The following is a 72,089-nucleotide window of genomic DNA, read 5'->3' on the forward strand; positions in this document are numbered from 1 at the left end:
ATGGAATGGTTCAGATTTAAGGCTCATTTGTTTTGTGGCCTTTGAGCTGACATTATCAATTACCATTTCAGTCAGTGCTAATTGAATTGCTGAGGTTTCTAGATGGTGGGCAGATAGCAGTAACTCATTTCATGTAGACCAAAAGATTGCCAGGATCTTTCAGTCAGAAGCTTTCACTTCTGATTATCATGTACTGATTTTAAAAGACAGACCTACCAGACAAAAATGCAGCTGTCAAATACCCCCCAATACCCACTGTGATCTAAACCACCTACTGGTTTGATCTAGACCATCTACTGTGGTCTAAAAGACCTTGTACATATACATGACTTTTTAAAACCTCAACCTAATAGAAAGAGTCTAATTTATTATACAAATCTGAATTTAATTGTCATGACAGTTCAGGAGTTTTCCTGGATTTCATCATGAAGCATGACTTTACTTGAATATTACAAGGAGATGCTCTTCTGATTTCTGAATTTCGAGGAGACGATCTCTTTTTTTCTCTGTCTGTCTCTCTTTCCCAGCAGTGGTTCTGATGTTTCTATGAGTGTCAGAATTCATGTTTGAAAGAACAACAGGAAAACGAAAAGATTTTGGGGGGATTGAATTTGGTATCTCCTTTCTTTCTCTTTGGTAAATTCTACATTTTTTCCGTATGTTTGACAACTACCATGTAAGGTTTTAATTATGCAATGCCACTTATTGTGGTCTCCAGAGCCTTACTGAAGTCATAGCACAATGCCTAGGTGCCAGGGTCCACCCAAGGGCTCGACGGTAAATCAGGAGCCCACCAAGCTCTGTGTCTAGTACACGTACCACAGAATTATTTAGGTCTGATGCTCAATTATTTATTATATCGGTGCATACTTTGTTTGTATTGCTTTTTTTGTTTCCAGAAACTCAATAAGAATAATCTCAAAAAAAAAGGGGGGGGTAAACTTGAAAAAACTTATTCAAACCACAGCGTTCACATACTATTTTCACTGTTCCATTCCAGTCAGTACCAGGAAGTGCCATTTAAGCAGATGAAAAACATAAAAGGAGTCTGCTAAACATTTTCATACCTTAGAAGGACTTTAAGGTTTGAACAAAGTTTTCAGCTAATTCTTACTCTATCTGAATCTTGTCTTCGCTACTCCTAATGGTAATTAGATTCCTCTCTCTCCTCCCCCCACCCCCAGATGCCTAAAAACTAGTGGCTGAAAACAGCCTGAAAGAAAGGCTTGTCCAGTAATTAGTGAACTAGCCTAAGATTCAGAGGATTCGGCATCAATTTCCTTTTCAGATATAGATATCCTATGTAACTTGGGGTATTTTCATCTTTCTCTGTGCCTCAACTTTCCTTATTAAGAAAAAAAAAGGGGGGGGCGGTTACTTTTGTCCTTAGAGTGCTGAGAGGCTAAAGCCATTAAAATGATAGAGTGCAAAAAATACTATGCTAAGGCGCAACCATAAGTTCCTTAGGAGATGTTCACAAGTTTCCAAGTGATTAATTTATCACAGCTTAATGCATTGCTGCTTTCCGGCTGAACTGTGATTGCTGACCATGACATTCCAACTAACTGCAAACGTGAATTAAATTTTGTAGCATAAACCATTATGAAGGAGCATTAAACTACAGCACATTACTTTGCAAGTCGTAAAGGCTAAGGGATCACACACAGAAAGCCACTACCTATCAACTGAGTCAAGTGTGAAAGTACAGTAGGTTGGTCCATTCTAGTTATGTGAAACCTACCTTTCGGTGAAAACATACTTTATTCAGGGTTAATGAAAATTCTCCCAGATATGTGCAATCATTCAGTGATTGTGGATGCACACCTATCATTTCACATTTTATTCAGTGTTCAGGGCTGCTTGGCATCCCAGCTTTGGTTTAAGCTCATTCCTAATTGATTATATTGTAATGAAGGGTACAGGAAGGGGGGTAGGAAGAAGAAGAAAGCCCCAAACTGCCTTCCAGGCATAAAATGTGTTTTGATTTATGCTTAATGAAACTTTTTTATTACTCAAATTACTCCTTAATATTGTGGCTGGATTTACTCTGGAATGGGGTTATCACACACATATGTCCCATTGGTCTACATTTCAGCAGCCAGGGTGGGTTTATTTTGGCGGGCTGGAAGCAATGTCAGTGGTTCTCTTTTTATTTAGAGCAGCAATTGGCACACTTGCAGAGTGCTTAATGGTTTGTTTTCAGAGAAAAGAAAGTTGTTACAGTTTGAGAAAAAATGTTTTTATAATCTTAGAGATGTAGATGTGTGTATATGTATATATATATACATATATATATATTTTAGAAGCCATTGAACTATGAAAATTGCCTCCTTCCATTCTTCAGACTAAAATTGTCTTGCCAAATTTTCACCCGGACTGACAATTTTCCTTTTTTCATGTCTCAGTGAATATCATTAAGAACTGATCTGTATGAAATACAATTGCTGAGGGTTTCAAAAAGTAGCTCTAGTGTATTAGTTACATGCTGAAGAAATTTTAGCAATGCTTCATTTTAGCTGTTGAATGGCTTTAATAGCAACTTGTGCCAGAACGAATGATAACTGAATCTCAAGAGCTTTGATTTAATCCTGATAAGCTTCCAAAAGTTCAAATATATGTCTGGGGGCCACCAAAACCACTGGAAGGCTTGCTGTTGACTTCAGTTGTCTTTGGGAGTTGGCCTCAAACTTTCATCAGCCCCCAGTGTTTCCTGGTTCCTCCTTTCCCTCTTGGCCCCACACGACCCTGCTCTTCTAAAACACACCATCACAAAGCCAGGCCCCATTACACTGTTGAACTCTATTTCTTGTTTTTTTAGTGGATGAATTTCTAAAGCCCTACACCATTTCCAGCTGCTGAGGCTGAAAATGAACTTGTTGAGTGCATTTCAATTCCTCCTTGCTTCAGCACTTCATGTGCAAAAACTGTTGTTTAGACAGTCCTAGCTCAGACAAATCTTATTCCAGCCAGAATACAATTGGTCTGGAACAGGAGCACAGCGTAATTTGCTCACGCAGTATGTTCCAGATGGTAATGTAATTGTTTTTTTCAGTTTCCTTTAAATGCCATTAATGTAAAATATTATTCCAAATTCAATTTAACAGCATTAGGCTGAAGTGAGTTAAATGTAGAATAACCTTGTAAGATGAAATTGAAGATGTATGTGTCATCTTCAGGAAGAGTCTTCATAATCACCGAATAGCTCTATTACCTTCCTCTCAATCCCATAGTTTTTCTTTTTTAACTTTATTATTAGAAAACAGACCTTTACACTCTCTAGTGTCTGTAGTAACAAATTCTTGCTTTTAATTTGATCTTGTCATATTATATTTAAATCCTACAGAACAGACAATAGACATCCGCTAATTAATTATTTCAGAGATTGTCTCTTCTAGTATTTATATTTTCTCTTTCCAAACAAGACACCACAAAGTTGACTGAGCACTTTCTAACAACCATTCAGTTCCTGAGAGGAAAGCAGGAGTATAAAACCACAGATATTTAATTATCTCTAATAGTTTGATTGTTCAAATTTAAATAAACTAAGCTGATCTGGAGCAAGCTTTCTTATTGTCATATGGTTTTCTTTGCTTGTCACTGCTTTCTGAATCTCAGCCTCTGTTCTCTCTCCTCGGGAATGATTTACTAAGTCTGTACTACTTAAAGAGACTGAGATATCCTTCATGTTGCAGAACTAAGCAACATTTTAAACAAATATCATACATAATATCATCTTTTTCAGTGATTAGTGATTTATGTTTCTTGGACTAGTACATTTTTAAAAATGGCATTTTTGCTCTTACTCTTTTAAACTCTATCTTAAACTTCAGGGTGAATAATAATATCTTTATTTCCATTCATCAAGTTATTTCTGCTATCTACCACTTATAGACTGTTTTATTTTCACTTGGGATATAAATTTCAAGGAGAAATTATTCTTGCAGACTAAGAAATTATACAATTGATCATAAAGTATAGACCCAAAACTAATTCAGATTGTTAGAGCTTTTCCCTATGTTTAATTACCTGTAAGAGCACTACTAAAAATGATTTATAAAGGTGTTTAGTGCCCTATTTCAACGACCCTCTTCTGGAATTTGTACTCTCTTGCCATGTTGTAAATTTATAGAAGATGATCTATCTTTAACCTTCCTCAGGGGCTACTTGCTTAGTCCCCGGTGTGATGTTCAATTTATTCTTTGTTGCTTTCTAAACACAGTAAACACGATCAATATAAAGAGCCTTTGAGTTTTTGAAAAGACTCTTCTGGAACTGTTTCAGAAATTATTTATTAATTTTCACAAATGTACTGACTGCATCATTTCATATTTGTATAAGTTAAGTTTTTTTGCATTTTTTTAGTGAAACAGAAATTTATGAAGGAAAATAAAATTTTGGCTATTGTTCTATTGAGTCACAAAACTGTTTTCTGTTAAAAAAAGAAAGACAGAGAGAGGGAGAAGGGTTCAATGGAAAGCAGTAAACTAATAGGTTCATACTAAAAAAGAACTCAGGAAAAAAACTTGTATTTGTGCAAGATGGATGGCCAGGAGACCAAGAGTGAGCTAGGGAGTGAACTGGTAACTATTTGACAGCATTCTCAGTGGCCAGCAATTTAATGAACAGTGTGAGTGTAGGGGTGAGCTTTCACTTGAAATAGCCCAGCTTTCAGTATGATGGGTCCAATCCCATATCTGTGGTTTGCAGATACAACGTCTTCCTGTACATTAACTGTGTTTTAGGAAGTGAGTTTACTGAAAAGGAAAACCATTATATTCAGAAAATCCTGTTAATTTCTCACAATGAATAAATAGATCTCCTATTTATCCTGTTAGTCTTAACATGGGTCTTGTACTTACTATTATTTTACTGAATGCTGCCTACTGAACCGAAAGGGTCAGCAGAAATCTTCACTCTGAGCTAGAGCATAGAGGAAAAAGGTTCTTATACATCAATATCTTTACCATGTACTGTATAATAAACAAATGAAATAGTACAACTTAGGATATATATACTTTTAATAAAAATCACCTATGGTGTTTATTCCAACAATCTTATTCTTTTCTAATCACTACCGGTAAAATTACAATACCTAGCAGCCACTGAATTCCTTTTTTTTAATCCACAAGTAGTTCTAGTAGTTTGCACGGGAGAGAGTAAATTATTATGAGGTGTAAATATGAATGTCATGATCTGGTTTTATTTAATTTGTAAATTAATATAGTAAAGTAATTTATCTTACAGAAAAAAGGAGAAAATGATGCAAAAACTGTTGCCTTTTTTTTTTTTTAATGTCTGAGGACTGAAGTGTCCATTTATTTGTTTTTTAATAACTGACTCATGGTTTGGTGGAGGTTTGGGTCTCAGATAACTCTTCTAATATTTTTTCTAATGTCATGGCATTTCTGGCATGCCCATGATAAAATAAATCTTCCTTATTTAGAGGAACTCTTTGAAAAACAATATTTGAATAGATTTTCTCTTACTGAAGACAGCTGTCACTTTTGCTTCCCCTATCTCCTGGGTATCCAGGGTTGGAAGGTCTTCTTTTGAATTTATTTTATCATTTGACATTTGTTGCTCATATGGTAGACATTTGCTGACTCTATGGCATATGTGTTATGCAAACCCCAGTGACTAGGGTGTTTTGAACAGTCATGAGCTGTAATTCCAAACATATTAAGAGATTAAAATAATTGCACTGTTTAATTTTACAAGCTTTCCACAACAAACATAGCCACCCACTCCTATACTAAAAGAAAATGAAGTGATGACAAGGTCTACACTGTCTGTTTTCCAAGGTTAGTTGTGAAATGGCTTTCTTAAACCATGCAGATTAAGAAAATGGCCTTGCTGCCCTTGTATGCCTCGTATACCTTCCAGTAAGACTGGGCTATAATGCACCTAAATGCATTATTCCTGATCTTCACCTACAGCTATTTAATGACATTATCAGAAATCATCCTGTCCTCTGCATTGCAGCTGCTTGTTGGGATGGACTGTGCCAACAGCGGTAAATGATCAGGGCTCAGGCACTGGTACCCGCTCATCACTGCTGCATGAGTGAGAGCCCCGTCTCCAGCAAGGTTTCGGTCTGTGCCAGTTAGCCCTCTGCCAGGCAACCCCGACCGCTGTTTGGAGGACAGCACAGGCCTGGGGTTGTCCTCACGCAGCCATATGGAGGACATTACCTTGTTTCTCAGGGTAGATAGCAGAGGTGTGTGGATGTGCGCTGTGCTGTGCCACCTTCTCTCAGGGTTGGAGAGCAGGCTTCAGTCCGTTTCATTTACAAAGATGGATGTAGCCAATTAAGAATGTATATATGAACATTGTGGCCCTTCTTATATGCATATTTTATAGCTTAGTTATATATAAAATGTAAAATTATACCCAGATAGGAAAAAAACCAAAAAACCAAAAAACTCTTCTAGTAGTGGATGTTTAAATAAGAGGCCCATTGCTAGTTACACACTGCACCTGGGCAGAGCTCTGAGGACTTTCAGGATTTGGTCCCCAGATGATTCCGATTGGGGATTGGCTAGAATTTTGACTCCGGTCTGCTTGCCCAGTGGGGACAAGACTCAAAAGAAAGGCGAAGAGGAAGAACAGAAACTGATGCTAGCCTAGGTGCTGTGCTCGCTTGCATGATGCTGTGAGGAAAAAACCTAAACTCTCTCTGATATATACATCAATATTACAAATTATTACTTTTTGCAAATGATTCTTAAATAGTTCCTTAATATAAACTTTGATCCTTTTTTTTTCTTTTTGTCTTAATTTAATCTAATCTGAAAAATATATTAGAGTTATAGTATATTTTGCCTTTTAAGTATAAAATATCTAAGAAAAGTACAAAGTACCTGAATCTTATTACAAATAGAGGAAAAATCTCACAAGAACAAGTTTTCCCATGAGATATCTGATAATTCCTGCTTTCAGCCAGGCATGAATTGTTCCAAAAAAAACATTTATTTTTTATATATATTTGAAGTCCTTCAGCTTCTGCTAGAAACCTGAAAATACAGAGACTTGCAAAGAAGTGCATTCTTGTGAAATGTGATAAGGCACAAGAGAGAAATATCTATGCTTTCCATGATTAAGTATAAAGAAATTGTGTGCATATTTACAATCGGTTGGGGAACCATGAAATGTATTTACAAAAAAAAAACAAAACTGAATTCAATCATTAGAAATTTTGGACCCTTTTCTATAATGTTCCCAAAACCACAAGGATACCATTTCTGTCTCAGAAAGTCCTGGAGGCTGGGAGATATCACTGGAAGCTGGAAGAGCATAACAGCAAAGTGTCACTAGATCCTTCCCCTGGTCACTCTGTCCTGTACACGTTCACTGGATGACACATCAGAAAGAGGAGACTGGGCTAGATGGACTTTCAATCCGACCTTATATGTTTGTTCTTAGACAAAAATCACAACCCAAAACCGCAAAAGGTTTGTAGCAGCTCAACACTGTCCAAGGTCATTTTCCCTGAATCAGTGGTAAAAATTCCACTAACTTCAGTGGGGCAGACATTCAGAAAAGCAAACAGTCCCCCAAACTCCTTGGGAACATTTGCCTCTGAGTCCAAGCACTAACCAGCCTACCTTTTTGGTGCATCTCTGAGCAGAATATACAGATTATTTCTTCTTTCATCACAATTTTGCTTCAACACTTTGGGCTGCAATAAACTTATCTCATTGAAGTTATAACTGGGTTGATCCTATCCAGTAAAAGTATGCTGTTTAGTTTCAGTCATGCTTGTAAAATGTTGATGAAAGTTTATGGCCTTAATATTAGGGAAGCATTCAAGAGGGAAATGGTTTCCCAAGTATGAATAAATGCTGATTAAAAAGATATGGAGAAATCCAGATAAATTCAGTTGTTTTCTCTCCCTCTCTGTTTCTTGCATTACCCATTTCTCTACTTAAAAAGAGCAATTCAAGTTTCAGTTTATGTAGGAGTTTATTTCATTTTTTTAGAGAATCTCTGGTAAAAAGAGAAGGAAGTTGGGTATAAGAAGGAGGTAGTTACTTGAATCTCTTTTAGTTACTTTTTTGCCGCATTTTGGGGAATTTTTAAGAGGATTTTCATATAAACTAAATCACAGGCTGTTAATAGAGATTAATTTAATCCCAAAGGCAAATTAATTTAGAAAATGGATAGTTTCCATAAAGGCTGAAAGAGGTTTTGAAATCAGAAAACAAAAACATCGCTGTGTACTTAGGTCAATGAATAGCATGATACAAATATCACTTCACTTGAAATATGTTAACAAAAGTACATTAACAACCAGTCGCCCTGATCCAGCAAAGTATCTAAATGTGACAATGAACATGTGAAATATCCCATTAAAACTAATGGGATATGCAAAATTAGGCACATTTGTGAATCCTGGCCTGGCCTGCGGCCAATGCCTGCAATTTGTTTGCACCATCATCAAAAAATTGCAGCTGGCAGTGGATATGGGGAAACTTGATGACTGAGAAAAAATCATGAATGGGAGAAAAAGATGAACTTCAGAGAACTCTCTGTGGTGAATTGTCCACTCAGATTCAACAGAAGTGCCTGAATTTCTGGCTTTGTCAAGATAAACACAGAATTTCCAGTTTTGGTTTCCAAAGGGTGCTAACAGTGACCTCAGAAGCATGTTGCAGATTTTAGCTCTATAATCAGTTACAGTGCCAGCCCCAAAAGCTCATTAGAAGACTCAGCTTTGTAGTCATATCTCCAAATATTCCTCTCCATTTCCCACATATCTAGTCACACTTTTCTCATTTCATGGTGCTGCAGTGACACAAAGAGTTTTATGTGAAGGCTTTTCTATGTTATGAAGTGACAATCATCCTTTCAAATTAACTCTATTTCTGATCTTCCCACTGCTGGAAAAAGACCTTATCTCAGAAGTGGACTCCAAGTGAAGCAGCTGGCCTGAACGTGTTCAGAGGAAATAATATTTCAGCAGAATAGAAATCATGTGTGGAAGCTTTAGGAGCTGCCTCTGAAGCTGACATGTGTGCCCCTTATTTCCTCCTTCTCCCTAATAATGTTAATGGGGCTTGGACTGACTGGTGACATTAAAAATTTAAGGTCATAATCAGCAGTTAAATCACACATGCCTTCATCAAGCTGCTCTCCGCTATGGTAGAAACGCTCTGTTATGGATTCAGAAGGTGTCAAGTCTATTCCTTGGATAGTTCTAATGTTTTTCTCTTCATTTCTGCAGCTGCTCCTTTTATGTCACTTTTGCTCTATACCATTTCTCCTGTTCTTTCCTCGCTGATATAAACTGTGCTTAACATCTGGGAAAGTTCCCCAGACCACTTCCTGAACCTACAGACACTGATAATAACATAGTAATAATAATGAAACATTTATGTATATATTACTCCTGTCTCTAAAATACTTGGGGCTCTGTGCAACTGATTAAAAACAAAAGCCATCCAGTTAAAATAAATAGAATCAAAACATAATAAATACATGAAATAAAATGCAAGTAAGTTTGCAGGTGCTTGGACCCAGGGTCATCCAGACATATGTGTATTAGCTCAGTATAGATTGTAGCAAGGTCTACATCACTGTTGATTGAGTTAATCTCACTGCAGCAGTTTCTACAGCAAAGTTCAGGCTCTTACATAAGCATGTGGTTGTTTTGTACATAAGCACGGACTTAGCTTTAAGTTCGTTTGAGCAGCACGTGTACCATAGGCCTGCTATACCGAGCTGACAACCTTTCATTTCCACCTCTGTGTTTATAAAGAGCAGTAACAGACCAAAGATAATTAAGCTGGTTACCTTCAGTTGCTGAACTAAGGTGAGATTCTCCATGCTATCATGGACGTAAATATCTCCTGGTATTTATACCGGTCCTGGTACACCGGTATACCAGTAATACTGCTATGCAGGTATAATACTGGTATACTGGTATAAATTTCCCCTGGTATTCATTACCTTTGCAGTTCTAAATTTCCTCAGCAATCTCGGTGTCTTCTATTTAGCTTTTATCAATCCTTTATAGTCACTGCCTGCTGGTTTCTCTCCTAAGCTGTGTGACTTTTTTCCATCAGTGACAGCCTGGTCCTGACCGGTTAGCTGCAGATGTTCTTTTGCCACATTACTTGGTAGACTTGTATTTTTTCTTGATGGCATGATTAAATAACGAGTCCACCCTCAAATCTCAGCAAAATCTACTGAGGCTGTATGACCAAGCCAGATCACTCACTGGGATATTTTTCCAAATATCCACACCACATAATCGTTCTTCCTTCAGCATTTGAAAGGCAGCCATGCAACTCACTTCTGAAAGAAATGATGATGAATAATCTAACAAATGCTTTAAAGTCTCCTTTCTGCTTGCTGTACTTTTGCATGAATATTATCCACCTCAGGAAATGTGCTGTTCCTCAGCTCCATGATGGCCCGTTTTCATTTCAGACTGCATAGAGCTGTTTTCCTTGGCATTGGGAATGAATGAATGAATCATCCCCACCAAGCGCAGCAGGGCTGTCTGGGACAGGGTGGTTGAGTAAATCACCGAAGTGTTCCTTCTTGTTTTCCCCTTCTTTCATCAAGATCTTACCATCTTTAGTCTGAGTGTGGTTTTAACAATTCATAAGCTCGTCTCACATTTCCTTCATATGCACGTAGGTGGCATTTAACTCACCCTAATTTTAGCCATTCAAGTGTTAGTCATCTTGCCTTAACTTGTCGTTTGGTCTTCCAAAGTCAGTGGAGAAAAACTGGCAGCTTCAGTAGTTTTGTTGTACCTAAAGAAGGTGTCTAAAACAGTTAGGCTGCAAGTCCATCTTTAATTCTAATATCTGCTTCTCAGTTCAGTTCTTTTGGTCATTTATCATGCTGCTTCTTCTTCTTCTTCTTCTTCTTTTTTTTTTTGCATTTCATTGCACACAGGATTCTAGATTAATTCTCTCTGTGTTAAGATGAACCATTCAATTCTGGGAGACTTAGAGCGGTGTTCAGGGCATAATGAGACATATTGGTAAAACATTACTGATAGGACTATCTTAATTACCTTTTGTCTGAATCAATTTTATGTTATTTATAATGACATAAACTATAACCTTGTTGAATCAGTTGAATCATCCAAAGTGCAGAAGTGTTTAAATCTGCTGAATTCAAAGCTAATAAAAACAGGATTTAGCATACACAATGGTTTTTCTTCTTCTCTTTCACATTTTTGAAATGTGCCTTGTAAAACTGCAGAGGAGTTTTATGATTCTTAATTTGATAAAATCCCCTAGACAAAGCCAGAAATACTGCGTATTTCAGCAGGATTAAGTATGGAGGCAGCTGGTTGAAAAAACAGATATGTTTTATGACGATTTTTGAAATTTCACAGTGGTCCTAGTTTTGAAATCAAAAGTAATTCACATTCTCTATTTTCAAATATTTTTGAGTATGTTTTGCAGTAACAAAATATTTACAACACAGGTGTCATGAAAATAATATTCTAAAGATCAATATTTTTGTTTATTTTCAAAGCTGTTTTTGATAGGAATAATCGGAAAATATTTTAAAAGAAAAAGTATCCTTTACAGCAATGGGAATAATGCATAAAAAAAATCAGTATTCATGAAGACTTTTCAAGCCAATGCTTCTGGAATGGGATCTTTTTCACCTAAAATATGCTGTGTAAACATGAGCGCATAGTTTAAACTGTTCACCCAGACTTCGTCTCTTGTCAGCAGTAACCTCCAGAGGGTGACAGGGACAACCTGAGACAGATGTCCAAGACTCTAGAAGCACCTATGTCTCTGCACTGAGCTCCGAGGACATAGATGAGCTCCTTGCCCTTGATGTCAACTCTGAGATCATCAAAGTTCGGTGAGGTGACGAATCCTATCTACTGTGTATAAGAATGGTAGAATAGAACATGTGATGTGCTGTGAAGGTGTGCTCCTTCTCCCTGCCTTGATGTGCTCTCTTCCTCTCAACCTGACCTCCCTGTAAACAGCACATAGGCAGGGGCTAATTGAGCATGCGCCAGCTAAGACCCGTCTAGCATGCAAATATGAGTCAATCATCCCCCTCCCCCCCCATAAACAGGGTCAGTCCAGAGCCCCTTGAGCTCTCCTGTGCAGCAGCAGGCTGCACTGCAGAATCTCCTCTTGAGCAGGGATGCCTCTCAAGGTTACTCCTTGAGGCTGAGAGATTCCTTACCTGCCACAGATCCTCGGTAAGTGATTAATAGCACGCTGAAACTTTGCGAACTTTGCAAAACTTTGTTAAGTTAGATCTCTGATTGATTGTGCACATAATCCCTTAGACATAAACCATTGACCAAGTCTGACACTAAGATCGGATCCAGCCGCACCCAGGCTCCTCTCAGAAGGAGTTTGGAAAGGAAGGGGGTCCTTTCTGAACTTCATGACTCAATGGGAGGGTCTCCTTCTCACACACTCCTTTAGACATGAACTGTTGACCAAGTCTGAGACTAAGATTGGATTCAGCTTCACCCAGACTCCTTGCAGAAGGAGTTTGGAAAGCAAAGGGGTCCAGTCCGAACCTCGTGACTCAATGGGAGGGTCTCCATTGTGCATGCATCTGACCCTGTCCTTCATGCAGTAAATAATTGAGTGAACCTTGCCAATCGAACCTCATTAAATCATTCTTATTTACGATTGGACTTCGTTAAGTCTCTATCTTACCGCAATAAATGTAGTGGTGCTTCTCTCTTATGAGTGAAGTGCATCAATCATCTGCGACACATGCTCTTACAAGGAGCTACTGGTCTTCTAAGAAGCACTGGCTATGTCCAAGTGCCTTTAGGATAGATTCTGTTCTGAGAGCATTTTGATGTGTTTTTGCGCCCTTGACTTCACAGACGTTGACCCCTTCTTTTCCAGTGTAAGTCTATGGCAGGAGACGTTAGCATTGTTAGAATGGGAAACCATTTATGACTACACAGAAGTCTCCTGGTGAAGTATAAATTCCACATGAGAGAAAATACACAGATGCTGTCATGAGAAATTACCATCTTCACGGGCAAAGACAAGACTTAATACAAAATTCGGACAGTGAGGTTTGAATATGATGCTGACCAGTTGCCTTTCATAAACCTGGTGAAAGATACATGGAAGTCTCTGGACTCTCTTGTTGAAAACAGTAGGCTTTACATAGTGCTTATATGCAGCCAGTGCAAGGAGTCAAAGGCAGATACATAAAACCACTGCAGCTCAGTCCAGGGGCTTACTGCATTCTGAAGTACAGTTTGCCCTTGGGAAATGGGGAATACAATAGCCAGAACTGATGGAAGCATATTTCAAATATTTTTCTTAGTTCAAATTTGAGGATTCAGTTTTGAAATATGAAAAAAAATGCCTGGAAATTGGGATTGGGAAAGAGCTGGGTAAAAGAGCAAAGGCTATATACTATTTTAATTCCAAATGGCATTGGAATGATGAAATTCCTGGGTGGTTCCACGACTAGCTGAATGGCATTATCCCACAGGACACATGTAGCTGGTTTGAGGTCGTGATGAAATAGCTGACAAAGAAGCTGACAAATAAATAGAAAATGTCATGCCACTGGAAAAAAAAAAAATCCTTTCTCCGTATTTAAGCTTGTGTCCTTCTGTTTGTGATTTAAGAACGGAAACTGTGTTGACAGAAGAATCCACACAACCCTCCTCAGTTCAGAGTTATGAGTTGGAAGGAAAGTAACTGAGACTCGGACACTGGATGAAATGTTGGGAATGGTAAGACAGTAATAGGCATTCTGTCTCTGCATAATAAAGTTGGGCATTTAAGCCTCTGACAAATAAGGATCAAGGCTCCAAATCATAGAGTCCACAGCTCTGTGATTTGTTTGTTAATATTACATGATGAAAGGGTGCATTAGGGTTCGGCCCATTGAAAATGCCAAAGGAACGTCTGCCCTGAAGCACCGATGTAATGTGATTCCCTCTCTGGAGAAGAGAGCAAGTGGCAGAAGTCTCTGTCCACATCATTCACATCTCCATTTGGAATGATTAGCATTAAATGAGACATTTCACAGTAGAGATGACTGGGACAAAAACACTTAAATTTCGAGCAAGGTTTCTGACCCATGGGATCACAGACAATTAGATATATAGGCTGTGACTTGCATTCTGGTTTGGAGGGTGATGATTTGCTGCTGAACCTTCTGATGCTTTGCACTTGCTACACCTGTAAGTGAAGATCCTAAAAACACAGCTAGAGCTGTTTTGGCTAGACCAGTAGTCCTACATCCCTCATCGCAGTCCTGCATTGTGGCAGGTGCCTAGGGAAGTATTTAAAGACAGGGAGAAAATGCAGTGCTACTTCACAAAAACATTCTTCTAACCTCGTCTTTGTTGCTTACAAACTTCTTGTGCGGGAGACAGTGTCTTCAAATTTAATAGTCCTTAATGGACTTTTTCTTTATGAATTTTTCAGTTGCCTTTTCAACATGTTTACCTTCAGGGGCAAGAAATTCCTGGGCTTTCTAACTCATCATGTTTATAACTTCCCTGTGTTGTTTGTTTGTTTGTTTGTTTGTTTGCTGGACCTGGAGTCTGCTAGTTTTCATTAGATACTTCCCTAGTTCTTCTCCTACAACAGACAGTGAACAATAAGGCTGTTCTCATCCTTTCCATACCATCTGCAATTTTATATAGCTCACTTATTTCCTTTCCATAATTTTTTTTTCAAGGGGGAAAAGTTCCTGTCCTCATATAAAAATTGTTCCATAGCTTTGCTTGTCTTACATACCCTTTGCTGTACCTTTTGTAGTTCTACTATATCCTTTCAGATACAGAATATCAGAACTGTACACTGCACTCAGGCGAGTGGTACCATGGATAAAGTAAAGTTACTTTTTTATTATTATTTGTGTTCCTTTTCAATAACTCCTGGTATCCTTTTTTGTATGTTTGTTTTGTTTTAACTTGAACAAGCATTAATGTTTTATATAACTATCTGCAATATCTCCAGGACCTTTTTCCTAAATATCAAAGTCAGTACAGTTTCCAGAGCTGTATATACAATATTTAGATGTTTTTAGCAGAAGCCTTTAACAACATAAAAAGCTTGATACTATTAGAAAACTTTGTCATTTCATTAATTTCTGTTTTCCAGACCATTTGTGAATATGTGGAACAGTACAAGAATCAGCACACTTAATTATGTATTTGTTTTGATTCTAAGCTTTTTTTTTTTTTTTTTTTTTAAGCCCTAAGGCATTACAGTGTCTTAATGTTTGTTTTACACAAGTTACACCAATGGCAGTTTCTAATAGGCCTATCTATCAATCTCCTTATTAAAAATAAATAAATAAATAAAAATCTAGATTTCCCATTTTGTAACTCGGACTGTCAGTATTTCTGTAGAAACATGCATAGCTTTTCTTTTGGTTTTCTACTTTTCTGCACCTTGTGTGAATAGGACATAAGTGTTCAGACCATTCTTCACCATTTACAGTGTGAATTCTTACAGCTCTTTTTTGGCTGAGAATAAAGCTTTTAGACTTTGTCATTAGAGGTTGAGCAGTCCTGAACCATGTGCTCCTCTGCACCTTTGGTTTCCCTGCAATGTTCTGTTTAAGAACTTCCCTTAGTCTTTTTTATTTCAAGTGCCACCAGCTTAGCTCTGTTTTGGTTTAGACAAAACCTTTCTCCCACGCTTTCTTTTCCAACAGATTACTTAGTTCCTGAAAAGTCTGAACCACTCTTCCCTGTGCTATTTTCTCAGTAACATCGCAACACTCTGCCTTTCCTCCTTTCCGCCCGGTCATGTGAAGCATACTGAGAGTACTTCACAGTCCTCCAACACCATGGATGTGCTGGTGCTTTGCTTTCTAAAAACCTCACTTTTCCCTCATCTGCTGGCAACCAGTGATATCCTCTGCTGATGACACGTGGCACACAGGAACCAGCTGTCAGGCTCTTGTGGTCTACACCAGACGAGAACCTGCCCTGCGCAAGCTTTTAACAACCTCTTCTTCGATGTCTTTTCATACACAGATACAACCACAGCTTCCTCATAGAAAAGTAGAGGCTAGATTCTTATTCAATTCTCATTTAATTGTGCATTATTGATCAGATGCTTCTGAAAATGTAGGAGTAAGCCTACGCTGGTCAGTTCAGCATTGGGATGATCCAAAAGGCCTTTGATACATCTATTTTTTTTCTGATATGATTGACTGTAACATTTTCCTCAGTGAAAGCTATCACTACAACAATCTACAGATCTGTGTAAACCATATGGACTAAGGATAGTTTTAGTTTGCTAAAGATTTATTCCTACAGTGAAGGTAAATGCTTCCTGATTTTAATTATACAACCTTTTACACTGTGTGGGGCTGCATACGGCATAAACCAGGACACTAATTGGTCCTTTAACATAGGAACAAAAGGCCACAATGTTAAAGCTAAGTTCTACCTCTGATATTCATATTCAATTGAACCTAATTCTTCTACCATGGCAATCAGCTGTAAAGAACTGATTCACCATGGCAGGAAAATGACCTGATCAAATGAGATTGTATTCATGTGTGGAACGAACAAAGAAAATCTAAGTATGATAAATAGAGACACATCTGTCTATATGTCAGGATTTTGTATGCATATCATGTAACAATATTTTGGCATAAGTATAAGATTATGTATTTTTATTATAATATTTTATTGCCTACCGAGCCAATGATTGCTTAACCTCCTCTCTTCCACATACACCCCAGAAACTGTGTTCTGTTACACAGGAAGAATAATAAATATATAGATCCATTATATAATACATAAATTTTGTACAAATTGAACAGACAGATTGCAGTTGTAGTACAGATGTTCTTTATATTGGCTAGAAGTTTAAATAAAAACAGTATTTTCAATTTTAAAATATAAATATGCAATTTTCATTTGGAACATATACAGAAACAGGTAAATGGGAGCACATGGAAGGTGCTTTTAAAAGCATTTCTATTTGCAAAATCCCCATATACAAAGCACATGCCCAGAACCCTGGTTGCTTTCCATTTCAAATTGCCTATAAAGTTGGAAGTATTTCCATAATTTTAAATTACCCACATAGCATAGGAGGGTTTGGAATTACTGTTGCTCCTCAAATTTGTTTTTATAAGCACCTGAATTTGGAACTGTTTCAAATGGCATTTTAATATGAGTTGGGTCAGGCCATGCTGATTTAATTTATAAAATGTATTTATCAAGAAAAAGGGTGATTTAAAGAAGTGAAAAATATAATAAAATGTAAAACTGAATGACAGAAATGCACCCACAGAAGCAGTCAGCGTTAAAGGACAAAATATAGGGCTTTGTGGAGTACTGGTGCAAAGATTACGAAAAATCTCACGAAAGCAAGTGCTTTTCTCTTCAAGTCGATTTTTGAGTAGCTGGCAAGCTGAAAACCCCTTTTTGCTGATCATACAAGACATGATCTAATCAATAGACACAGCGTACATGTGTCAGTAAATCAGAATTTGACCTCATAAATTTTAGAATGGGTACAGACTTAGCAGGTTACTTACATTTAATCATTGGAGAGCACCACTGATTTCAGTACTTGAGGTACTTATGCACATGCACTTAAGCAACTTGCTAGATATTTTTCTGAAGCAATATTTGATTTTCTGAAAAATATCCAGGTTTTAAATTTCTCTTCATTGTGAGAACAAAATTTTTTAAATGCAATACTTATTATTAAATCATGTATGCATATTATATAGACCAATAGAATTAATGTCTGTAAAACATAAAAGTTGAAATAAAAAGAAATAAAATGATTGAGTCTAGATATTCTGTTCAAAAGAGAATATCATGATATAATCAGTCTCTCTGATTCCTTGAAAGTAGGTCCATCTCTGACATTTACAAGAACCAACATTTGGGTTTCCATCTGCAATTTTTTTTATTCTTAAATAAAATAGTCAGTTAGAAAATTCACTAGGCATTTTTCTTGAGTTAGCAGGAAATAGATATATCCTGGATACAAAATCCTGGTTGTAATTTGGCCAGCGTAGTCATATCAAGCCTTTTGCTCTTCCAAAAAGGTGCAATGAAATAACTAGATTTTCAGGACTGATTTTCCAGCTTGTCTGACAGGTGGTCCGTCTAGTAGGAGATGCCTCCTGGCTTTAGGTGCTATACTACAAAAGGTGCTATGCAATACACAGGGAGCAAAATGCCACCCACTGAGTTCCCAGCAATGTTTTCTGTACCACCTGTAGGAATCTTGGAATTTTTCCAGCCAAGTTGAACCCCAACCCCATGTCAGGGAACCCATGGAAACAAGGCTGCAAAGCTTCAGGCCACCTGGGTAAAAGTAAAATCACCAATTGCAAGGTATTTTGGCTATATAAGTTTATTTATAGACTAACATAAACTTCAATGGAAACTTCCATGAATGCTGGAAGCAGCATTAAGAAAATGAAATTATAAGCTGCTGAATTTTCTATATTCCTGATTATTACAAAAAGAAAAAAATCTTTTATTAAAACAAAGTAGGCATATCAAGCAGTAGAACAGCACATTAAAATATGGATTTAGTAATTGCCAGAGCAGAACAAACAACTACCTGAAAAAGTGAAAAGAAAAGCAAAAAGAAACCAAACAAGCAGGAGCTAAGCAGAATCCAAACTTTTGAGATGCAAACCTTCTTTCGGATGCCTGGGTGCCTAGCAAGCAGCTTCTTGAAACCTCCTTCTGGGAGCTAGAGTGGTACTTGGAAACGGAAGATGTCAGAGGAGCTCTCAGAACAAGACATGCGTGATTCAGTCCTCAGCAGCTGAGCTCATTGATATTCTTAAAAGCTGTATTTCCTTTCTGTAGTTTAAAGCTGTATCCTTTTAAAAGTTACATAGGATAATAGAGATAGCAATGTGTCCTGGAGATACTGGCTATAGAGCCATAACGTCAAGGTATTAAGGCACAGAAATATTTGAGAAGGAGCTGGAGTGGCAGGTAGAGATAGTCAGGATAAAACAGTTGATCATGAGTAATTGTTGATAATAAATAACTGTGGCAACAGCATGTGATATTTGTTATCAGAGCATATGAGCTCCCAAGAGAGCAATTCGGATCTCTAAGCTAATCTGCCCTCAGCAATCCCTTTTATTAAAGACAAGGAAACAAATGGCCTGTTCAGCACGGCTCCCTGCTCATCATTTTAAGTGATTATTTAAGTCATAGCTAAATTCCCTGGAAACAAATAGTCAAGAAGCAAATGGAGGCAAAACAAGCTATCAGCAAAATAATAATGAGAGGGAAAGAGTCCAATATGTGTAAAATTCATAGCCTGTAAATATGCCAAGAGTTAAAACATGTTTATCTACAGAAATACTTGCCTGTCAAAAATTCCATCATTATACCTGTGGCAGATAAGTTATGAGTGATGAGTAAAGGATCCTTCCCACACACACAAATAAAAAATATAGTGCTTTTATCATACAGGGCCACAAGCACAGACCATTCACTTATGCAAGTACGGGCATATTTGAACACAGATCAACATGTGTTAATAAGTTCAGATTCCATTTAGAAATATTTGTTCCCAGTAGACACCATCTCAAAAAAAAAAAAAAAAAAAAAGTATTCTTGGATTATTTTGGAAAGTTTCTTGAAGAATAAAGCCAGAATAAAGTATTTTTTGAAATAACTGTTCCTTTTAAAATCATGTTGATAACTTCTGTGAAAAAAAAGGAATTTTGTTGCCTTTGTGTTTTTTTCATATAATTTCAGAAAGAACATATTTAAGGATGAAATATCAAATCTTATTCTAGTTTATATTTTGGGCAATATCAGGGGACATTCTAGTTCAAAAAAGTTCAGATGGAAAGTGGACGCCAAGGGACTAATGCTTCTGGCCAGTTCTCCTGCCTGAACAAACTTTGCTAGTGATTGCAGTTCTGTAAAGCATTTATTGCAATTCCATACATTTAGAGTCAAATTTTCTAAAGCATCCAGGTACCCAATCGTGGCAGGCTGATTTTCGAAATAATTGAACCCCTACTGCTCCACCACAGGGAGCGGATAGATTTTCAAAGGTGCTCAGCACACGGGATGCTCTCAGTGCTCAGTGGGGAGGCACCACTCAGTGCCAACTGGCCTGGGCGTATGCTCTAAACTCATTGATTTATTAGTATTCTGGTTTCTCCGTGAACCATTTCAAGGAAGAGAAAAACTGAGGGGGTGAAGTGGAAGAAGGGAGGTAAAACTATTGCTTTTGAATGCGGGGTTACTGGTGACACAGTCTGTTTTGTTCAGAGGAAACTGCAGGAGATTATTCTGCTTCCCTTCAAACATTTTGAATATATTCTAAATGTAAAAACAGATCTCTCTACTTCTGACATTTTCTCCTCCCCTGGTAAAATAAATGTTATTTGATTTGGCACATTGGCACTCTTACTTGTAAATGTCTCCATCCTGTTTAGATACTAGCAGACAGCTTATGTTTGAGTAAAAGGGCCTTAAAAAAACAAAAGCAATGCGGCAGGAGAAAGTTAAGAAATAAGTAAAAAACAATAAAAAGTCAAGTTTTGTGCCTTCGTTACCAATTGTCAGTGGCTGACTGCTATTAGAAACAACTTTGTTCTACATATTATGTACTTGTTCATACATCTTAAAATATAGAATGCATAATAAATCAGTGTATGCATTTATATACCTACATATGTACCTGTTTATATGTACATAAATTTAGTTGTTTATGTATACATAAGTAAAGATTCAAAATACATCTATTTCGCAGCTCACTAATACTCAAATCAGCTTTGTCTCCATCCATGTTGTGTCACCTTGTCAGAGGCATCCCATGCTCCTGCTTCAAGAAATATACCTGGAAACAGGAACCCTTGCAGCATTTCTGCCTCTGAAGTCGACAGCACATCTACAGGACTCACTACATTTCACCTAAATGGGCAACACAACAGCCCTGGGCTTGTGATCATTTATGGATCCCCAGATTTTTGTATAAGTGAATAATTCCTCTGAGTCTTCGAAATAGCCGCAGTCAGTATGAGCAGGCTATTTCAGCTATGCAGATTTAAGCCTGTAGGAGTGCAGTAGAAGGATCTTGAGACTGGATGTGGCTTATTTATTTATTTATCTATTATTTGAATATTTGTCAAAGTTGGAGGAAAGATTTCATAGTGCATTTTTGTGTTCTGAACTGGTAGGGAATTTAAAATGACAGTTGAAAATATATTTGGGACAGAGGCATGGAGGAAAAAGAACATTTTGCAGCATATGCAATTCTAATGAGTCACTAAACTTGAAAATTAGACACTAATTAAAAAAAAATCTTGGATTGATTTTTATCGAAAACATTATGTGTTCCAAGACTGTGATAATGGAACAGTCAGAAAAGGCTTTTTAACCCTGCAAACTATTATTCTGACACTTAACTCTATTCATTTAAGTATTCCCAAATTGGGCAGTATTACCAAAGCAGTCAATACCAGTGTATTCAGACTGTGCATATTAAGAAAGCGAAGCATGACCAAAATTATACAGAAAAAAAATCCCAAGTGTCAGCTAGCCCAAGGAAACCTATATTTTTTTTCCTTTCATGTCGTTTGAAGTCAGATGAATGCGCCCTCTCACCACCACCTTCTCAGCAGCTGGAAATCACTGACTTCTTGCCTGCACATGGTGATGGAGTTCAAGGCAAAACTGAGTATGCAAAGCAAAATCCAGAGAAAGAGGAGAAATTGATTTTACCACTGTTTGACATCATGTAGGGTTTTTTTAAGATGTAGAAGTAAAACAACAGATTAATTATTCTGTACATTCACTCATGTAAGCTGAAAGTCAAGCTCCTGCCAAAGGCTCTGTTGGGTGTGGAGTTTGAACAGGTTCAACTGATATTAGAGCACTTTTGAGGCACGAAAAAATTTAACAGTAAAGAGGGATTGCCTGAGCTTTGGGACCCTCAAAACCCAGTCATGCTTACATTTTAGTGGGGAAAGGAGAAATAATTTCACTGTAGTTTAACTCAGTCTTCTTTTTATTTCATTTTAAACTGTTATTTTTACAATTTCTTGATTTATTTTTCCAGGTGTTTGCAAAATTTCTCTTTAACTACAAATGATATAGAAACTAATGGCAGCCTTTGAAAGAAAGCTTTGACATAAGGCCTTGACGTTAGGATATTATATTCTGCAGTCACAGAAAAAAGTGAACAAAGATTCAGTTCCGTGTGTTATTTCCCAGGATTTTTCCCCAAAATTTTGCCTGTTAATAATGTGTGATCCTCACACAGAGATGTGTCTCTAATAAAAATAAACTGAGACTCACATCCCTAAAAGCATGTAGTTTCAAGCATAGTGTCCAGCTTCTGTCACTGTAGTGCAACAAAGAAGCCATCAGTCATTCCACTTCCTCTGACCAGCAAGTCAATAGGTCCATCTCCATCTCCATGTCTACATCCTCTGCAGTGGAAGATCCTACCACAGTCCATTATGTCTGATCGACCTAGTCAAAAGCCATAGGTTACACGTGACTTAAGCTCTGCAGAATACTGTTCGGAAAAATCAGAGAGATTTCCTGTGGTACTAAACTCAACCCAAGACACCTTGCATAAATGTGTGTGGGATTAAGACCAGAAAATTTTTTTTTTAATATACATTTGGAACATACTTTCCTGGTATCATTTTTGCTGTCATAAGGACACAATCAGACTTTTTATTTGTCAGGCCCTCCATCCTCACTAATTTAAGCTTTTGGGGACAATGCTCCATGTAGCCTAGAATATAGGTCAGTATTGTTGAGCTTGACAGAAAACATGGAGAGTTTAACCACAGACCACCATTGCTCTGTAGACTACATGTTCACAATCATTATTTAGATCCTTTTTTAATCTCTGCTGGCATTATCTGCCGTTGGCCTGATTTCCTTCTAAAGTATATATTTTGGGGATTAAGTTTTCAAAGACCAGGAGGCATTGAGTGGAGAACTATATTAATTACGCTTGAAAAGAGAATGCCATTTGCTTTCTTAAACTTGGGGAAATATGATACAGGGAATTCTAGTTCACTTTGACATACTTGATTCAATTTCAAGTCACTATAAATGAGATTCTGACATGCCAAAATGTGCAAGACATCAACATTATCTTGGGACATCCAACCACTTGACCGCATATCACAGATCAGTATAAGCAAAGGCATACACATGTTCTTTATATTTCTGCTAAACACATGTTGTTGGTAATATAGAACTGGAGGTGCAAAATATTTCTGTTTAATGATCTCTGGTTAATAATCTGCTCTGAGTATTTCATATGTTTGTTTTAATTACATTTTTTGTCCTAACTATACAACAATGTTCAAATCAGCAAAAAATACACTAAAAAAAAAAAGTAAATTATGCATGGAAAAGTCTCTTCATGCTATAATACACATGAGAGCCATGGATTAATGGATTACAGTGTGACACATATATATATTTGACACCCAAGATGAACGATAAAATTCCCTTCTTTTTCAAAATGTTGACCTGGAAATTTCTTCCTGGAACCTGTAAAAGTCTGTAATTAACTGTAACTCCATCAGAGTATAATGCTACCAGAGAGCAAGGAGTACAAACATTTTCTATTTTGTTATCAATTTTCAAAATAATTTGCCACTAAATTACTTTTTCGGTCTGGTGAGGGGCAGGGGGGGAGGGTTTGACTCAGCTGTTTGTCCAGCTACATTAAATATCTGAGAGCTGAGCTGCTTACAAGAAGGGATTGTCAAAATTGCTTAAGAAGCAAGATTCAGGCTGTGTAAATCCACTTAAATTTACCCAGGCCCACAGTTACTTTTTCCCAGGCAAGTGCCCAGTGCACTCGGCTGCATCTGTGTCCTCTCTGCCCCTTTGCTGAAGCTGGACCGTGACGGTGACCGCCACAGTCATTAGCACAAGCCTCATTCCACCCCATGAAGGTTCACCCTCCAGGCCAAGAGATGAACACCCTGTGTGGGTTCCTGATCCTGACAGTGTTTTACACCTAAGAGTAAAAGAGTATATAGTCACCAGCTGTAAAAAAGAAGAAAAGAGAATTGAGGCAAGCAGGGACCAGACTCCAGGTCTCTCCCTTTTTCAGTGTATCCCATTCTCTAGGGTTTTTTTGTTGCTTTTTTTTCCTTTGAACAAAATAAAGTCAGAGCTGAAGCACTTTCACAGAACGTTTTTATTTTGATAGAACAGTGCTTTTTGACAGAAAGCTGGTCTGCTGGAAGGTTTTGTCCCTGCCATCTGTAATGAAGAGCAACTTGCTATATCAACATGGAGATATAATCAGAAATGGAATGGGAAAGACCTAGCAGACAATAGGGACTTGATATTACAACTTTGTTCTAACCACTTCATTTATGTAAGCATTCCCAAATTTAGGCTGCTTAAGTAAAGGTCCAGCTGCAGAAATCCAGAGTTAAAATCCTCTTACAGATACTACAAAATGACATCATAAAAACAATCTTAAATAAAAAGAAAAGGAAAGAGAGAAGCTGCATGCACTGTAACCTCAGCTTTGAGACTTTTTGTATCTTGTTAAAAAATAAGTACACAATTGCAGAGAACAGCTGATGGCCAATCAAGTTTTAAAGCCTGATAGGCTCTGCAATCTGTTCTTAGAAATAAAACATTTGGATAGGCATTGCAGTCTTCAGTCTGGCTGCAGACACTGGTGAAGGGCATGTGGATGAAATTATGGAACTTAGGAAATGAGAAAGAAAGAACTCCTTTGCAGTGGAAGGTACACTAGGATTTATAGAACATTTTCTTGTAAAGGAGGCCAAAAAACTTTACTTTCTTAGCAACTGGAGGCTGAAATAATCAAAAGAGCCTAAAGGAATTAGGTGTACAATTGCTATTGGACTTTGAGAGAAGGCTGAATACTGCTTCCCTTAAGTTCTTGGAAAATATTTTGCTTTATTTCCAATTTTTCTATTGCAACACAACTTATTTAATGTATGGAGAGCAGCCAGTGGGAAAAAGCAATTGTTGTCACATCACCTAACAAGGAGTAATAGAAGGTAATTCTGAAAATTGATTTCAAAGACAGCCTGAAGCCCAAGCAAAAGATAATAATGAACATATCCTAATAAAGAAGGTAGAATTTCACTCTGATAAAAATAGTTTCTGATGGAATATTTTACAAGAAATAGCCAAAGGAGGTTTGAAATCCTGGTTCTATGGAAAACAATGCAAAAATCCCATTGGCTTTAGGGAGTCTACAATTTCAGGGCAATATTTTTAAACCTGGGGCCTAGTTAATGAGAAAATATCACTTGTGATCATGGGCCATTATTTTGGGGTGGTTAATTATTTACAGAGAGCTGAACTTCTTCAATCACTTCTTGAGACATATGATATATGAAATGTATTTCAGGAGTGTGTGTAGACCAGAAGAGCATATAACATTTTCAATTAAGAGAAATCTATGAAAATTCAGAGTGAATTGAGCTGAAACTCTTTCATAGGGACTGAAGAAAATGAAGACCAGCTATGTGTTTGTATTTCTGCATTTACTACATTTGGCTTGGAGGGAGTATTTTTACGAGCTTCACAGCCTATCCAAAACCAGAAAATACTGGAAATATATCCAACGACTTTCTCTTTATGTCACAACATTTTCCATACAATTCCAGGAGAACAAAGTAATTTGATCTTTAAAGAATCACTGGAATTCATGCAGGAAATAACTCTGCCCAGATCTTCTGCTGCTGTAAATGAACATATCTATGCTGATTTTGCTGAAGCTTTACTTGTCTGTATTAGGACTTTCCCAGACTTCTCTTTAAACTTCCCTCAGTTTGTACAGGATCTGCTTTCTCCTCATAGACTCATGAACCCAAGAACCTGAAAGCATATCTCAGCAAGGTTATATTTTTTATTTATAATAATAATGATTAATAACAATGTTTTAGACATCATTTGCTGATGTTTAACTATATTAAAAAAGTACAAGTCAGTTTGTGGTGCAACTTCACTGTAAAATTTCCAATATAATTTTTAAAGGAAAGTTGTAAATAAAATTATTATTTGGTTGTGTATAGTGTATCTATTTTTATTATTATGACACTAGAAAAGGATTCAGATAAAGACTTCTTGTTAAGACAGATCTGTTTTCAATAGCTATAAACATAAAAACTTTGTGGTCTGAAAAATCATCTACTGAACGTTGCTTTGTCAGTTAGCAAAGAACATAAAATAACCAACACCAACAATCAATTACTGAGATTGCAGTTGTGGTGATACCCACTGTATAGCTTTACTTCTGCGAAAGATAAATATGAAAGAGGAGACCTACAAGTCCCATGTAGTGGTACTCTGAAATAAAGAAGCCTAATGCATAGCATAGCAAAAAGCATGGGGTTCATAGAAACTTCATATGGAAACACCTGTAAAGGAGGACAGCACCACCACCCAGACTTCTGCTCAGTCGTAAAATCTGTTTCATGTTAGTGTTTGTTCATCAGTACGAACTCCTGGGAGAGAATTCTATTTTTAACCCAAAGTTCACACTTTTGATACATGCAACATGCTTTTCTAAACAATTTTTGAAGCGTCATAGTGGTTGAGTTAGTTCACAACACTAGAAAATGATCTTTTTCTGAGGACTGCATTTTATTTTACAAGTGGTGGGTTTTTTTTGCTGTGTGTGTGTGGGGGGGGAGGGGGACATATGCCTTTTTCCACTGAGAATATAGTACTTTTTTATCATGGTTTTATGTTATCTTTCAAAAATAGACAAAACTGGAGTTCCAAGCTTCCTGATGCAGCTTTGTGGAGCACCAAGGATAGCGACTCTTGAACCATTCTTAGGGACTACTGAACTGAGGCTAGGTTCATGATCCAAGGAAAGAGGCCAACTTAATTAAGTGTAAATTACAACAGAAGAAAGGTCCTGTTCGTTTCCTTTTTCCACTGAAGCTCATACAAGCGGGGCTTATAGGTCTCATTGTTTATAAAGGGTTTTAATGCAAAAGGAAAACAAGCTGTCAAATTTCTGCAACAGAAATAGCCAACTGCAAAGTTTTGAATTTACAAGACTGCAACTCCATCATGTCACTGAAGCTCTGTACCACTGGTAACCATCATCACAGCTTCAAAGGCAAAAACTAGGGCTTCTCCCACCGAGAGTAATCTGCAAAATCCCATCTTTTGCCTTAGAAAAGAGAATGGGAATGCCTCCAGAAATCATGTCTACCATGATAATGTCAGTAATAACCTCCTTCACTCGTTCACTTAATGTTCAAGATATTTGCTTCCCTCTTGAATATGCCCTTGAATCATTACCGATTTTGTCAGATAAGCTTTCCTTCTCAGCATAACTTTGAGATGGCCTTGTTGCTGTTGCATAGCCCCAGCAGGAGCCACTGATTATCTCCACTGGAAGTGCCCATTCAGTCCCTTCCCAAATAGGGGCAGTAGAAGGCTGGGTTGGAATAACCCCATGCAATAAATTGAGGCATGCGTGTCTAGAAAGCAACTTTGCGGTTGTCCCAGTGGACAACAAGCTGACCAGGTTAAGATGGCCAACTGCATGCTGGATAAGCTGCATGCTGGGTAGACAGCAAGATGAAGGAAGAGATTCATCCCCCCTGTTCAGTGCTAGTGAGACCATGTCTGGAGTACTGTGTCCTCCTGTGAGCTCCCTAACAGAAGAAAGTCATTGACATTCTGGAGCAAGCTCAGCAGAGGGCTACCGAGATGGTCAGGGGCTGGAGTACATGGAGTACAAGGAGGGATCTGAGTTTATTCAGTCTTAAGAAGTCTACACATGCCTAATGGGAGGGTGTACAGCCTCTTGGAGGTACACAGTGGAAGGATGAGCAATGGATACAAGCTGCAATAAGGAAATTCTTCTACTTATCTTCCTATTTCTTTTCTTTTTTTCTTTTTTTAACCAGGAAAGTGGTCACTTGGTCACACTGGAAAGTGAGCCCAGAGAAGCTGTGCAATCTCCATCCTTGGAAATATTCAAAATTTGTCTGGACAAGATCCTGAGCAACCTGCTTTAACTGGACCTGTTTTGAGCAAGGAGTTGAACTAGACAGTCTCTGAAAGTCCCTTCCATTCCACATGATCTTAAGATTCAGATTCCTCGCTATATTCTAGGACTACAGGAATTTCATTTGCTATACCAAGAGCAAGAATTTATTTGTTTGTTTGTTTGTTTTCTATTTGAAAATATATTTTGAATTGATATTATTCTAAATCTAGCTAGTTATATGGAAATGATGGCCAGCTTAATTTGTGTTCAGAATCATAGATTGTTATTATTTTTTACTACTAATTTGGAGAGTTAAAATGGTGGCTAAAGTATAAAGTAATGGTGGCTTCCAGCTTTCTCAAAGCAAATACAGAATCCAGGATGTGTTTCTTTGCAACAGTGCTTTAATGCAAGTGTCTGGAAAAAAGGTGTTGTATAACTACTGGAAAATTTACAGTAATGCATTTCAGGTTTGTGATCAGCATTACTTGTTCATTAAACAGAATCAAGGTTAAATCCTTCAGGAAATGCTGTAGAGCTGTATATTTTTTAAATGTCCTCAGTAAACCACAAGAATGTTCTATATTTCACAAAATATTTATTGCATGCCATTAACTGAAAACAATGCCATCAAAGCTGTGGGAAAGAGGTATACGAGAATCCTAAGAGTGATATGAAGTTATTTCACTTGCATATTCTCCATTTATAAATCTAGCATAAAATAACAAAATCTGGAGAGCAAATCCATCAGCTGTGAATTGGCAGTTCAAAACTTGCCCTGCGCTGGAGTTATGCTAGCTAAAGAGCAGGAGCACTGAGTAGAAGAATAACTTCAGCTACTTAAAATTCTTGTTAAACACATACCATCACCACCAATCTATGTATTTTTAGTTGTACGATATATCTTACTGTTTGCTTTAGGCTTTTACCATTTTAGCTTGGAAAATATGTGAAAATGTTTCATGGGTTAAAAAATGAAAATCAAGCTAAATGCCTGGAATATGAATGAGTATTACCATAGAATTCTGGTAAGTGACACTATTGAGAGAATCATTGAAAACTGCTATGTTTTTCAAGCTGTGAGTGGCAGTGAACATGCTTCAGAAAATGTTGAGCTTCATGGTATACTTTTTTTTCTCCCAAGACTCTAGTCCCTGAATCAATTTATTATACAAGAATGTCAGTATGTATTTATTTTTCACCTTTATCTTCATAATAGTGGAGAAAAAATAAAAATTGTGAATCTTAAAATACATATATCAGAAGGCAAAAAACAATATCCCAAATGTTACCCCGTAATTTCCAGTCAAACTGGTGATTTCAAACTTTTTTGCCTATAAAAATCAGTCCTGAATACATATGTCAAAGCTCTGCAAAACATTCAGTACTTTTTATAATGTCCAGAAGTTCAAGTCATCTACAGAAACCAATAATAGTCTGCCAGTATTTTTAATATGAATAGGACGTGGCCTTTGAATAGGAAGGCTTTACTATTTGATTTTGAAAATACAGATTATTGTTTGATTTTGAAACTACTGGGTTTGCTGAATAACTTAACTGACACAATTATGATAATCCTGATTGTAATTCATAAAATAAAATTATGGATATCCAGAGTTGCAAGTACGCAATAAATCATTCAGTTGCAACTATTCAATGTAATAATGCATCATGATCTTTTCTTCCTCTGCCCTTGTTATAATTTCTTTTTCTTCCTGTGCTCTTGTTATAATTTCTTTTCCATGAATTTTGACATGAAGGAGGAATTGAATGCTTCAGCTTTATCTCCGGCATCCACTGTTTGTTCACTTTCTGTGTTAGGCAATAGACAAACATTTTCCTTTGTCTTCATTCTGATGCGTCTGCCCATCCTTTCTATCTTGCTTTTTCATGTCTCTTTAATTCAGTATGAACCTCTACCTTCCTGATTTTATTCTTGTGTGTTTCATTACTCCTTTATATGCTTCCTCAGCTTTGAATCCTTAGTTCCTTTTTCTTTCTAATTTTCTAGCATATAAAGCTGCTATGACCCATACAACCATATTGTGCACTACCATACTTTCCACTTTTCTGGAGCGTTGCAATAAGGCAGGCTGTGATTGGAGGAAATAAAAGCTATGGTCAGTAATGGCTTCTCTAAGGCTTTTGCTTGTTGGAGGTTTTTTTTTTTTTTTTTTTTTTTTTTTTACCACAGCCATCAGCAAAATATTCACAGGCCTGGATCTTGTGATCACGTAGCACTGTTCAGTTGCTCCCTATGCTTACTTTCTGTGTGTAAGGTGAAAGAAATACTCTAATTATGCCAGATCTCAGGCTTTTAGCAATGGGCACGGCTGGGGAATCTTCATAGAACTTCAGCAGAAAAAGGAGACACAAAATAATTTTAGTGCATTGCTAATGGCCTCCTGAGACCTTTAAAAGTAATATATTTGTCCATCAGCCCCAAAAAGAAGGACATGATGATAAAGCAAAGTTTCTGGTCTTGTAGAGATAGTCTTTTTGAGAACCATCCATGGCAGAAAAAGTACAACATTGCCATCTGTACTCAGACGCAATCACTTATGAAGCATTGTCTTCTTTATTCAGCCTACAGTTCAATGCCTTCATTTCTCCCACCATTAGAGTTCCCTTGGTGATTTTTTTTTTCTATAGATGAGCCATCTTTAGACATTGGAAAGACTTCAGTGGGTGCAATATCATTTCCCTCAAGATTTACACTGGAAATAGTTTAAGATTAAAGGAAACCTATTTAACTAACTGTGTAACTGAAGACAAGGGATATTGAGCACAGCAGGCAGTGTGAGAGGGTAAAAAACTGCAAAGGAGTAAGTGATGTTGGGAAATTCTCTGTGTTTTTCATGTCTCTGTTTAGCATAAGAATAACTGATGCAGAGGGAAAAGAAAACGTGTGGTATGTTGGATGCTTTCCAGGCAAATGAAGAAAAAGTTTAAAATAGATTGACTGCGATTAGTGGAAATACATCAAGTCTAAAGTTCTAAAAGAATATGATCGTGACTGGGAAACGTGTTTGGGGATTTCGTCTTAGGAAGACAGAGAAATACAGCTTGACATTCATTTGCCCTTGTTCTGCTTGAACGGATATTCACACCTGTACATAACTGGAATAAAGTACTGTTATCAACTCCAGTGAGGCATGTCGATAAATATAACCTGCTGATCAGGCTCACTGTTCGTCTGCTAAAGGCATCCATGAACCCTAAATTCTCTATTCTCATGGATAAAGCCTTTTCCAGATACATCAATATAGCCAATGATTACTGAGCCTTGTCTTCTTATCTCACAGACAGGGAGTGGTGTGGATTGTAAATTACTTAAACTCAAGCTAATGTTTAAAATGAAGCTGAAATAGGCACAGCTCAATAAATTAGTAACCATTTCCTTCAGATCACTGGCAATATGGCTCTATGAATAACTGATTCTTCAGTCAACCCGAAACTGAATTCTTTCAGAATTTTTGTCAAATCAGAAATATTTACCAATTCAACCCAGATTCGCATCAAGTTTTACATCGGTGAAACCTACATTTTTTGGTAAGTATTAAATGGGATATTTATTAAATGAAACTTTTTAGATGGGAACTCTTGGAATCTTTATGTCTGTAGTCTGTAGAATAAAGAACATAATTTTAATAAGGCAGAGGCAATTATCTCTGGAATCAATAGCTGAATTGGACAGAGACTTGCAATAAAATGCTTTATCTGACAAAAAAATGGAAATCTGGCTCAGCCTCAAACATGAACATATTTGAGAAGGAAAGGAAGGCAAGGAAGATATTTTTTCTGACATTTTAAACTGTTTTCTTCCAAAATATATTTTGAAACTAAACTTTATTCTAAAATCTAAGTGCAAAACCAGTGTTTATTTCAAGTCAAATTATTTCACTTAGCACATAACTTTTTATATATTTTGAAAGGAAATTTTGTTTTTTGTTTTTAGAAAGTTAAACCATTTTTCTCATCAACTTAATAAATGTGCTGAAAAAATAGCTATTCCCACACTGATTATTCTATTTATACAGTTCATTTCCATTACTTATTTATTGATTTAATACATCCTCTATTATTCCATTACTAAGAATATTAATTTGAATGGAAATGTGAATAGATATTGCTCTTCATAACCTCAGTTTTAAAAGATTTAGACAGTGTTCAAACCAAAATATTTTCTTCATCATATCAGTAGAATTAGAAACAATTTGCATGGGTTGAAACCTAGTAGCTGACATAAAAATACTCATCTAGTCATTCATGTATTCACAAACTACTACATTGTCAAAGTCACACTCAGAATATTTGGACCAAATTTTTATCCAGTGCCAACTGATACAGATCTGTAGGATTTAGCACAGCTAAATGTATCTACACTAGGCGAAAAGATGTTATTTATATTAGACTACTTTGATCAGTTTGGAGCTGGTTAACAAAATTGGTAAACTAAGACCTAAGGATTCAAAGGTGAGCATGCATATATATGTTTAAGTACTTATTTATGTATGCATGAGCATATGAGCATGATTGTGTGTATCTTTAAGCATGAAATATTATATTATGTAGCTCAAAGTTATTATTTCAGCTAGAAGACACTGCTGTCGATTACTTTGTTGGATGGTAGGGAACATCCTCATTATTTTCCCATCATTGAGAAAGGCTCAAAACTCTGAACTCAAAAACAGAAGTCAAAGAAACAATACAGTTGGTGAAATTCCTCCATGATGTTGCTTTGAACTCTTGGGATTTGACAATATTGGTTTAAAGCAACAGACTGTGCAATGTCATGTCACACATCATTTGCACGTTGTGTAAGATGATAGAGAGTGTATATGTGTGTGTGTGTATCCTCTGTAGTTTATAAATTAGATTAAATTCAGAAGAGCAAGCAGTAATTTCTGATGCCTGCATTAAATTTAAAAATTAACTGGATATCCAAGAGTGAACACATTCCTGGTGAAAATATCAAGGAGTTATTCAACTGTAAATTTAATCTTACAATCCTATACTTCCAATAATGAATACCAGCTTGTTGTGCGCTTCTTGTACTGTTCTTAGAGTTCTGATCAGTAAAATGAACATTTGGAAATACTGGGTCTTGCTGACAATGGAAAACAGAGGTGTCAACTGTAAATCATGGTACATTGAAATCAAGAAGAGCAAGCTATGTTTTGTTTTGTTTTTTTTTTTCTTTAGAAACATCACAGAGCCATTTTATAACAGCACCAGCTCACAGCATATAATCACATTTTAACAGCTGTTGCCAAATTAGGTGAAAGCTGAAATGGAAAATTTGTTAATTACACAGTTTAGGCCTCATAGGTAGCCTAAGACAGCCTGACATGGAGACAATCACTGATCCAAGGAGCTGATGCTATTGCTAGTATTTTTATTACAGTAGCATATAGTTGTCCCAAGTCCCAAGCCCCAAGCTTGAGGAGTACCATGAGGCTGCTGCTGGGTAGTGCAAGGTACAAAGAATTTCAAACTAAAAGAGACAAAGGCAGGACAAGGTATCATTCCAATTTTCAAGAACACAGAGAGCTCAAAGATGGCATTTTCTAACATGCTCAACTGCATGTTGATCCACAGGGGAACTTAGATGTGTAAGGGTGAAATTTTGCTTATGTAATTTTAACCATCAGAGAGTCTGCACTCTTGGTTTCTCTGTAGTGAAATGGAAGAGGTAAGTACCTCCTGTGGGCAATTCACTCTTTCTTACATTAGGTGTTCAAGGTAAACACCTAAGGATGCATGCCCAGAAGGTGTGGAGATGCACAGTGTCCACCCACCACCATCCGGTCGGCCTTCTCAGGACACACCTCGCATTAGACTGCAAAATGGTCAGGTGGCTCACACGGCTTGTGGAGTCATGCTGCCAAATCATGTTCTGCTATTTGAGGGACTGTTAGTCCACATCTTCCTCTCAGTGATGTTTTACCCTTTGGTCTAGCACATCATCTAAGGTGAGATTTGTTGTTTGTTTGTTTGTTTTTCCCCTGAAACTGTTACACTTATTAGGAAGTGTTTAAGTATTCAGCAAAGAACAGACCGAAACATGTCTCTTGAGTCTATATCTCAGCCACCAGCAGAGGAGTTGTAGTCTCACTCTCTCTTTTAGATTTTATTCTGGACAAGTTTTTGCAGCAGCTGCACCTCTGCATGTTTTATAGTTTTAAGATTTAGGCAGTGAAGGCATGTTGTATAGGTTCAAATCCTTACTTTAACTCAGATTTGAATCTGAGCTTTCTGATCTAATGACAGAGAGCCTTATGTGCTGAGTTATTTAATATGAAGGGAACAGTGGTTTATTCTCTTTTTCAAGAAAGGATTTACTTATGGTTCTTGCTATGAATACAAGTGGAAGAAATCATCCTCTTCCTCTCCTCAGGGTTTCCTTGCTGGCCCCAGGCACTTCTCCAGTCAAAGTTCTTGTCTTTTCTAAATTGCATTTTCAGATGCTTAATTTTTTCTTTTCATTGTGCAGAAAGCTTATGTGACTATTTCAGAGGTTGTGAATTCCATTGGAAGGAATATATATATATATATATATACACACAATATATCACCTTTAATATCTAAGCTTCCTTAATATCCTCTAATATCTAAGTTCCCCTAACTTGTGACTGCCTAATATGGCCTCTAGGAAATATTAGAACCAGGTTTATTCTTTCCTTCTCCAGACACATAAAGACCTTATCCTGGTCTGTAAGGTCTCCTTCCACTTAGGACTGAGAAGCATCCTCTTCTAGTTTCAGGATCTGGGTCTTTTTCAGATTCTTTTTTTCAAAATACAGAATCTCAGAATCACAGAATCACTGAGGTTGGAAGGGACCTCTGGAGATCATCTAGTCCAACCACCCTGCTCAAGCAGGGTCACCTAGAGCACGTTGCACAGGATTGCGTCCAGGCGGGTTTTGAATATCTCCAGAGAAGGAGACTCCACCACCTCTCGGGGCAACCTGTTCCAGTGCTCTGTCACCCTCACAGTGAAAAAGTTTTTCCTCATGTTAAGATGGAAGTGTCTGTGTTTCAGTTTGTGCCCGTTGCCTCGCGTCCTGTCGCTTGGCACCACTGAAAAGAGTCTGGCCCCATCCTCTCGACACCCTCCCTTCAGATACTTGTACACATTGATAAGATCTCCTCTCAGCCTTCTCTTCTCCAAACTAAACAGGCCAAGCTCTCTCAGCCTTTCCTCATAAGAGAGATGCTCCAGTCCCCTAATCATCTTTGTGGCCCTTCGCTGGACTTGCTCCAGTAGTGCCACATCCCTCTTGTACTGGGGAGCCCAGAACTGGACGCAGTACTCCAGATGTGGCCTCACCAGGGCTGAGTAGAGGGGGAGAATCACCTCCCTCGACCTGCTGGCAACACTCTTTCTGATGCAGCCCAGGATACCATTGGCCTTCTTGGCCACAAGGGCACATTGCTGCCTCATACTTAACTTGGTGTCCACCAGCACTCCCAGGTCCTTCTCAGCAGAGCTGCTTTCCAGCAGGTCAACCCCCAACCTGTACTGCTGCATGGGGTTATTCCTCCCCAGGTGCAGGACCCTGCACTTCCCTTTGTTGAATTTCATGAGGTTCCTCTCCGCCCAGCTCTCCAGCCTGTCCAAGTCTCTTTGAATGGCAGCACAGCCCTCTGGCGTATCGGCCACTCCTCCCAGTTTTGTATCGTCAGCAAACTTGCTGAGGGTGCACTCTGTCCCTTCATCCAGGTCATTGATGAAGAAGTTGAACAAGACTGGACCCAGGACTGACCCCTGGGGGACACCGCTAGCTACAGGCCTCCAACTAGACTCTGTGCCACTGAGCACAACTCTCTGAGCTCTGCCATTCAGCCAGTTCTCAATCTCAATACAACCAACAGCAAAGTAAGTTTGCAGCCCTTTTCATATATGACTCCAGGAATTAAGTCTTTGCCTAAAATTAGAGTATTCTTTCACATTGCCTGCAGGAATCTGAATCCATTGCACCTACTTTCTTGGAGAGTACTTGACATGACCCAGATTCTGCAAGATGGACCCTTTCCTTCCTGTTGAAACAGCTGTAATTTGCATGGAATATTTGAATATTAATTAGGCCAAATCAAGAGAAGACAACCTTATTATAGTAGCTACAACACTCACCTAAAGAAAAAAAAAAGCAGTAAACTGGGTTCTGTTTCTTTTTCTAATGAATAATTCCCTGTTTTATATTAAGTAGTCTGTAGGGGAAGGGGCAGAAGTAAACCATCTCACTGTTTTGGGGTCCAGTTAATATTTAATTATTTAATGTAAAGTAGAACAGCTTCCAGAGAAGAGGGAGAGGGAGAGGGAGGAGGGAGGAGAAAAGAGAAGAGAAGAGAAGAGAAGAGAAGAGAAGAGAAGAGAAGAGAAGAGAAGAGAAAAGAGAAGAGAAGAGAAGAGAAGAGAAGAGAAGAGAAGAGAAGAGAAGAGGAAATGTGACAAATCAAGTTCATTCGTTCTAGCTGAAAAGAAATTTAGATTCAGACTTTCTACCTCCTGTGTAAGTGACCTAAACACAGAGATACTGATTAATAGCAACACCTAAGAAGGCAACGTCTTCATCAATATTTTGTGCAGAATCTGATCCTCCAAGTTTGAAGAATATCCAGTGTATTCAACCCTACTGGAAAGGAGGTCTTCGTTTATGAATTTGTACATGGAAGAGCTGAGAAGACAGATGCAGTTGAGACATACTCTTATGGAGAACTGTTTAACATTATGTTAAAAAGAAGAAAATCGACCTACTGTACCTTAAAATTTAGGAGCAGTAGCAAAGGGGGTCCATGAGAAACCAGATTTGGATTTTTGCATCTAAAGATGCAGACGTATAAATCCATTTATGAATCTAGCTAAGAGCCCTATTTCAATGAAAGCTGAGTGGAGAAAGTGCCTAAGCCACTTAGCAAATTGTAGGGAAGCTCCCAAATCACATATGTGCTTCTGAAAACATCATTCTCAATAGACTGTTCCTTCTTAGGACTTTTGTGGCAACACCAGGAATTAAAGTCAGATTTTCTGAATATAGTGTATTAACCATAACAGCAGTCTCCTTCTCAAAGCCTGCAGTTCAAAATACAGGTATAAATCATTAGTAACCCACTGGAAAGATGCCAGTATAAACCAACCTAGTGTAAGACAGAAGAGATTCAGGCAGTAGAAAGTTTTTTATCCCTCTTGCCCTTTCCATTTTTTAACTCTTCAATTTTTATCCTCTTTAGAAGTATATGAAAATAATCATATCAAATATGATCTTTGTTACAAAAAAAGATTTATTTTGGTAATTCTATGCTTTATTTATTTCACTATAATTCTGTAGTTAAGAAACTGATTTTTTACCATTAAAGGGAAAAATGTTTAAAATACATGTCTTCTTCTAAGAAGAAATTTCTAAGCTTTTCAGTCCTTCCCTTTCTCCTTTCCTGCCAATCCTGCCCATATTATGCTACTCCATCTTTTCCTGGTGACATGGCTTGGAGAAGCCCTTGTCTGTTACGACTACCTGATGTGAGACTAAATCCTGTTTCTCTGTTCTCCGAGTTAGCATCGAGAAATTCTTACATTTTGCCCACTATACTAGGTTAAGTTAATAGGATTAGTCATCTGACAAAAGGTTGTGGTTTGCAGGATCAAGGTCCTTCCTCTGTGACAAAGAAAAACAACTATATTTTTTTTCATTTGTATTCTAAGTACAGATATATATATATATATTTTTAATAAAATGAAGAAAGTCTGTGGGAACTAGTCTTATCCTCCATGGAGAAGAAAAATCTGGGAGTTGGTGTAGTCAAAGTTTTCAATATTAAGAAAGAGAGATAAGTGAAAATACAAAGTAAGCACAAGGGGTGGGCTTTTGTTATTATTACTTACAGGGGAAAACTAAGGGACCAGATTGAAATATTAGGTAACAATGAGCAAACAGGGACTTGGGCAGGGTTGCTTCACTCTCAGAGAAAAAGACATATGGAACAAGTTACTAGAGAAGGTAATTGAAGTACAGTTTCACAGAGATAAAGAGATACCTAAATCTGTTTCTGGAAGGGAGAATTGAAGAATAGGGTGAAAAAGCAAGTAGTGTGGATTATGCTAAACTATGCCAGGACAGGCATAACAGCATATATGAACCTTCTCCCTTTCTCTCTGCAGTTCTGCTGTTCCTTTGCTCACCTGCATTATCAGCCTATAATATCAGACCCATACTTTAACCTCTTCACATCTAGTCATTCCCTATGTATTTTTCACTCCTCAGTGCATCAGTGAATTCTACACGGAGCATTCAGGAACTCAGTGACGTGTTCTTCGTATGTAAGTGTTGATAGACAACCAAGGTGAGATTCATCCTATCTAACTTTATAGTATAGGTGTCTGCTGCTGAACAGCCTGGCTTGTAGTAAATGAACAGGAAAAGGCACTTCTGAGCAATTCATCTGAACTATTTCAGTAGGATGAAATAAACTATGCCATGGAAGTTTCTTTTTCTTTTCCTTGAACATAAAGAGAGCTCAGGAAGAGCTACACAGATGTAAAAGTTCGCATGAATCCACACCACTCTTGATGTTATGTCAAGAAGCAGAATTGTTGCCATCTGAGTTCTCTAAGAACACTTGTGCAGCCCTGAAACGGAGTGTGATTCAGAGACACCCAAGCAAGCTGACCAGACCATCACTTGTACTGAAACCAGCCCTGGAAAGTCAGTGTAAAGTTGATCCAATTTAAAAGCAGACTTTGATGGTTTTAATATAGTCTGTGATAATGTTCCATATGGTTTTGAGAAAACTAATTTCTCTGAATATCACTGCATTGTATTGTGTAGACATAACCTTCAATGGAAATGAAATCAGTTCACAAGAAATAATGCATAATCTTCAGGTCTTCTGGTGGGAAAGTGTTTCAATTAATGACACTCATCTAGACAGCACTTTTTTCACACTCAGACACAGAGCTTAGGTACTGTAATTTATGACACTAACAGTCAGGGGACAATTCAGAGCAAGAGTCTCTCAATTTCCCCCCTGGAACACTATACAAAACACTTAAATATCCAAAGGAGAGTGACTACAGCCAACTGCTTAGGTCACTCAGCTAGAATATAGGACATATGGACATAGCTTTGGCAGGAGAGAATGAGAAATACTTGCTGTCAAGTGACCTACAACATGTTCGTCTCTATCACAGCTACTGCATCAGCAGCAGTGGTATATGAACCAACTCCAAAAAGAAAATTTTCTGCTACCTATTTACCCCATCATATTTTATACCTGAAGTAGTTTGCTTATCCCAGTGCTGTGCAGATTACAGTGTATGAATCCTTCAACCTACCTAGCTCGTAATGCTTAAAGTCTTCTCCTGGAATGTGGTTTAAAATCCATAGTGTAAATCAGGTAGATCAGGAAACTGAACCTTGGTTTTCCTGAATCCAAGGGGAGGTCCTACCCATTGGACAGCTGAATTGCAGAAAAGGGAATCAATTAATCCATATTTTAACAGATCTTGCCCAAATATTATGCTTAGGTTCTGAACCTAGATATAAACATAGTTTTGTGTTAACTGAAAATGCAGTTTCTGGAGGTAAAATACTAACTATAATATATATATATATATATATATATATATAGTTTTTAGAACGAACTCAATCACATAGCATCTGTGATAGGATAAATCATGCTAATGTGAAGAGGATGTTGTGGGTAATGCTGTTAACTGAGCATCATGAGAAACTATGTATAATACAAAACTCAGTTTAATTAAGGAACTTAGCCCTCCCCTTTCTTTATTTTTATTTTTTTCTTTTATTTCTATTATTATATTCTTTTTTTTGGACATAAAATAATCAGTTTGAGCAAAACTATTTTCTATTAAAAATGTGATGGAAAATTATCAGTCTATTTTGTAATGTAATGAAGTTGATAAATCGTAGGTTATATCCACTATTGCAGTTCTTAAATCCTGTTAACTATACTGCGTTACTACACCTTAGCAACTTTAAATGATTCTGTCAGGTATCTTGCAAATCATTACAGCAAAATGGATGTTTCAACTAGATTTATGAGAACTGAGAAATGTTTAAATATCTTTCATTGCCAAATCATGCTGAAGCATACAGGTAGCTTTGCTACCTTCTTTAGAGGCCTCAGCTCAATTTAATATGTGTGCCTGTGTTCTTGGACTGCTTAGAGAAACTAATGAAAGGCATAAAATACTTATTAAGCAACACAGAGTATGGTAAGAGAAAGAGAAATGACAGAACCTAACTGCAGCGGTTTTGCTAAGAACTTTGGCTGCATTCCACTCCCAATTCCCATTTAATAACTTCATCTCCAGGACTACAAAGAAGGGTAATCAGTTTCTATCCAAGTGCTGAAATTAATTTTGTGGAAATCCATCTTCTGTAGGTTACAATGCTAGCTATTGAAGCAATCTTGAAAGCAGACACCATGTGGGGGGAAGGAAGGAGGAGAGCAGGGAGAGAAGAAAAAAGAAAGAAAACATTGGCCCCAGCTCACAGAAAGCAAGCTGTGCCCTGTGACACTCTGCAGTAAGGGGGGGGTCTCCTCCCACCAGCAGTCATGGGACGGGGGCAGAGATGCCCCTCAGAGCTGCGGTCTGTGCAGTTCCCTGTTTCCTTCCCTCGTAGGAGTGCTGAGGATGATTATGCTAATGGTGCGCGTCTTGTGAGGATAAACAGGTGAAAGGGATTTTATTCACACCATCTCCTCTGAACATTATGGTGGACTTAGATGTCTACTGGGACATCTCAGTGATTTTACTGTTAAACCTTAGCACCTTGTTCAGTCAATGGAGAGTTCTGAAAAGTCTTAAATTAGGTACATATAACAGATTTTGAAACTGTTTTGCCCCTTAAGTTGGTATCTGAAGACTCTGGATAGGGTATGGTCAAAACTTATGTACATTTTAGGCACCTGCATCTGTCTTAGCATCCACAGTGGACAGTCTGAATATACTGAATGTACAGTAATGGAGGTTTAGTAGAGAGAAACGGAGATTTGACCTCCTCTGAGCATTCCCTTATACCGTTGTGTTAGAAAAGCATCTGGAAGTGCCCCTGTTAAAAATTTCCTATGTTTTCAAAAGCAGATAGGTGCAGTCATTTGGTGCTGGAAGCACTGCAATGTTGGTTCACACAGACTTCTACAACTGCAGGAGGAGACAGGGAAGAATAAAGGAACACAAGATGCTAGAAAATTTTCACCGCTGAACATGCAAGTGATGCCTCAGTCATTTGAGGGTTAACATTAACTAAGATACTCAGAAGTAATCTGGAAAAAACGTTCATTTCACATTATTACTGGATGAAAACACTGATGCTATGCAGATGGTGCTGAAAACAAAAAGGGGAGGGACAGTTGTGGGAGCTTGTTTTTTTATTTAAGGTCCTATTTTTACCTACATGATTGGTGCAGCACACACAGTAGTATGCATGTGGCGCTCTGCACAGCGCTCTGCTTATTTATACAACTGGTGTTGACACTGCAAGTCTGTGTTTGGCAAAAACTGCATGGTCAGATGTCAATCTTTTAGGAGTTTTCAAACATGCACACAAGCAAACACACGAGCAAATGGTTTTGGCTTATTAGTCTATTGATTTGGAATATAGTGGGTCCAGGATGAAGAAAAGGGTCTTGCCTAAGTAAATGCTACAAGGAACAGCATTGTCCACCTCTATTCCTTTTCATAAATGGGCAATGGATGCAAATGTAAGGCAAAAAGTGCTGTCATTCATATCAAGGGTTACAGGTCAGCCAGAACAGTTTTAGCATCAAAGATGTTGCAGTTTACCTCAGAAATAATATTATCCAACTTTGATACAGAAGTGACCGTGTATTCTCAAATACTCCATTCCTCATGAAGCTGTGCCAGGTACTAACACTGTCTGCAGGAGTCTGAATGACACACTCCAGTAGTAATAAATGGGGCACTGTATGCCTAAGCTCCCTAGCTGGGATATGACATTAACTCTTGACCCTCAAATGAAAGAAAAACTCAGTATCTCCTGTTACCATTACAAATGTTGACTTTACTATTCATTATTAAAGAATACATTTAGGTCTCATTCCACACTGCATCATGCTCTGTATGGATATATAACAGTTTTCATTTGTACTGTTTCTTTTCACTTTGTCTGCATCTGATAAGTCGTAAACCTTGGGGACTGAACCAAAACATAAGCATTACTGAAGAAAGAGGCTTGGGAGATTTTCTGCTTCATCTCATGACGCCATACTTCTGTAATGTTATAGAGTAATACAACCTCTATTGTACAGCATACTAAAATATGAATACAATTGTATGAAGCCTTTATATTGCATATACACAATATGCACAAATCCCATATTCAAGAAACACATTGATTGATATGTCATAGGACCTCTTCTGTGCCATTTCACAGTCGAAATTAGTTGTTGCAGTTCTCAGTGATGAACTTCTATCTCAAACCACAGAAACCTAGGCTTTCTGTTTCGGACACCTTTCTTTCACTCTCTAATGTATCAGCCAAAAACATAGTTAGTAGAAAGAGTAGTCAGAGGCAAAAGATTGCACATTTCCATTAGAAGGATCTACATTGAATCTTGGAAAAGAAATCCATTTGCAGACATTAGACCAGATCCTATTGCATCATTGCAGAGTGTTAAAAGTTTAAACCATAAAGTATGCAACGACAAGAGTTACTTCTGGAAGTTCTTAGTTATCCCAGGCTGACCAGTGGGTCCAAAGTGAATAGGTTTCTCATGAGTAGAGTGGATGCAAAAGTCTGGAACTGGAAGGATGTGTTTCAGCAGCCAACCTGAAAATGCTAACTTTTCGGTTTAGCATTGTTTATTTGTGAAAGGCTTTATTGTGGATGGCAGGCACTCTCTGGCTGCTGAATTATCATTGCTGTCCCTGGCGGCATCACAAAGAAATAGGCTAGTGAAGCTACTGGATTAGTCATTCATCTAAATTTAGCCCAAGCTGTTGCTGACTGTAAATGCTGCCATCTAATCTCTGATGAGAACTGAATACAATGTGGTTTCTACCAAACAAATCTTTCTTTTGACTTTTGTTCTACTTCTCAGATGAGGGCAGAATTTCAGTAGTTGGATTACCTTCTCCCCATTAGAGGTGGTACCTCCAGAAGAACCTATCAAACATGGAGATCAATTTTTATTAGGCTTAATTTAAAATTTATTATTTACTATTTTTATTATTGTAAGGGATATCTTTAACTCCCTGGCTGAACTGCATGAAATGTTCTCCCTGGAGAATAATACTGTCTGTGAAACACTCATCCTGAGGCCACAAAAAGCATATCAGTCTCCCTGTACTACTCAGCGTAGAAACCTAAGCAGACATCAGCAATAGCACCACTGCATGTGCAGAGCGGTTACACTGGTTCACCTGCAGAACTGTTGTGTTAATCCATATTGTCCTCAGCTGTTCTGCAGCCAAGAGAAGCAGAAAGACAGAAGTTCTGTGTAACCCTCGGGCACAGTCACAGCCCCTCTACTCCTCCACAACACAAGCATAGTCCCTTTTAGCAGTATCTCAGGCACAGGCAACAGATGGTTTCCAGTTGCCTCACTTCCAGTTGCTAGAGGGTGGAACATGCTTTGTCATCATAAACTGTGGTGTGGAAAGAGCAAGATGCTTCTTTTCAGCCCCAGGGAGCAAGAGTTTTCTGCCAGACTCACAGCTCTGCCGTGTAAGTAAGTGCATAGTTTAATTCAGTATTCATAGAAGAGGAAAATCAGCTCCAGATTAAGATACCTACGTTTAGGTGTCTACATGTGATCTAAGTGTCTAGGCTCACAGAAGAGTTGCCCAAATGCTAGCACCTGGTGTCCTTTAGGCACTGTGTAGTATCCACCTAGCCTTCAGCTGTTGCTCTGGAAGGGTGCAGTTTTCTTATAAACCCAGTGTCGTATCTTCCATCCCCATGCAGATGTCTTGGATACCCAAGGCTGTCTCAAATGTCACTGGAGGCCTATCTTTAGGAAGCCAAATCCCACCCCTAGTCATGGGAATCACTGACTCATCTGAGCACATGTGAGGGTGAGCCAGTGAACGGAGCCCTCAGCGTCTCCTCTTGAGTGAATTACTCTTTAGAATCCACTGACATAGCCAAAGGTCATGCAGAAATCTGCCAGCCATCTAAACACCCATGGGCAGGCAAGAGCATCAGTGCCCCACAGGAGCCATTGCTCCAGTCACTTCAGAGATGCTTTGTGATCTTAGTAATTTACATAGGCACTTAAAAGGTGATTAATTAACACTACATATAGTTAAAGAGAAAAGGGAGCATTTGCTCCCCAAGAATTTGTGAACTGTGTTATTGCATTTAAATGATGTTGCCTTCTGCACTCCACTCAGCTTGAGGCAGTTTAAGAAAGAGCTGTCAGATTTAATGTGCAGCATGCCTGGAAACAGTGACATTAGAGCTGGGATGCATAAATGCACCTGAATTGAGTCATAAACTGACAATGAAGAAATGATTCTAGAGAGAGAAATCCTCAGAACCATATTCAGTTCTTATCCTTGCTATCCCAGAATTAGCTTGAAATTAGCAGTGGTATTCTAGGCATCCTAGCATGATCAAGTCTCGTATCTTTTGTTCTGTGCATGTATGAAAAATTGACCATAAGCAAACACAAATTTATCAATGTCACTGAGTCAGATTGCTGCCCTTCCTATCCAGAAATTAGTCCCACTAGTGTCAAAGGGCTGATGGATGTCATCAACAGCAATAAAGAGTTCACAGTCTTGCCCACAGAAAGAGGCTCTTAAATCAGAGCACGTTCTTGTCTTTGAAGCTGTAGTAGCCATTGACACTTTGGCCGTTCCTGTTCAACAGCTGAGAGCTATCTGGGTCTGCAGTTAGCCCTAACAATTACAATTCTCAGGAGCATTTCCCATGCTGTCATCAAATCTGTCAGAGACTATTCTTTTGTCCTTTATAAGGCCATGGAGCACTGCTGGTGATTGCTTCCCCGCTGCCTGGAGGAGCAGGGGTGAAGAAGATTGCTCCAATGTGAGCAGAGCGGCTCAGCAGAGCACTGTTTTGCTGCAGTGGCTGAAGGATTCCTTGACAGAGGTTTGCTTCCTGGTGCACCAAGACCACAACCTGCTTGCCAATCTGTTTACCTGAAACCCCCACCTGCCTGTGTCCATCCCTTGTCTATATTTCAACCATATGCTCTTTAGGGAAGGAAATAATGGTCTTCTTCTCTTGATATAGTTAACAAGAATAGGGCTCTAAACACCACACTGCTGTACTTTAAACAGTGAATACAGATGATACTTTGTGATATGCTGTACTTCAATATAACCCTTAAGAGTAAAGCCGCAGTGACTTGAACTTGTCAGAAACCATGGAGAAAAGGGCATTCCTTGTTAGATCATTTTATCTTTGCATGAGTTTTACCCATTTAAAAAGTCAGCCTTTAGAGTTATGTCCTCTACAGAAATCTTTTAAAGTGTAATTTCACTTTTGCAAGTTACAGTTTGGGAGTTTGTGAACCAGGGTCATTTTATTCTGCTGAATACAGCAAAAATTCATAACAAAGTATTGGAGTGTTACTGCAGTCTTACTCAATTATTTTGTATTTCTTGCAGCAAAGCTTAGTGAATCATGTAAAAACACATTGTTTTGTTTTGCTTTGGAAGAACACACTTCTTACTGAATGATGTGTGCATGAAATATGTTGGAAACCAACATGCTGTTCCGCAATGGGACTTCAGTTTTGATGGGAGCTTCTAGGACCTGCGCTAATACTGATAATAAATAACAGGAGCAAGCAAGCTTAGCTACACCACTGGTTTTGTTCATGTTAGAGTCGCAGAAACATCTCCAGGGAGGTGAAATACCTTCATGTTTTTCACTTCTTTGCTCTCTTCTGATATTGTGAGTTAATAATGATGCCCCTTTCAATAAGGAATTGGACTAAGTCCACCAATTCATTTCTCAAAACAATCTGCCTACAGTGACGGAGAAGAGCAAATCACCGCCAAATATTGGCTGATTTGTAACTGTTAACACAGAGATGAAGACCACCATATTTCATTCCCCCCAGTCAGCATGATCCTCATTCCAAATTGAAAGGTCTTATATTTAAAAATGGAGAAAAAAAGAAGCAACCTACTGTGTTGTTTTTTTTTCTTCAGAAGGGATTTATTTTTCTAATACCCAAAACAATAACTAATTTCAATTAATTTTATGTAAAATGTATCTACAAGAGCCAAATCAATTAGATAGATAAGCTCCACAATGATTAATAAATATTCAGTATTTGTGTGGGTTTTGTTGCATATCATTCTGTGTTAGCAAGAGGATTTTTCTAACGAAATCTAGTTCCTCTGCCATTATTGATTTCCTTTATACCAAACCCACTTGAATCCTGGTCTTGCAAACCCCTGTTCATATCAATAGTGCCTAGATCTGAATGGCTTCCATATGAGGAAAGAGCAAATATACTAGAATTCTTAAGCCTGGGAAAGGGATGACTGATATGGAGAAATGACAGAGGGCTTTAAGTCATAAACTGTATGCAGAATGTGAATAGAAATTGAATATTCACTCCATTTCATAGTGCAAGAACTACCAGACATATAATGAAACCATTAAGGAGCGAGTTATAGACCAAAGGGGAGTACTTTTTTTCACACAACATATAATTACATCATAGAACTCATTGTCACAGGATTTCATGGAGGTCAGAAATATTCACAGATACAAAAAAGGACAGACTGATGGAGGGTACATCAACTGATGTTATTAAATACGATAAGTCAAAAAGAAATTCTGGATCAGGAAGTTTTGAAACCATTGATTTCTAGAAAACTTGCCAGACCCAGGCATTTTTATACATGCCTTTGTACTTTTTTCTTTGTCTAAGTGTCTGCTGCTGCCCACCCTCAGAGACAGGATGGTAGGCATGGTGGACCTTGGTCTGTTAGATCTTTCCCCTCTCCTCTTAGTGCCCCACAGGATGTGAGTCATCTCATCCACCAGCTTTAGACACCTACAATGCAAATGCCAGTGTGCAAGCTCCCTTCAGTCAGGCAGGAGTAATGGCCACTGCTGGAGTACAATTTGTCTGGACTGCTTCAGGCATCTATGTTAGGAAGGAGTGAATTGAGCTATAGAAGTACATATTTCTACCCACCAACTCTAAAGAAAATATAGACATCTGTCTCAAATGAAGGCATCTGTTCTGTAAGGTAGCTCAGATATATCTGAGTCCATTACTATAGACTTATGCAGATGAGGATGACAAATTTTCTTTTTCTCCTTCTCACCCTCACAGTTGTGCCTTATTTCATATTCAAGCCAGTGGAATAAGGTACTACTGAAAATCATAGAACACTATCTGTCTCAATATATTTTTCTTCATCAAAAGCATCAGAAAGAAGAGTCTATATTCTGGCCAGCTTTCTAGAAAACATTTAAACATGGGCTTCAGTCCCACTGAAATGATAGTATTTAAAAATGTGTTTTAGATCTTTGCTAAATGGGGACCAGAGTGAAATACGGTAGAATGAAAGCCACCAAAATATCAGAGACATTGTAATATAGTAACAGCTCCATTAACAGCAAGTCTCTGTTGCAAGCAGAGCTGATCTGACAAAGAGAAGCAAAATGACTCTAGTATATAAAAAGGGTTCCACTGTGCTGTTAAATTCTGATATAAATTATTAAATCCCACAGAGATTTTTTAGATCAAAGGAACTTTGTACTTTCATTATGTAGCCACTTCTACAGAGAACAGAAATTGCCAAATATCCTGCAAGGCAGATCTGAAAATATGATCTTTCAGACCAATTCCAACTTCCCTGCTTTCCCCTCTATTTTTTGTACTGCATCCAAAAACTCTTCTGATGTGCAACATCCAGCTACAGAGTTAATGTATAATGGAAAAGTCTAAGGTGTGCTTCAAACACTGGTCCTGCAATTGCAGATCACTTTCTTGAAGTTAGTTTGGGAGGTACTATGAGACACAAACAGTCTTCTCCATGCATTTTTTAGAATGCATAGTTATTTTCTGTAATTATAAATTTAACCTTTTCCACATGTTCCTCTAAAAAGACATGTGCTGTAGCTTTAAAGATATAGTTGCAGAAATATATTTAAATCCTACAATTTTCATGACAAAAAAATCGATCTGCAGTTTTTTAACTTGTCAGCCCTCCAGGAACCAGAACTTTTCCAATGGAAAAATTATTCATTTGGGATATCTCAATGATCTGAATTATCAACATTACAACTGTAATTAAGGTGAAACATTTTTATACCTTGTGCTTACCAACTAATTCAGGAGGAAGACCTGACCAAAGCCAAGCTCATGGTCCCCTGCATTTACCCTACTAGGAGTAATTAGGCATAATTAAGCCCCGCACAGCTGCGCCTCAGGTCCTATTTGGCCATGTAAAGCTAAAGACTGTGTCATTTACACAGTTGTACACGCAGGTAGCATAAGTCACGGAACAGCTATAACACTGGAAAATCCTGCATCTGGCTGTGCCTATGAGCCCCAGCCAGCGTTCTCTGAGGATGGTGCTCGGTAACATCTTCAGTGTGTGGCCGGACTGTGTCACCCTATATTCTGAGGGGTTCCCTCAGTCCCCAAACTGAGTGTTTGCTATTCTGTACGAGACATAGATATAGATCAGGACACTTTTTGCGCTTCCTGTTGAAGCTGGGTTGTTTTGTTTTGTTTTGTTTTGTTTCCTTTTAAAGAAATTACTACAGCTCTACAGGCCAGAGAGAGGGATTACACACCAAAACCAAACCAACCAAACAAAAAAACCCCTTTGGCACTGTGAGTAGGGAAAATCACTTGATAACAAGAAATTTTGACTTCTAGTCTAATTTTACTCATTTGCAGTTTCCTGGAAAACACAAAATAGGGCTTTGAGGAGGAAACAAAGCCTATGACTCCCCTTTTTCTTTAAAAACCCTAACCATTAAATTACACAGTTATGCCTTTTTTCTTTGAGATCTCTCACTCTCAGGGCAGTGTGTCTTGTATTCTTTTTCCCCACTGGAGATGTAGAAGATGCCTGTGCTCACCCCCATTATCCCTCCTAACAAAAATTCTGGTTGTCAGCCGCTCTCCTGGGAACTGGGAAATATGGGTCTGATCCCCTCTGCCTGAGGAAGGAGGGGAAACTCACTTCCTGTGTGAGTGATCTAAGTGTTACTTTATTGTATTAAAAGTGGCTTCTGCAATTAGCTACTCATCCTATGTTTGTACATTAAGATTTGCCTCAGCTGGATTTTGTAAGAGGCATCATCCCTTCATGCATTAGATGCTGCCCTAATGTGCCGTATCCCGTCTCTCAAAGGCTTAGATGGAAAAGTACCTTTTCTGCCTCAATCTTGATTAGCTTCACATAGGAAGTGGACACAGAGGTGTCAGTTCAGTGGCCTAGTGGATTCAAGGCATGCTGATCTGAGATGCCCTGAGGTTTCCGAAACACTCACAAGAGACCTAATGGGATACCTCATCTTCCTAAAAGGCTCCAGATATATATATTTAGAAAACTGATATGATTTCTGAGTTTCTCAGATTAGCAACATTCCCAGCTGAAGCTGGAGCAGAAATGCAGCTCCAAATAGGGATTCACCATGTAAATGTGGGGCTTGGTGGCATCTGCATTAAGTTTATTTGTATTGCAGTTTTCAACTTGTGTACTTCAGCTTTGTTTAAATCCTAGCTCAAATACCTAAGACTGGATATAAGATAAGTCCCTTTTTGGATCTGAGCGTTACTTACTAAGCCAAACATTACAATTGCTTTGCATTGCTCAGCTGCATCACTTAAAGAACATATTCGGAAAGGAATTGTCTAGCAGGAACAAAAGTACCAGGTTACATAAGTCTGTGCAGGGCTGACGGTTCACTGAAGAGGGATGGAGCCAAGATTCTGCCAAAATCTTACGCTTCATGCTTTAGTTACCCCGAGCTTAGATTCACAGATCCAGAAGGTCATAAAGGGCCAAGGGACAATCTTAAACATAAGTTCCTTTATATTCCTCTACAGCGCCACAAATTTTAAACTTGCCTTATGACATTTGGCACATCTTGCTGTTTCCTACAATACAGAGGGTCTGTTCTTTCAGTATTATATAAAATTACTAGTCTGCTTAAGCATGTGAACCTGTAATGCCTGAGAATCATCCTTGCTTATCTAAAAAGTTACTTAGAAACCTATATGTCTTCACCTAAATAATACTTTCAGAAGTCAATCCTTATATTTATTCAAGGCACTGAACTTGCAGAACAAAAATTTCTAAACTGGGAATGCTGGCATTTCTGCGACCAGGAGTGGAGACTGGTTTGCAAACCTGACTGGAGTTTTGATTTGCTTCAGTGCCATACAACAGTTTGGCTTTAAAAGTATCAAATTGCTTTTTTAGTACATTTAATTAAACTTCTGAGACTGATTGGCAAGCTTAAATTCCACTTGTTGCAATCAACAGCATGGTGATTATTTATAATTTTGTGAAGATTGCTTCCATCTGTACTTCAGAGCAATTAGGGAGCTTATTCATAATTCATTAATTTTAGACATGTACATAAAACATGAATCTACGCTCTAACTTTACTTTGCATTGTACTGTTTAAAGACACTTAAGAATACCTGATAATTAACTGTGCTTAAACAAACTAACTAGTTTTATAAGTAGAATTAAACTTAGCAGCCAGCATCAGAATCTAGTCTCACTAGTCTGGGCTTTGTGCTTGGTTTTGCAGCATATAAGCAGCACAGTGTTTTTTCAAAGACAGCCATTCCCTCTGGTCCTTTTGTGCTTTTGTCCTTGAATCAATTTCTAAGTATTAGAGATTAGGATGAGACTAACCCCCACATGTAGGGAAAGGAAGAAAAAGGAGAAGAGTAGATTAACCCTTCTTTTTCTCCTGTTTGGGAATTCTTACAGCTTTTCAAGACTCCCCATACTAGAGACAATCAGCAGGAGAACTTGGGGGACTATGCGTCTAATCCAGTTTAGTATTTTCTATGTTCTTAGATGAGTAATTCCAGTTACAATGCAGAGATGATCCATATTAAACAGTAAGCACATGTGTTGCTGCAGTTAAACACTGGAAGTTATAGGCGAATGGCAATGTAGGAGAAAAAATAAGAAATACTGGACAAGATGAATTAAGTCAATTTTGTAATCTAGTCAGGGATTTAAAAACATCACCTTGTGATCCACATAATAGCTAGAGTATCTTTGAAATATCTTATTGCCTTCAGTGCACTTTGTCTGTAGTTATCTTCAGAAAAATAAATCAGATGGTGTGCAAAATGTAAAGAACAAGCACATCAGTCAAGGTTGAAGTAAGCTGCAAGAGACATAAATGTCAGCCATTATTAGACATTTTGTCTATGCTAGTGTAAGTTCTTCACTAGATGCTCTTATATCTGCTTGCAAAGAACAATGTATAAATTGGCAGAAAACATATCAAAGTGCATGAAGAAAGCAATGACAAAAGTTGTAAGTAATCGACTTAGGCTTTGTTATGTTTTCCTTAGTGTTCTCTGTCACGTTACAGAATTAGTGGCACCAGCTAAATCCTTCTCATCCCTCACCTTGCAGATCTACTATGTGCTTGATTTGGGTAGTCTGAATTAGTCTAGTAAGGGACTTGTGCATCTGTACATCTTTCTTAAAGCTAACTGTAAACAAAGAAGGAAATTTGGCACTTTCTTACTTTGCTGAATCAGTGTCAGGACACAAGTTAAGATAGGTGTTAGGGCAGATATTGCAGGTGAGCATCTAGAGGTGGTCACAGCTGGTGACACTGAACAAGCCCAGAGGCTTCAAAAGACCCCAGTTCAGAAAGGGGAATAAATTCTGCACGGACTGATCCATGTCAAATGTGTGTGTTGGAGAAAAACTTTCAAATCTTTACCACCATTCCTTTCAACCTCATTAGAAATACAAATTTCTGCCATGGTTTTATGTTACCACTGTGTTTGCTCACTGTACCCTAGAAAGATTAAATCTCATCTTTAACTAAGTCAGAAGCTTGAGTTTTAGTAAAATTTACCTCTCATGAAATTTGTGCCTATCCTTGAGGCACAACCTGTAAGTTTGGAATTTTAATAATTTTTAAAATGTCAAGATCCTACACTATCACATACTGAGGAAGCAGATGTCCAGAACTTTCTTTCTAGATATTAACATGATCTCTGTTGTGATCTATTCAACTTGTCTTCAATATGAGTGAAACATATCATTTGTTTTCACAGGGTAGACTAACAGCACAAATGAGGTTCTTATGATCTATCTATTCTATACAATAGAATACCAAATATGTCAAAATATTTAAACTTAATCGGATGTGGGCCCTTATCCAAATCCAAATCATTGCTAAACTTTTGGAAAGTATTGGAGAGCATTTGGAATACTTTGGAAAGTATTCATGCTTTATCTCTCCTTAGCTCCAAATTCAGTCTAAATCTTTATCTGAACTCAGCCCATCACACACATCTTTGAGTTTAACAGAATACAGAAATGAATACTGAGATTATTTGCTGGTATAAATCAGAATAGTGTTATAGACTGAGCAAGGTTTCAAAGCATACCTCAGACAACTCAACAAAATGATTATATGTCAAAACACACTATTATTTTATACTGTATACTTTATACTGTTATTTTATATTACTTTATACTGGTTGAATAGCTGATATTTTGTATGAAAAAAATTATTTGGCCACAAATTCTAATTGAAAAGATTTATTAGATCGCTTCCTATAGATTAAAATATAAAAAAAAGATGCATAAGGGTTATTAAGTATACAATACAATTTTTTGGCACTTCAGTATTGCAAATTGGTCTCAAATTTGGAGAAAATCAGAAAATTCATATAAATTAAATTTGGAGCTAGAAAAATTGATTACAGAGATGGACTGAAATAATTAAATTTGCACAGCTTGTACAGATCATTGCAAAGCAAATTAGACTCACTTTCCAACAGTTGGAAATCATTAACACTGCACAAAACAAATTGTTTTGTGTTGTGTTAGGAGGTAATCTTTAGGAATGACCTGTATTAATCTGAAAACAGAGATTTTAGATGAAAAACAATAACTGGACCACAAGTTCATAGTGTATCATCTGAAAAATTCTACCTTGATCCAACAGTGAATGATATACTGCTGAGAATAACTTCTCATTGGTAGCAAACCAAAACAGATGACGTGTTCCAGAACAGTATCTCTTTTTCTGATTTCTGCTATCCTCCTGGTCACACAGAGCAAACTCTCTATCTGGCTACTACTCCAGTAGTCCCCTGAGTACTGTAGGTCAAGTACATGTTTCTCCTCGTTTCTCTACAGCCATAGTTGCATGTTAGCTATAATATGTGGTTATACAACCCAAGTGATATAACATAAAATGGCAGTTACTGTTTGGAGCTGCATAAAGTCAATGGGTCAAGGCACAATTTCTTTTCCATGTAATTTCTTGGCTGCCACAATTGTATATTTTCTCTGGCTGCTACATAACCTGGACATACTGATTTAATGACTTTTCCTAAAAGCAAAACCCACTGTTATATTCAGAAAAATGGCTATATATTCAAAGTTTCCTTACATCAATATTATGACAGTACCCACATTGCTTTATAACCCCATGCTGACAAGCCATTAACTTTGTTTACATTAGAGCATGGCTTAAGACAGAATTTGGAGTTGGATTTCAAACACCCCAATATCCACAGATGTTAGGAGAGGGGTCCTTGGTTTAGCTTATGGAAGAACAGTACAAAATTTGGGTCTGGATCTAAGTTTAGATTTTGAATTTATGCCAGTTTTGAGGTGTTCTGTGTCAGAAGATAAAAATTTTATGGTGTTCTTTCAGAATACGGGTGTCATATTTAAAGGCATTCTCTGTTCTTGAGTGACAATGCAGAGGGGGTAAATGTCTGTTAAACAGGGGGAAGGCTATGGGCTTCATACCTCATTTATCAGCCTGTTCTATGTGTTTTAAGGAAAAAAAAAGTTTATTTGATTTTAGCTAGCTTTCTCTTGATATCCCACATTGTGATAAGGGTTAAGGGCTGTACAAGCCATTTGGCTTCAGTTTCTGGTCCTGGCACAGATGTTCCTCTGAGACACTGGCAAGCTACACCATGATGCCTAGTCTCATGAGTGGAAGAAGAATACTACTACTCTTACAGCTCCCTCCAGCCGAGTAAAGACAGACGTTTACAATTGTCCTTGCCTACAGAGACAAGTGCTACAGAACAAGACTCTTATCATCAGCATGTCTACACTGTGAAACCAAGCAAGGTCCAGGCAGCTCTTTCTCTCAGCAGGGTTTCTTAGCTCAGGCTCACCACCATGTGTACGTGGCTAGACTGCTTTCAGGCACAAGCTGGCTTGCAATCTGTCCGCTCTGCCCCAGGCTTAAGGTGGGCAGAGCTAACTTGGTTTGTCTGCAACTACTGGCATAGATATGCCTTTAAATGAGCTCCAGGAGTAGCATAAATACAGTTCTAAGCCCTGTGCAAACTCTCATTTCTCTTTACAGTGTTTCAACCAAGAAGCATAATTTAAAAAAAAAAAAAAAAAAGGAAAGAAAACAACAGAAAAACCCACAGATACATTTATATGAGTAGGATTTTTCTGTTTTTTTTTTTCTATTATAGAAAAAGCAGGACTCGGTAACGAGTGTCAAGCATGTGTTCATATCAGGATAGGCCCCAAACAAAGCACTGCAGTTCTTTCACAGAGAAAATAAACAGTGACATTTTGTATTTCTCACTTTGAAAAGCAGGTCCATCATATGTCCAATGGCTTCACTTCAAAGACATCCCTCATGGGCCTTTTTCATGTGGCTACATGTGTGGTATTAAAGAGATGAATAGGCTAGCTCCTAAGAAGTGGGACATAGTGCATTAAAATCTACTCTGCGAACATGGATTTGTGAAAGATCAGAAGACTTTATAAAGTAAATAATACATATTTCACAAATATATGCATTGTACAGACTCTATTTACCAAGAAACTTGAAACGTCTGTCTTGAAAATGTTCCAGTTTCTCAAATAATCTGGTTATCAGGTTTTAAACAAGACCCAATTTATATGACACTGACAAAAATGGCCTAAATATATCTTTTTCAGAAGGAGCAGGATGGTAACAGGAAATACACTTTATAAAGCTATTTACAAACACCCCTTTAATGGCCAAGTCGTTCCAAGTAATCTGGAAAAAAAGACAAAGTCATCTCATTTGGAAAGGTGCTTGAAATGCACACATGCATTAATCTCTTTTAAAACAGGTCTACCTGATGGACAGCAATGTAACACCGAGACAGCCCAAGAAGCTCTAAAGCATCTAGCTCAGGTCATGGAAGCGGCCAGTAATCTGTGCTGAGGGACATGGGTGCCAGAGTCAGATTTCTTCCTGTAACCAAGCCAGATCTGTCCCAGCTAACCATTTGGTCAAAATAAGGATAGTCTGCTTTTTTTTTTTCCATTTTCTATTAAAAATTGGAGTAAAAATTTGAGCAATAACGATGCTGAGTCTACGTCTGTGTGTGTGCATATTGACACTTCCTCTGATTTCTTTTCACTGCTCTCAGTGGTTATAGTTAAACCTGGATATTTTTCTTCATCAGGTAGTAAAATCACGCCAAATGTGCAGTTTCTGTGGAGTTAAAATGTGTACATTTGTTAAAATAATCTGTTATTTTACATATTTTAGCAGCAACAAGGAAAGGAGAAAGGAAATGGGAGATGGGGGACATATGGACAGATTTTTGAATTATCATAATACTTTTTTTGCAATATTCTCTCAATGAAATAACACTACTCCAAGATATTTTGCTTGGAAACAAAATAAAATTGAAGAAAAAATACTTAAAAAACTTTAATAACTTAAATATAGAAGCTGTTTTTAGTTGAAAATAAAAGTACACCTCCCACCTCAAAAAACACTAACAACAGATTGACCTAAAATTTCATTTTTCACTTTGTTGTACTAACATATTTTTGCAATCATGTCTGTTTTGGTGAGACTTTAGCCAGTTTTCCTCCTTTTCACTTCTCTTTTGATTTTCAGTTATCCTACCAAACCACCAAATCAGTTATTCAGACTCATGTTCATTCAGGCTCAATTGACTAAGAAACAGATCAACAGCAAAATCAGAAGCAATGTCTCTATCCAGTGCTTGCCTTCCTAATAATAATAAACAGGGTTATTTTTCATGGTGATTATTATGCATAGGGTATGGGCAGCAGGGAGGTTGTAGGTTTTAGTTTTGGCATATTTTCATAGAAACTGGATTTAGTACTTCACAGTTTCTCATAAATCTAATGTTTGGGGGCAGAAATTATGTCACTTTGTTACAATACTGTAAAGTGTAAGCACATGATCTAAGTTAGGTGCCCAGGCACTTGGGATGGTCGAAGAAGGAAAAGAGGCACCATGAGGCAGTTTCTTACCCCATTCTAAGAGAGCTGCTCCTCGGCTGACTTTCTCATAGACAGATTCTGCACCAAATTTATGCGAGATGAAATGCGGTCTTAAGGGTAAAGCTCTCTGTTCCTTAATCACTTCTGATTATCAGCCTCTTGAGTATAACACCACATGTCTTTAACTGGCTAATCTAATCCATGCTGTGCAACTGCACTGATTCACAGTAGCTGAGGATCTGACTCATTCTCCTTCACTTATGTTAAAAACCTCCGTGCCCTGTATCTTTGAACAACTGCAAGTATGACATAATTTTATTTCTCTGGAACAGCTGAAGTTTCTTTTCTGCTTGGAACACTAACTCTTCAAATACTTTGCTGCTCCATTTGGGATTATGGACGACACACAGGGATCATTTATCACTTTAATAATTCATCCTAATACTTGTCCAGGAAAAGCTGATAGTTCTAGTGCTAACTCACTGAAGTTGTATTTGCATGTCATGTGCTCTTTAGTTAACCCTTGGCAGGAATCTCCTAAATGAGTGGAGGAATAGTATTTAGAATTGGGCCACCTTTATAAAGTACTTAGATGATATTTCTGTGTCTCCAACAGCTTCCAGACAGACAGCTCAAGAAAGCTCGTGTTGCTATTGTCATGTTACCAAATCAGCAAACATATCACTTAAGTGTCAGGTGGTAAATTCCTAACTGTCACAACCTAAAAAAGGAGTTTCCAAACAGCTTTATCAAAGTTATAGTGGCACTGTGCTCAGAGCCAAAATAGGACTCAAACTTCTGCAAACTTCTGGTACATCACTGTGTCCCTAAACTTCTTTTTTTTCTTTGAAAAGTCATTTTTAACGTCATGGTCATAAGAAATATAGGATTTATGGTGCAAAGAGTTAAGAAAGAAACATAATCTTAAGAAAGAAAAGGTCATATTTTCATAATGCTATAATAGTCCAAATCTTAATAAATTCCATCTGGATTTTTGGAAAAAAATATATCACCATTAAAACTCAAAATAGCCTGATAGAAAGACTGGACTATGGGGTGTTATTGAAAACACAGCTTAACAGCTGGGGACCAGTTTTGATCTCTGCTATGATATATGACATTTATTGACCTGCACGGTAGCCCTTGTTCAACTCTACACAATAAAACACACCTGGGTGCCTGATAGTCAGCTATGTCCTCAGGCACACAAGCCAATTTCCCCAAAATGTTTGTTTGTCTCCCTGATGAGGTACTTTTCAGAGAAGTATGCAAGTACACAGACAATTCCACAGAAAATTCAATTTTCCCTTCTAATAAGTGCATTTTCCTGAAAGTAGAAGTTGACATATTTAAAGTATGAGATTGATTATTTGCAAATGTTTAAGGAACAAACTATAGAATGCTGCATTTCTAAAGTAAAACATGCTTGATAGTTGTCTCCTATATATGTGTATACATATAAAAGCACATAAATACATAGAGTCAATGGTTAAAAAAATAACCTTTTTTAAACTAGCATGTCACTAGGAAAATAGACTTGTGTGCTGTCATACACATTACAGAATTAAGTACTTAGCATTAAATGAAAAAATCCACTATGTTTCAAAGAAGTGAGAAATACATTTCATTTCCAGTTGTTAAAAGTGGAAAACTGTCACTAATTTAAATCTTTCAGTCTAATGTTAGCCTTTCTTACATTTATCCCTCTGGCTTAACTTATGATTCAGTTTGGTGACTTTATCGCTTAATTTATGCTTTCATTAATTACACAGTTATGTAGTTATCATGGGCCAGATTTAACAGAGACGTAAACCAGTGTAATCAGTAGCATTATAGCAGCTTGTATTTGGCTGCTTGTGATTGTAGTAAAGGTTGCCCTCAAAGTAGGTTTAAGCAAAGCCTGCTAGCCAAAATACATATTTTTCTAGGACTGGTGCTAAAAAAATAAGGAAGCTCCAGTCTGGAAATGTTTTTATTTCTGCATACGTTTGGCATGTCTTTCCTTCTACCTTCTCTCCCTCTGAAAATTATCGCTGCATATCATCTCAGAACAGAACATAAAAACAGTTCAAGCATATTTGAATATATAATATGTAGCCATTGGAACAAAAGTGGGATGTACAATGTTCTGTATTCTCCGTGTCTTTTTCTTCTCTAAATGCACGTTTTCAGGAAATAATTATGAGGATAAATTCATAGCCACATTCTTTTAGTAATTATCCAGTGTAAACTCCATTGACTTCAAGTGGGCTGATTGAACTGAAAACAAGTTTTAGTGCATAAAATATCAGAATACTATATGAAAAGTAACACATATATGTAGGGAACATAGTTTTCTTCCTTCTACTGAAATTCCTTTTGAAGAAAGGGGTGCACTCTTTAGGAAATAAAAATTTCACAAGAACTGAGAAGAACCAGAGAAGTCTGAATTCTCATCTTGATTTTGCTACTAACCTTTGGACAAGCCAGAAGAGCCAAAATCCAAATCTAACTTTTAAGTTACATTTTTTAAGTCTGAGGATGTCTGTTTTAATTTTCATCTTCTGTTGCTGTCTCTTACTCTCCTTTTCAGAAGTATCAAAAGCACGAAAAAGACTGAGAGTTGTTTCCAGCAGTCTTGAAAGAAAATATGCAATTAATACTAGCCCTAGGACCAAATCTCCAGCCAGGGCACAATGAGGAAGATCCTCTGCCAATAGAGCTGTACTGATTCACACGGACTAAAAGCTGGACCTTCTCTGAGCACTCCACAGCGACCTGGTGAGAGATCGATCGTGTGAGTTTGTTCTGCCATGTTTGATGCAAATAACTGTGCATATGTCAAACACATTGGATCAGTATGTGCCCTCACTGCTGTCTCCACTGAAATAGCTCCCACTGGTTTTAATGGGAATTGTGCATATTAGGTCTGAATACTACACTGTTGCCAGTAAACGTAGTAGAAATGGGTCAGACTACAGTAGTGCCTGATATAAATCCTGCAACCATTTCCCATCCGTCAGCATCTTTTCTATCTATCAGATAGTGTTTTTACTTTCAAATATTTCTGGATAACATACAACTGTCAAATTCTGATCACTTAAAACTGTCACATAGCAATGTTTCTATTGACAGGATGATAGAATTTAAGATAAAGATAGTAAGTTAATGTAAACTTTTACAGAATAACCACAGCTACTCCAAGAATATGAAAACTTGCCATGAATTTGCATGTGAGAGTTCTTGAACAGTTCATCCCAAGTGTAAAATTTCATCCAATTTATGTAAATAAAATTCAGGAAAAAAAATCATACCTAGACTGTTTGATTTCTGTTAAGGGAGGACTTATAAATAATTCTTTATTCTGCCTTTAGAATTCTCCTGAGGGAAGTAGGCAGCTCAATTCCTCACTAGAAGCTTCTCACTGGAAAGAATGCCATGAATTTGAATAGGTTTAGGATAAAATACCTTGTGTCTTGGTTGTGTGTCTCAGAAAAGAAAAATGGGGGCTCTCCAAAGCAGAAATAAACTTTCCATTTCCTTATCAGTTTGTGGATCCATTTGTTTCAGAGTAATTGTTATGGGAACCAAAACTAGAGTTGACACAGAAGAAGAGGGACCCAAACAAGCTAATAATGTCAATGAAATGAAAGAAGAGAAGAGAAGAGAAGAGAAGAGAAGAGAAGAGAAGAGAAGAGAAGAGAAGAGAAGAGACGAGACCAAGAGACAGCTGTAGCAATAGGCCCCCTCCTAGAAAAGAGAATTACTTTGAAGGAAAAGGTTACACAATAAATAAATACACTCTGTGACCTCAAGGGCTCCTTGTATATATGGAAAAAAATTAACAAGAATCAAAAAGTTTGTTTTGATATCAGTGGATGGTCATCACTAATAAAAAACATCCTGTGAATCCAGACTTCAGCCACCTTTGAGGAAGAAAGGGCTTAGAAATCTGTATTTATTTATTTTTTTCTTCCAAGGATGAAAAAATAGTGATGGAGCTTGGAGATCCAAAAAGACATTGCAGAAAATAGTAGAACCTTTTTGGTGCTTTTGCAGAGGCAGTGGAATAGGAAAATGAATGAATGAATAGATGGCTTTAAAATTAAGCTCTGTAGTGACTCAGATGGAAAGTCAAATACTGAAACTCAAAAGTCAGTGGATGATTTGGAAAAATATGGAACGATAGTTAGAAGCCAATAGTATTTGCCAACTGTTTACAGGAAACGTTGTGGCAGAGCTTACAATAGCACTCAGATTTCCTTCTTTACTTACCTGAGCATTCTTCCCATCACCTTTTCCACTGCCTCACTCTGCTCCTTTCCTCTGAGGTTCCCTCTGTGTTACTGACTTGAAAGCTGCTGAAGTGCCGCAGCCAGCAGAGGTATTACACCCAGTAGGCTGCTCCTAAATTGGGTGAGGAGCCACTTTGGCATCTAGGGATAAAGGGAATAGAATAGCTTTATAGAACCATCCTCACCATCCCACATCTCATTTGCAACGAGTCCAAGGTGGGCTTGGATGAAACATTAACACATAGGGCACGATTCTTAGCTTGTGTATGTTGGCAAAGGCCTGATGAAGTCAATGGTTCAATAATGATTTAAACCAGCTGAGTATCTGACTGGGTTTTTAGTTTGTCTACCTTAGCTTGTACGTGGCTTAATCATGGTGTGTGGCATACCAATAAAGACCTCCACATGTCTCAGATGGACTGTGTTAGCCAGACAAGGAGACAACAGTCTGATGATTGCCCAAATGCAAACTCAGGTTCTCAAGGAACCTGTACATTTAAGGCCAACCTCACTTCTACTGTGCACTGATTGTCTTTTAGTTTCTTTTTTACTTCATGCACATACACTAAAGAAGCAATGCTTGAAAAGTTTATCTCTGCTTATTAGATTCCTGTGCCATTTGTGATATTTTCTGACTTCATCCAAATAGTTTTCCCAACTACCTTGGCAGATTTCTGCAACAGAAGAGTCGTGTTCTTCTAAACCAGGAACTACTTGTTTACTGCTAAATTAATTTACCGTCATTCTGGAAACATTTTCACCCTCTTGAGATGGCTGCCTCAGACCAGGAGAAAGAACCAGTGATTTGCTAATGATACAGCACATAACATTCTTTTTTGTTGATCTTTACCTTGTAAGATGTATTATAGCTGTAGCACTTGATGTAGCAGTATTATTTAATGCAAAATGAATTATACCAGGCAGACTTATGTTATTCACTTTAATGAGGATCAGGAGATTTACATTGGGATTAATTATGCTTTTGCTGTAAATTGCCACTGAATATTCTTCAAAGCATTGTGCAAATATATTCAGAATATGCAGGTAAGTAGGATTAGTGTCATCCTACAGGTAAGTAAACAGACGCAGGGCAGGGAGCCTGAGCTAGTGAAGGGATCAGACACCCCAAGGTTAGGCACCCTCTGTCTAATTTCCAGAAGCTGGACAGCTTCTAGGTGTTTGGCCCCAGGAGCTGGATTGCTGTGCCCTGAGTTTGCTACCAAGTCTGTATGCAGAGCACGGGGAGAGTGAGGTGTCCCGTTAGAGCAATCCAGAACCTGCGCCATAAGAGCAAAGCACCTAAGACCCTCTCATCAAAAACATTCAGCACAAGTGTGGACCTGAATGCCACTCCTTCACCAACCAGGCTAAGGTATCAGTCAGAGCCAGGATGGAGGTGCTTTATATTCACCTAAGATTACAGATCCATAAAAATACTATTATAAAAAAAAAAAAAAGCAAAAAGCTCAAAAAAGCTCAACTCTTTAAAATTGTGCTATGCCAGTGTTATGCCAGCTTTTTCATAACAGCTAAGTGTTCAGAGAACTCTGCAACAGAAGGGAGGACCTCATGGCTTTACACTTTCTTTCACCTTTCACCTCAGAGGATTCAAACTTACATCTGAGTTCAGTTTCCTGATCTGTTAGCTGTTTATGAAGTTTATATTAAACAGTCATCAGGATAAAAAAAATAGAAATAACCGCAAAGAAGAGATTAGAAACTAGGTTTTTACCACTCCCCAAACTGCTGTTATGCAAAGAAAGCTTCATTTTGCTTGTGTTTGTCTTTAGTTTGTGAATTGCACACCGGGCCAACCAGAAAAAGAGAGTTAACCCCTTCCCAAGAGCTAATCTTCTTTGTGGGCCAGTCTCCTGGAATGAACGGAGATTTTAATCAGTAAAGGTAAAGCAACCCACAACCCAGGTTACTTGCTTGTTAAGCAAGCAGTTTGACCCTGGGTGGTAGGTATCGTCACCACCATCTCAGAAGTGCTTTAAAAGGAAGATCCATGCCTGCTGAATTCAAGAGGTCAAGATGTTTTGGGCTCTGTTTTCTGTATTTCATTTAGAAACTGCTTAGTGCAAAATGCTTAAACAGGGACCAAAACAGGATACAAAATAAAATTCTTCGTTTTCAGCTGGATGACCAAAATTCTTGGGTAGCTCTTAGGGTTTTGCTTGCTAATCCCATAAATCTTCCATTCCTTTGCTTAAAGACACAGTTCTAAAAGGAGGGATGCAGCAGTGTCTGTCTATTCCCAACTCAGCTGAGGATTTGGGAAACTTTCCTAGGATGGAGCATTTCTGAATTTGAACCCTTTCAGACTGAACAGGAAGTGAAACCTGGCTCTGCAGATTCTGGAGACAGTGCTCTAACCATTCAGCTATGACACAGAAGGTGATTGATATCTTTCTGGGAGTCACATGTTAAAAGAAAATGAGGGCAAAAACTGAATGTGACCAGGAGCCTAACTCTGATGGCTCAGCTTGTCAGAAAATGTATGTGCGGGAACATGCCTTTTTCTGGATCACGGTTAGCAAACAACTGTGCTCAGTCCTGTCAAAATAAACAAGTCAGAGAATGTGTTTTAAAGTTATAGTAAAAAAAAGAAAATGTCTTTAAAATAAGACACAATAAGGATTTTGTGTTACCTGGTGCTAGTTATCAATCATGCTTTTAAGAATCCTAATTCTGCTTTAGAGTGCAAATTCCTTCACCAGAGCCTTTTTTTTTCCCTTTCCACCTTCAAGGTCTGATTTACTGTTACCCCTTTTCCTTTTGCCTGAAGAAAGCAGAAAAAAATGTTTCATTTGGATGCAAATGCTTGCATGAGGCTCAGGCTAACAGTGAAACAGGACAAGAGAAGTAATTTATGTAATAATATACAAGAATTAAATAGTAAAGGAACCACCTTATACACCTGGAATTCGTAGATATATAAACAATACTGGTCAAAATTTCACTGTGCTTCAGGGAGACAAGGTCAACACTTTTAAAAATGCAGCCAACTACATAGCTGTGAAATTGTGTAAACAGGCACCATTTTTTAAAAATCTGGCATTCCTGTGTAAACAGATGAATCACATTTTTCACAAGAAAAGACGTTTTGCTGTCACATTGGAAGCAGAGAGAAAACTGTTTTTCCTTTCCAGCCTTTAAAGGATCACATGTACCTGTTGTTAGGGAAACAAAAAGAATCACAGAATCACAGAATAGCTGGGGTTGGAAGGGACCTCTGGTATTGTTTGGTCCAACCCCCTGCTGAAGCAGGGTCACCTAGAGCGAGTTGCCCAGGATGATCCAATCGGGTTTTGAATGGCTCCAAGGATGGAGACCCAACAGTCTCTCTGGGCAGCCTGTTCCTGTGCGATCACCCTTATAATAGGCTTTTTCTTATGTTCAGATGGGATTTCCTGTGTTTCAGTTTGTGCCCGTTGCCTCGCGTCCTGTCACTAGGCACCACTGAGAAGAGTCTGGCTCCATTTTCCTTACACCCTCCCATCAGATATTATAAACTTTGATAAGATCTCCCCTGAGCTTTTTCTTTTCTAGGCTAAGCAGTGCCAGGTCTATCAACTTCTCCTCATATGACAGATGCTCCAGTCCCTTAATCATCTTTGTGGCCCTTCGCTGGACTTGCTCCAGTAAGTCCATGTCTTTCTTGTAGTGGGGAGCCTAGAACTGGGCACAGTACTCCAGATGCGGCCTCACCATCCAGAGGCCCCTCACCTCTGCTGAGTAGAGGGGCAGGATCATCTCCCTCGACCTGCTGGCAATGCTCTGCCTAATGCAGCCCAGGGTACCATTGGCCTTTTTGGCCACAAGGGCGCATTGCTGGCTGATGGCCATTTTATTGTCCACCAGGACTCTCAGGTCTTTTCTGCAGAGCTGTTCTCAAGCCAGTCAATCCCCAGCCTGTACTGATACCTGGGGTTATTCCTCCCCAGGTATAGGTGGGAGCCAGTCCTTTGAAAATTGCCTGCTGAACATTGTAGGACTTCAGTGGCTGAAGAAAATACAATGTACCAGAGACTTAACATTTTGGCTCATAAAGGAAGTGGTTATACAGTAGACAGTTCTTTGGTGGGAGAATTACAAAATTGCTTTATTTCAGAGAAATGGAAAAATTATTGTAACTAAACAACTACTAGTCCAGTTACAGCCACTCCAATTTTAAGATCCCAGTGAGTGAAATGCTGGGACATTAGACTAATAGGGGAGATTGTCTGATCCTTAAGTCAAATGTTTATTTGGAATGCTATCCATTTCTTGTAAAGAAATTATCCAAAGTTTTCAACTATACTTAATAAATAACTGAAACTTGGCAGATTTGACTGCACATGCAAGTGCTATCATAAGTTTATTTTAAGACTGGTAAATTAGCAGGTGTTCTTAGCTAGCTGGTCCTTTAATTCCATCTCATTTAAATTCCCTATCCTCCAATGAGTCGTTAACATTCAAAATCCATGTGTCCTATTTTATGTGGGGCTAATAAGATCCATATAAATGGATACCAAAGCAGAATCTCACAGAATAGAAGCTGGAGTTGGAAAGGACCTCTGGAGAACTTTCGGTCCAACACCCCTGCTCTAGTTAGAGCAGGTTGCCCAGAATTGTGTCCAGTTGGGTCTTGAGTGCCTCCAAGGATGAGAAAACTATTTTCTCTGGGGAAATTATTCCAGTTTTCAACCGCCCTCAGAGTAAAGAAGTGTTTTCTTATGTTCGGATGGAATTTCCTGTGTTTCAATTTGTGCCCATTGCCTCTCATCCTATCACTGGGCACCGCTGAGAAGAGTCTGGCTCCATCTTCTTTACACCCACCCATCGGATATTTATAAACTTTGATAAGATCTCCCCTGAGCTTTCTCTTCTCCAGGCTGAACAGTCCCAGCTCTCTCAGTTTCTCCTCATATGACAGATGCTCCAGCCCCTTAATTGTCTTTGTGACCCTTTGCTGGACTTGCTCCAGTAAGCCCATGTCTCTCTTGTCCTGAAAAGGCCAGCACTGGACACAGCACTCCAGATGTGATCTCACCAGGGCTGAGTAGAGGGGAAGGATCACCTACTGTGGCCTGCTGACAGTACTCTGCCTAACGCGTTCCAGGATATTGTTGGCCTTCTTTGTCCTGAAGGCACCTTGATGGCTTATGTCTGACCTGTCCACCAGGACTCCCAGGTCCTTCTCTGCAGAGCTGCTTTCCAGCAGGTCAGCCCCCAGCCTGTACTGGTGCATGGGGTCATTCCTCCCCAAGTGCAGGATTTGGCATTTTCCTTTGCTGAACTTCATGAGGTTCCTCTCTGCCCATTTCTCCAACCATCTGAGGTTCCTCTAAATAACAGCACAACAATATGGTGTATCAGCCACTCCTCCCAGTTTGGTATCATCAGCAGACTTGCTGAGGATGCATTTGGTCCCGTCAACCAGTTCATTAATGAAGATGTTAAATAGTATTGGCCCCAGTGTCAACCCCCAGGGAACAATACCAGTGACTGGCATCCACCTGAGCTTTGTGCTGCTGATCACAACCCTCTGAGCCCAGTAAATCAGACAGTTCTCAATTCGCCTCATAGACCACTCATCTAGCCCATACTTTATTAGCTTTTCTATGAGGGTGTTATGAGAGACAGTGTCAAAAGCCCTATTAAAGTCAAAGTAAACAACACCCACTGCTCTCCCTTCATCCACCAAGCTAGTCATCTCACCACAGGTGGCTATCAGGTCACTTAAGGATGATTTCTCCTTTGTAAATCCATGCTGACAGCTCTAGATCATCTTCCTGTACTTCATATGTCTGGAAATAGTATCCTGATGCTCCACCACCTTCCCAAGGATCAAAGTCAAGCTGACTGGCCTGTGGTTTCCCAGATCCTCCTTCTTGCTCTTCTTGAAGATAGAGGTGACACTTGCTTTCTTCTAGTACTCTGAAACCTCACCTGATTGCCATGACCTTTCAAAGATAATTGAGAGTGGCTCTGCAATGTCATTTTCCAGCTCCCTTCATCCCCTCAGGGCCCATGGATTTGAGTATGTCCAGTTTGTTTAAGCATTCCCTCACCTGATTCTCCTCCACCAAAGGTAAGTCTTTCTTTCTCCAGACTTCCCCTCTGATCTCAGGGGCTTGTAATTCCTGAAGGCCAGTCTTACCAGTAAAGACTGAGGCAAAGAAGGCATTCAGTACCTCTGTGTTTTCTGCATATTTTGATATCAGGGTCCCTACCCCACATAGGAGTGGTGCCACATTTTCCCCATCCTTCCTTGTGCTGCTTATGTACTTACAGAAGCCCTTCTAGTTACCTTTCTGCTTTCTCATTCCAGTTTCTACTCCAGGTGGGCTTTAGCTCTCCTAATCCCATCCCTGAATGCTTGGACAGCGTCTCTATATTCCTCCTGGGTCACCTGCCTTTGCTTCCACCTCTTAAACACTTTCTTTTTATGCCTGAGTTTCATCACAAACTCCTTGGGGCAATTCCACTTCAGCCCTATTTTGTTGATTAAGAGGCCCCTTTGGTTTACATCACTCTAAATTGTCTGATTTCCACCTGCCTCCACCACGTCATTACTTGATGGTTGGTCTTTCTCTCCCTTCTCATTCCTCATGTTTTTCTCTGGATTTTTACAAGGTTTTAGTCTTAATTTTGGTAGGTTTTTTGAAGATTGATAATGACATGCAGTCAATTCATCACCCATCCTGGAGTCTATAGCAGTTAATAATCTCGTTTAACACAAAGCCACAGCAGTGTGCCATGCCTTAGAATTACTCCAGTTAGAACTGAAGTTTTAGAAGCTAAACATCCAGATATCAGTCATTTAAAATGATTTCTTCCCACCCCTTTATTATTAACACAAACCATTTGGAAATCTCAACACTGAAACACTTTCTTATGAATTTTTTCATTAATCCGTCTCCCCTCTACACACACATAAAATACTGGAAGTTGACAGCTGGCCTGTTGGCACCGATTGCTGAGACTCCTTGAGGGGAAAATAAACCTTTTAAAGAACCCTTGGATTTTGAAAACAGGTTTTAAAAACAAAAGATCCGTCAAATTCTGAGTCTAAGAGCCTTGCCAGTACAGCTTTCAACATTCAGCTTCAATATCCTCTGTTTTACATCTGTATAGCTAAGAAAAAGTATAGGAGAGCTGCTGACAATGACAGGTCATCTTACACCTATTTTCAGGACAGTGTCTGTTCTCAAGTCGGGGTGCTGTTGATAGTCTGAATTCAGTATCATGGTCAAGGTGTAATGTCTTAAGCTTTCCAGTAGAGAGAAATGAACAAAAAGGGACCTACAGTCCTTTACTCATCTTTTCTTTAACCTTTTGATTTTCTCCTGAAACTAGATGTTAGTGACTCATACCACATTGGCTGTATTGACAAGGGACTCCATTCAGTTGTTTGTATGCAGGTACCTTGTACAACCTGAGACTCCACAGGCAACCAAGACATGACACAGGTTTTTGCACTTTTGGAGAGGCATCTGGAAACCAGGAGTGATACCTTAGGGCTTCTCAGTGACATGAGGTGATTGGGTGCACAATTGAACCAAGCCTCAATTCAAGGCCAGCTCAAGACATTTCTTCACTGATGACTGTGCTCTCAGAAATCAGGTTTTGCTCCAGTACATAGTTCCGAGCACATCGGTCTTTCAGCAATAAGGTGTTGACGACCTCTTTCTCACCTTCTTCCACCCCACATTCTCAGAGCAGGGACAACATGTGATTCAATGCAACATTTGTTCAGTCAGTGCAGCCAAAGTGAACTTATTCCCTTCTTTAATCCAGAGTGAAAACTGTGTGTTTCCAGCATACTAGAGAGAGTTCTGATACTCTCTTCCATCTTACCATACACAGTACAACACAAAATCGCTACCTGGTCTAACTTAACTATTAGAATGCCTCATAATAACATAGTGCTGAATGGTGTTTTAGCTGTACTGCTTCTTTCGGCAGTAAGATCTGCTTGCTGTGTGTGTACAATAGCAGTAAGTTATGCCGCAAGTAATGACATAGAAATTACTACTGGGACTGACTTTTATCTGGTGTAATATAACCCATGAAAAGTTTAAACCATGTGAGGAGCTGTTTGCAAAGGAGGACGTCACTCAGAAGAAAGGTGTGGCAGATTCTACTCCCAAGATGATTGCCTGAAAAGTTCATCCAAAAGCTTACATCAGCATGTGTGTAACTAAGGAGATCCTTGTAAACAAGTCATAAAACAGGCACACAAAGGCACCATAACTGAAAAGATAATCTCCAGGAATAAATGGGATTACTGAACAGAAAGTAGGATATGGGTATTTTAAACCTCTGATAAAAAGCTGTTGATGTGGGAACGCTGTAGGAATCAACATTAATGAAAAGGCTGGAAGGAGGCTGTCTTTACTCAGAACTGCATAAAATTAAAGAGCATTTAAACATCAAAGAGGGATGCTCATACACAAGATATAGAAAGGAGGCAATAACTGGAGCAAGTTCTGCTTTTGTCTGATAACCCATTATTTAAATGTCAGTCTAAAGGACTTCCTTACAACTCTATTAGTTCATGCCTGCTATATGTGCTTCTGGAGCAAAATCAATGGACTAAGCTTTCAACTGGTGTAAAATTAACTTAGAGAAAATGAATTCAATGGAGACAAGACAATTTACATTAGTTGAGGATACTGCCTGGTAGTAGATTGTTGTTACAAAATACAGTACGAACAAATGGGAGTACAATGTGACTTTGTATTTACAAAAGTTAAGGAGCTAATATTAACACACAAATTAACTGTGATGGTAGGCCACAGTCCATACTATTACAAAATTCACATGCTGGATTAACCTAAATGCTAATCACACACTTGATGTTTGCAAAGTGATAACAAGTCCATCCTGACTGTTGGCCTTGAGGAGGTTAAAGATTTGCCCTAGCTCTCACACTGCATGCACATATACAAAACTTGCTGTGATTTGGCTGCCACTGAAAGCAGAAGACACTGGAGTGGCCACATCAACATGCACCAGTAGCCCTGCTTCAAGTACTGCAGGGGCAGTAAATCTGCTCCAAGCAGCCTGATGTTATTCTACTGCTTTTGCAGATATACTAAGTAAAATTATCCACTAGCATAAGGAATAGAGAGCTCCACAGGGCTCTCAAAATGTTGTCTACTTTTTATATCAGTAGAGAACTTGGACTTACATGACCTCTAGAAATGGTACTTCTCCTCTGCCAGTTTGGCTGGGGCATAATAGATCTCTAATTGCTTAATCGGTACATATTCCTTTAGATTTTTTGCCGTAATCTGTAATTATTTTGCTTCCATTTGGTTGGGTTTTACAACCTACAACAAAATAACACAATCTGTTGCACTACGATAAATGTGCTCATAACTTTTAAACAGGTAAGAGCAAACACTCACCTATTATGTATATTATACACAATCCTATAAAATAAATAACACCCTCAGGATTTTTGCCATTAATCAAATACAAATGTTAGCTTCAAAAGTTGGTACACTAGTAAGAATGATTTCAATTATAGTCTATTTTATACAAGTTCTACTCCAGCTGAACTCTATAGCCTCACAAGAGATTTAAACACTATAATCCCAGCAGATTTCATGCAAACTTTGTTCAAGATACTCATCAGAGAAATATTCAGAAATTATCATCTACTATCTACACTCTTGAACTAATAAAACATCTGTATATGTAATGAAAGTAGAATTGATGGCCAAAAAAAAAAGAAAATCTCCATGTGCATAACATAATTTCTTGCAAAATGATATGGACTTGTGCTGGATCATTAACAATACAAATGAACCCCACTCATCCCAATGAATGCAATTTTAGTTTCATTCTATGCTAGATAACAATATTAGTATAAACAACAGAGGTTCATTCAGGATTATTGGTATACAGCTGATGTATAAAATATAGGAAGACATGAACCAAAAAGGCTAAATATCTACGCTAAAATATACATATTGTTTTCTGAATTTTGCTTTGTTTATAAAAAGACTAAAAAAGTCTGGTGGATTTCAAAGTTAGTGGGTGCAGTATGTGCATATCAGAGCTGGTAGGATATCTGAACTTGAGGCTGCTATTTTATGTGTTTATTCTCTGTTGAGTCAACTTCAAAGACCGCAGATCAACCCAAACAGTTCTGTCCTACCAGAGCTTTGGTCTGACAAGAGTGGACCATCATCCTTATGTAACTTGCTATGTTACAGAGCACACAGGAAAATCAAGCAAGCTGTTGTTCAAGGAAAGTAAATAGCTGCAATATGCTGGACAGAGGAGGACAAAACTTTGAAAAGAAATTATTTTATTTTATTTTTTTTCCCAGATATACGCTAAGCTGCCCTTGGGACAGGAAGTCTTACAGTATAATCTATTTTATTTTAACCTCCCCCACGTGAGGATTTAGAGTAGGCTGTCCCCTCCACAGCAATAATAATGTCCGATACCAGGAGACAGCCATCCCAGGGGAAGATAATTTTGACATAGCGACATAAAGCACACTTCATGTTCAGCGACCCGTCATGGCTGTTGCAGTGTGCTCCCTACCTCACCTTTCTATAGCTCTCCTCCCTTTTGGCTGCAGTTGTCATTCCCAGCCCCTTGCTGGAACAGCTTGTCAAGGGATTTCCTGTGGTATGGAGGAATAGGTCATTCTTAAGGTCAAGCACAACCCTGAATGCTCCCATCTGCTGGGGTGGAAATGTTGGGTCAAAACCAGCATTTTCTTAAAACTCTCGTACAATTACTACCCTCTTCTGAGGATGCCAGAAGATCTTAGGCACCTAAATTCTGTAGATGAAAATTTCCAGGCATTGAAATTTCTGCCTGAAATCATTTTATCCTTAATATTGATAAGCAGCTCAATCCCTGCATGCAACTATTACTCTGGATACACTAAGTAGGCGTTCCTTTGTTTATCTCATCTGAGATACTCATTCCAGAATCAGAGAGAAGGGGGAAGAGTGCAAATGTGTCTCTGGCCTTATAGTCAGAGAAAGGGCTGGGAATGAGGAACCTGGATTTCGGTAGCTATGTCATGCTCTGTTGAAAGCATAAGAACAGTTGCATTGGTTCAAGCAGGGGTCTGTCTCTTCATATCCTATTTCTAGTATTGCACTTTGAGGGTCTAAGGGGCCAGGATGATAAGCAAGTTTTTTAGGGATATGCTATGTCCAGCTGTTGCAGAGCTGTATCCCCCCCTGCTTTTATGGAACAGTACAACTGATCCAGGCTTGGCATAAGCCACAGACTGGAAGCCAGTCCTTGACTGTGTTCCCTACATCAACGATCCTACTCTTGAAATGCTCAGTACAGACTTTGCTAGAGACTATAACATCACTTTTTCTCCTAAAGACAGTTGTGACCTGTATGCACAAGTTGAACATACTTTGCCTGCTTGCTGATTAAGCCTCAAACATC

General features: G+C 38.3%; 1 long non-coding RNA gene across 1 annotated transcript; it reads left to right on the top strand.

The window, feature by feature from the left end:
- The first annotated feature begins 31,408 nt into the window (after positions 1 to 31,408).
- On the top strand, positions 31,409 to 59,672 carry LOC106485323 (uncharacterized). The gene is made up of 3 exons (XR_001292702.2): positions 31,409 to 31,502; positions 38,213 to 38,291; positions 58,964 to 59,672. It is a non-coding gene; the product is annotated as an uncharacterized lncRNA (long non-coding RNA).
- Positions 59,673 to 72,089: the final 12,417 nt, after the last annotated feature.

Source organism: Apteryx mantelli, chromosome 1, assembly GCF_036417845.1.
Source record: "Apteryx mantelli isolate bAptMan1 chromosome 1, bAptMan1.hap1, whole genome shotgun sequence".
Classification (NCBI taxonomy): domain Eukaryota; kingdom Metazoa; phylum Chordata; class Aves; order Apterygiformes; family Apterygidae; genus Apteryx; species Apteryx mantelli.